The following is a 72089-nucleotide window of genomic DNA, read 5'->3' as shown; positions in this document are numbered from 1 at the left end:
GCTCTGATCTGTTTGACCTGTTGCCCTCAGGGAGGCGCTACAGGTGAATCACAACAAGGACAAACAGACTCAAGAACAGTTTTTTCCCAAACGCCATAACCATTCTAAACTCACACATGCACTGACTACACAGTCTAACCCCCCAACCCCTGGACTTCCTTCTATCCATCAACTGTGCAATATCCAATATCTAAATGATATTGATAATAACTGTGCAATACCTATATACTGTACAATATCATTACTCTCAGGGTCCAACATCCACTACTCACTGCACATGATCATCATTATTGTGCAATATTTAAATAATGTGCAATAACCCAATAGTGCAATAGTTATTTATTCTTTCCATATGTATATAGCGTCGCAGAACTTTTTTTTTTTTTGCAACTTTTTTTTGCTACTTTTTTGCAACATTTTGCACCATTTGTTTATTTATTTGTTGTGTTCTACATATATGTCTGCACTGGAGGAGCTGCTTTTAATCTCATTGTACGTGTGTATAGTGACAATAAAAGGCATTCTATTCTATTCTAGAATGTTAATAGGTTAGTTATGCTCACTTATTTTGCCAAAATAACTAAAAAGTAGATAATTTTAAAATTTGATTAAAAAATAACAAACTATTTTTTTTCTTTTTTTAAAGCAAGTAACATTCCACACAATCAAATCAAGCTTAACAGAACTAAATTCAACCCCAACTCAAGAGAAAGAGAAGAAGGTCAACAGCCAGAGAAAAACTTTAAGAGTAAAAAAGAGGGAAGAGAATCCTTTTCCCCAATATAAGTGCTTATTCTAAAATTTTACTAATGAGATCCTGTCAGGTTTTAAAAAGTTTTGAACAGATCCTCTAAGAGAGAATTAGATTTTTTCCAATTTCAAATAGTATATAACATCAGTTACCCACTGACTTAAAAGAAGTGGGTTAGGATTCTTCGAGTTGCGCAAGATAAGTCTATGTACTAGTAGTGAGATAAAGGCAATTACAGTGTGTTTTGATCTTCTCCACTTTAAGCCCATCTGGGAGTACACCAAACATGGCTGTTAATGGATTAGGAGGTATTGTGACACCAAGGCTGTCTGATAGGCATTTAAAGATTTTGGTCCAGTGATGTTAATTTGGTGTACACCCAAAACATGTGGCCCAGTGAAGCTTGAGCTTGACTACAATGTTCACAGGTTGGATTTTGCTCTGGGTACATTTTGGACAATTTTAAATGAGACAGATGTGCTTGATAAACGATTTTAAGTTGAATAACTGAATGCTTTGCACAGTTATGGAGCTGGAGTGAATTCTGTGTATGGCTGCCTTCCACTCCTTTTCTGAAATGTTGAGTAGGAGATCCTTTTCCCACTGTACTCTAAGAACTTGGAAAGTAAGGGACCTTAAAATGTTTTTATATATTCAGGGGTGCACATAAGTGGTGCGCAGGTACGCATGCGCTATCAAAATAAACAATGCGTGCCAGATCTAATGTTGTAATGCGCTTTTGCGTACCTAAGATTTTAGAAAAGATTTGTGCTAAACATTGGACTGCAGTATGAGCCACTGCTTTTATAACTTTCTTCATTCATCAAAATGTCCAAGAAGCAAGCTCCATTAAGCAATTATTTTAGTGTTCCTCCACTTCCAAAGAAATGCCAGACTGAACCTGAACCGCAAAAGAAGTGTGTGTTCTCGGAAAAATGGCTGCAGGAGGTCAGCTGGCTTCAAATGAATGATGCCTGCACTGAAATGTGGTGCAAATTGTGCCGTGAAAATCCGACTGTGTTGTGGATAAAAACAGCGCCTTTTATACAGGTACTAAAAACTTCAGTCATCCAGCTTTTGATAAGCATGCGACTAGTAGAGAGCACCAGAAAGTAGTGCAAGTGGTTGATAACATGCACAGCTAGGACCAGAGGCCCAGTGGTCCGATCGACAGATGGCAAGAAAAGCTGACTGAAGAACAGCATCAAGCACTGAGTAACGTTTTTTTGTTGGCCTTTCACAAAGCGAAACATGCATGTCCTATGTGTTCATATGAGGAGGATATTCCGCTTCTCAGGAGGCTTGGAGTTAACGTCGGGACCGCTTATCATTCTCGAGAAGGCGGGGGGTGTATCATGCAGTGCATTGCACAGACAATAACTTCAGATTTGAGTGAAAAACTGAAATCAGCGGAATTTTGGGGTGTCCTCTTCGATGGATCAGAAGATATAACAAAAATGGAGCAGGAAAATGTGTACATTGTTTCTGTGTCCAGCAACGGACAGTTCAGCTCAGATTTCCTTGGAATAATTAACCTGGGGGCCAATTGAACAGCACAGGACATAGTGGATGGACTTGTTCAACTGTTTCATACTTGTGGTTTAGCGGAGTGAAAGATGAAGCTGGTCTCAGTATGCACTGACGGAGCCGCTGTCAACATTGGAATTTACAACAGGATCATTCCAAAATTACGTCAGATGGTGGACATCGGGAATTCCCTTGTGCATATCCTGTGCACCACCCACACCCTGGAGAACTGCGCCAAGTCAGCTGATCGCACGGTCCCATACTGTGAGTCATTTAATCAATATACGGTGAAGTTGCTAAGCTTTTACTTACATAAAGGGGGTGCAAAATGAATTGCACAACTAAAGTAGATCTTTGAGGAGAAAGGCATTGCTTTTGTCAAATATGGAAAGTTTCACAATATCAGACGTGGAGACTGGAGACTCTGTTGAAAATTTGGAGAATGTTACCAGCCATTCAGATTCAAGTGGCAGCAAGTGATGACAGTAGCCTAAAGCATATCTGCACAGAGCATTTTCGTTGTTTTCTAGCCAACATGCTTGATATTGGGGACATTTTACAGTTCACCTCCCTCAGGTTCCAGCAAGAGAATCTGATTATTGGTGAATGCAAAGATGAGCTTATAGTTGCTATTGGACAGCTGACACTACTAGACAGTGAGGGTAAGTACAGGAAGGAGACTGTGTCACATGCTGATGCTGACAGGGACAAGACTGATGTGTTGAGAGCTCTAGATCACGAGTTTGAAAGCAGATATGAATTCCTCAAATCATGTAATCACTTTTTGATTTTTGATACTACAACTTGGCCTCTTGAAATGAAAGACCTCCACAGTTTTGGCAACGCAATACTTAGTAACATCCTTGAGACATATGAGGCCAGCATGTCTGTTGACAGAGTCTCCACTTTAAGAGAGTGGATGCGTTTGAAGCAAGCAGGAAAACGTTTGGCAGCCTTCTCTGTGCATGACCTGGTAAATGTAGTGAAGACAAGCAATCCAGGCAGTTGCTCCAACATTCAGAAAGTCCTTCTGTTGTCCCTTACACTGCCCTTGAGCAGTGCTGCATGTGAGAGAGGATTTTCATATCTGAATATAATAAAAAACAAGTACAGATCCTGCCTGTCAGACTCTCACTTCTCATCTCTAATGCACATCCTGTTGTCTAAGTTCACAACAGAGACCTCTGACCCAAAGCCAGCTGTTGATTTGTGGATGCAAACAGCTAATCACAGGCTGAACCAGGGAGAAAGGAGCAGGTCTAGTACATCTGCATCTTCTACTGTTTTTGAAATACAGGAAGACAGTCAGGAGGGGAGTGATGATGATGATGATGATGATGACATAAGATAACTTTCAATGCTTTTAAATAGCAGTAACTGTTGCCAGTACTTAAAAAGCTGTCATTTAATTTGGTTTTCAGTGTTTGAAAAGCACTTTCACTAGAAAGCTACATACTACGGGGCTTTAAAAAACAGATATTTTGTTGTACTGGTTTTATTCATTCTCAGTTGAAATTAAAGTACATGTGATGTCAGGTTATCCATGTATCCCTCTATTGTGTCCATCCTGTGAGGTGGGACATGGAAAAAATTTATTTAAAAAAATGAGGACCAAACAACAACCCCAGGTTCTCCCCTGAGAACAAGACCAAATATGTTATGTGCACCCCTGTATATATCATAGAAATCTGTTCGAGTCTTCAAGACTGATTAATATTTCTTCTGGACTAAAAATGGATGGAAGGTGAGGAAAATTGGGCAGATACTGTTTAACAAAGTTTCTCATTTGAAAGTAGTGGATAAAATGTGTTGATGGGAAGTTAAATTTGAAGTGTATTTGTACATAGGATGCAAAGACATTGTCTATATACAAATCTCTAAATAACTTGATCCTTTACATTTTCCAAACATTAAAAACTGTGTATGTTTGAGAGGATGGAAAAAGGTGGTTAATGTGTAGAGGTACAACAGATAAAAGCTTCTCTCTCTTGAAGAGCTTCCTACATTGGTTCCATATTCTGAGTGAATCAAGGACAACTGCATTGTTAGTATATTGATGATAACTTGTATTTACTGAAGTACAAAGCAAGGAATATAAAGAAGTACTGTAGGATTTTATTTCTATTGCAGACCAAGCTTGTGTGTGTTCATTTATTTGTGTCAACATCCAGGTTTTTATAGCTTGTACATTTTCCACCCAGTAATAAAACTGAAACTTAGGTAGTGCCTGTGGTGTTATGGGTCCACAGCTCTTCCAGCAAAGGCCAGTTTGTTTAAAATAAATAATCACCGCACTCGCGGCTTAGGAGGGGGCGTGATGGCTGTAGAGAGCCGCAGGGCGATCTGAGGTGTGGGCGTTTCTCACCTAAGTGCACAGGTGAGAGACTGCCCACATCCGTGATTGTTCCTGCGGCTAATGTGCTGCAGCTGCTATGTCCTTCGGCATAAAGGGAAGCGCGAGCCAGTTAGAAAAAAAGAAAAAAAAAGAAAGGAAGGAAGAAAGAAAGACAGAGGGTACGGAAGGAAGGAAGCATGCAAGGAAGGGAGAGAGAGCGAGTGCGCCGGTGCGAGTGAGTGAGCGAGCGTGAACAGGCCCGCAGCAGCTGAGTAGGCAACCTGGGGTTAGGCCGACACCCCGGGCGTAGTAGTTGTTGTCGCTCCCGCAGAGTTTTATGAATGTCGGGAGTGACTGGAAGGCGGATGATTCTCCATGAATGGCCGCGGGAGTCAGGACTTGGGAATGTAGTGTCCTCCACGTGAGAGCCTTGGCCGTTGGAGGAATTCCTAGGTCACTGTCGGGGGGAGCCGACCGGAGCCAAGGATCGGAAAGGCGACTGACAGTAACAGTAGAAGCAGGCAGAAAGTCAGCTGCATTAAGAGCGTCTCGCCTGTTGCAGGGCCCGCATGGGAGAAGCAGGTGAGACGCTAACGCTATCAGAAAAGGAGCATCGGGCATGTCATTTGTTTTTTTTTAAGACTGCTTCCTGAAGTGTGTTTTAACCTCATTTTAAAGGATTGTTTTTTTTTGTGTATTTTAACCTCCACGTTTCATTTTATGGATTATTTATTTATTTAATGAAGACTTTTGAATGTACTGCTGCACTTTACTTTGAACACTGTGATTTATTTTGAATAAAAGCACTTTGCACATTTGTTACATCATCCCCTTATTCATTGTTATTGCCTCACTGTCTACCTCATCGGTGACATTACTGACGGTGTTGGGTTCAAGGGCTCCCAGACCAACAAGGGGAGCACAGAGCTGAACCCGCATCGTCACATTTGGTGGCAGCAGTGGGATGAGCTAGCAGTGGGGACAGAAGAGGAGACAGAGCAACAAACGGGATTGGTGCCAGACTTTTCGAGGACCCACATACCCAAGCCGGAGAAGGACATTTTATGGACAGAGCTTTTTATGGACATTTATTTATTGTTGGTTTTTATTTGTCTTTTAAAGTTCTTATTCTTTTCATGTCCTGTTTTAATGAAGGGGGGCTTGGGTTGGTTTTATTGTGGGATTAATGTTTTTAGTACTTTTATTGGTTTTAGTGCAGTGTAGAGTGGCCGAGCTGTGGACCTGGTCTCCAGTTGCATTGGGTTGGTAGTGGCGTGGAGCCTTCCCATGCAACTGGAATCTTATGGAGGGTGGAATGTTGTGTTATGGGTCCACAGCTCTTCCAGCAAAGGCCAGTTTGTTTAAAATAAATAATCACCGCGCTCGCGACTTAGGAGGGGGCATGGTAACTGTAGCGAGCCGCAGGGCGATCTGTGGTGTGGGCATTTCTCACCTAAGTGCACAGGTGAGAGACTGCCCACATCCGTGATTGCTCCTGAGGCTAATGTGCTGCATCTGCTATGTCCCTCGGCATAAAGGGAAGCGTGAGCCGGTTAGAAAAAAAGAAAAAGATCAAGAACAAAAAAAAAAGTGAAAGAAAGAAAGGGAGAAAGAAAGACGGAGGTTACGGAAGGAAGGATGCATGCAAGGAAGGGAGAGAGAGCGAGTGCGCCGGTGCGAGTGAGTGAGCGAGTGAAACCAGGCTCACGGCAGCTGAGCAGACAGCCTGGGGTTAGGCCGACACCCAGGACGTAGTAGTGGTTGTCGCTCCCGCAGAGTTTTGTATGAAGGACGGGAGTGACTGGAAGGCGGAAGATTCTCCGCGGATGGCAGTGGGAGTCAGGACTTGGGATGTGGTGTCCTCCACGTGACAGCCTTGGCCGTTGGAGGAATTCCCAGGTCACTGTGAGGGGGAGCCGACTGGAGCCAAGGATCGGAAAGGCGACTGACAGTAGCAGGAGAAGTAGGCAGAAGGTCAGCTGCATTAAGAGCGTCTCGCCTGTTGCAGGTCCCGCATGGGAGAAGAAGGTGAGACGCTAACGCTATCAGAAAAGGAGCATCGGGCATGTCATTTGTTTTGTTTTTTAAAGACTGCTTCCTGAAGTGCGTTTTAACCTCGTTTTAAAGGATTGTTGTTTTGTATTTTAACCTCCACACGTTTCTTTTTATGGATTATTTATTTATTGAAGACTTCTGAATTGCACAGCACTTTATTAGAACACTGTTTTGGTTGTCTTTTAATAAAAGCACTTTGCATTTTTGAACCATCCCTTTGCTCAAATGTTATTGCCTCACTGTCTAGCTCATCGGTGACATTACCAACAGTGTTGGGTTCAAGGGCTCCCTAACAGCCGATGGGAGCACGGAGCTGAACCCGCATCGTCACAGTGCCATGCCACCTTCTGCTTTAGGTTGTTGTAGGGTCGCCCTTTGGATGCGTAGATGTTTTGAAGTCCAAATAAATTAGGTTATGGTTGAATCTAACATCTTAAAAATGATTTGTTAATATATATGGGGATGCTTTGGAATAGAAAAAGAAGCTTGGAAAGAATACTCATCTTGACAGTGTTGATTCTCCCTGCTAAAGTGAGGTAGAGGGAAGACCATCTATGAACATCCTGTTTAAGTTTTTCCATTCAGACAACAAAATTTTGTTGAAAAAGAGCTTCATATTTACTTGTGATGTTTACCCCTAGGTATTTAAACTAATCTGTGATGATAAAAGGGAAAGTGTCCAATCTAATGGTGTTTGCTAGAGAGTTCACTGGAAAAAGCACGCTTTTATTCTAGTTTATTTTGAGTCCAGATATCTTTTGAAATTCTGCTAGTGCTGTTCTTCAGGCACAGAATTTTGTGGGTCTGATATGTAATACCATATCATCTGCGTATAGTAATATTTTCTGTTCAAGTCCTCTGAAAATCCCCTTTTTCTCTCATCCATTTTGAAAGTGAACAGCAAAAGGTTCAATGGTGATTGCAAAGAGCAGTGGTGACAGGGGGCATCCTTGTCTATTACCATGTTCTAGTTTGAAATAGTCTGAAATAATGTTGTTAATACAAAGTAAAGCCTCTGGACTGGTATACAGTAGTTTGATCCCTGGACATATGTTCGGGCCAAACCCAAATTTGTGCAGTATGGCGAATAGGTAGTCCTATTCAACCATATCAAATGCTTTTTCTGCATGCAAAGATAATAAGATCTCCAAGGTGTTAGACTTTATGGGTGCATTTATTATTTTAAACATGTGTCAAAGATTGGAAGCTAAGTGTCTGCCTTTAATAAATCAGGTTTGGTCTTGTGATATTACCAAAGGAAGCACTTTGTCAATCCTTCTAGCTAGGACTTTGGACAGTATCTTAACATCGTTATTCAGAAATGAGATTGGTCTATGTTATACTGTAAGTCCTTATTTTTTCTAGGAAAGACAGAAATGAATGCTTGGTGAAAAGTTTGAGGTAGAATTTTATTGTCTCTGGCTAATAATAAATGCTGCTAATAAAAGGGGAGCTAACGTAAAATGGAACCTCGGTTCATGACCATAATTCGTTCCAAAACTCTGGTCGTAACCTGATTTGGTCGTGAACCGAAGCAATTTCCCCCACAGGATTGTATATAAATACAATTAATCTGTTCCAGACCATACGAACTGTATGCACTGTAAATATATATTTTTTTAGGTTTTTAAACACAAATATAGTTAATTAAACCATAGAATGCACAGCATAATAGTAAAGTAAATGTAAAAACATTGAATAACAATATGAAAACCTTGAACAACAGAGAAAACTAACACTGCAATAGTTCGCGCTATAGCGCTACCAACCGCTGGCTAAAAACACTTTTTTTTTAATGAGTTTTAAGCACAGGAAAAAAAAATGAACATTTGAAAAAATCCATAATTTAATAAACCACCAAGAAAAGTAACATTGCAACAATGCACGCTATGAACCGATTGCTGTAAACAGAAGTGAAAACAAAAACAAGCCCGGTGCATTCTTTAACTGCCTTCCTACCTTATGCGTCCAGCCCTCTCTCTCGCGCTGCCTATGTGTCTCTTTCTCGCTCGCCTCTGTGTGTGTCTCTCTCTCTCTCTCTCTCTCACGCGTGCCTGTGTGTGTGTGTGTCTCTCTCTCTCTCACGCGCCTGTGTGTGTGTGTCTCTCTCTCTCTCGTGCTGCCTGTGTGTGTGTCTCTCTCTCTTGCGCTGCCTGTGTGTGTGTGTCTCTCTCTCTCTCTCGCACTGCCTGCGTGTGTGTGTCTCTCTCTCGCACTGCCTGTGTGTGTGTGTCTCTGTCTCGCGCTGCCTGTGTGTGTGTGTGTGTCTCTCTCTCGTGCTGCCTGTATGTGTGTGTGTGTGTCTCTCTCTCGCGCTGCCTGTGTGTGTGTGTCTCTCTCTCTCGCACTGCCTGTGTGTGTGTGTGTGTCTCTCTCTCTCGCGCGCCTGTGTGTGTGTGTCTCTCTCTCTCTCTCGCCTGTGTGTGTTTGTGTCTCTCTCTCACGCCTGTGTGTGTGTGTGTGTCTCTCTCTCTCTCGTGTGTGTGTCATGCTCTCTCGCTCTCTCTCTCTTGCTCGCTGCACAGGAAATGCACAGGGAGAGACTGAACACGTACAAACCGAAAGGGAAACTGGCTTGTTCGTATACCGAGTGTGTGGTCTTGAACAGAAGCAAAAGTTTGGCGAACTTTTTGGTCGTAAACCGATTTGTACGTGTTCCGAGACGTTCGTGAACCAAGGTTCCACTGTAATTGAATTTTTTAATAAAATTCAGCAGGGTTGCCATTAGGGCCTGCTGCTTTCCCATTCTGAAGTGAGTTTATAGCGTCGAGTAATACTGAGAGTGTCTGAGGTTTATCCAGTTCATCTGCAGTGAGAGTATCTAGCTGTGGTAACCGTAATGCATCAAAAAACACATTAGATTGTATCTTGTTTTTTTAAAATTGAGTAGAATATAAGAACTTATAGTACTTAATTGTGTGCGTTATATTTTTATGATCAGTGATTTTATCTCCATCTGTGTTGGTAAATACTGATATTACATTGCAGACTTCCCACTTGTGGATTTGTTCAGATATAAAGTTTTTGATCTATTCTGGTAATTTCACTGATTAACTCAAACATCTTCTTGGTTTCCAATTTATTCTTTTGTGGGAGAGATATGAAATAATTTGTCCTCTTAAAAATGCCTTCAGAGTTTCCCACAGTATTCCCGCAGAGACCTTGGAGATGCATTTGTCTCTAAAAAATAGTCAATTTGCTTGGATATAAATTCTGTACAGTTCTTGATAGCTAATAACAGGGAGTCAAGGTGCCAACTCTGAGATGAGTATGTGGAGCATAGTGATTTGAGCTCTATGATCAGAGGGGCATGGTTTGGAGTTAACAATAGCATCTTACTTGCAAGATTTGATCATGGGAAAAAAAATGTTATCTTTAAAGAAATATAAATTGAGTAACAGTGATGTACTGGTGAGTAGAAGGGATATGCTCTTAAATTTGGATTTAGAAATCTCCATGGGTCTGCTATGTTATGATCAATTACAAACTGTGTAATTGTTTTTGCAGTGTTAGAAGTTAATCGCCACTGTAGCTGAAGACATATCCAGGTTTGGATTTAAAACACAATTAAAGTCTATGGTCATTATAATTTTATGAGTGATCACATTAGGAATGAATGTAAATATATTGTGGATAATGTCTCTATCACCAACATTGGGAGCCTAGATATTCATCAAAATCACTTTACAATTAAATAATTTACTCATCAAATTAATCATCATACAACTTTTTTCTCAGGTTTCAGGGATTCTAGTGTTAAACAGGTATGATGATGAATGAATGGATTTTCTTCATTCTACACCAGTTATGTTCCGCTCATATATGGATGCCAGCTCTGTGGGTTGTGTTATTCCACATATTGGATGCTGGAGAACATCCCATTTCATTTTTCAAACTTCCTCTTTGGGTTATTCTGCTTCATTAGGATCCAGTGATGTTCATATTGTCCTGACCTAAAACAAGTTCAACAATTAGATAAGATATGGTGTGAATGACTGTTTTAGAGTGTTGATTGAATATTGTTTATAGATGTTATAAAAGAGGCAATGCATTTCTAGAAAAGATGCATTGTTTGTTGGAATATATTGTCACTTGTATGCGTACAAGGGACAGCTTAAGGGTTCTTATGATTGTGATTCCCCGCCGTTCTAGGTGTCGGAGCTGTGTCCTAATGCCTTTTCTCTTTCTCCCTCTCCAAACCAGAAGATTGATAGCTTTAATACCACTGATGTCCGTCCTCCTTGACCTAACTCTTCCTGCCAGATGGAGCAGAAAATCCAACACCTTGGGGCAGTTCAATTGAGAACTAACGTCTGGAAATAAAATCTCTGCAATTTTTGCGTTCTCTGTTTTTTTCAAATTTGAATTATACAGGGTCACCCAGGTGATGTCTCAACTCTTAATTGTACTCTGTCTATTCTCTTATAATATATAGTATATTAACAAACTAAATAAAAAAATTTCTAAACCCAAAACAAGACGAAGTCTATCCTGTCAACAGAAGGCACAAAGTATGAACTAACCCTGGAAGGAACACCAGTCTATCAGAGAGCACAATTGGAGATACATACTGTACCTGTATGGTCAGGAAAATAGTGATGCCACCTGAACTAACATACACATCTTTGGTATGATGGATCAAAAACAGCTACCCAGAGATTACCACTTGAACCCATGCAAACCTCATATACAGAGAGTAAAGTACTATATTTAAGCTTGGTGCCATGGAACTGTGGAACAGCAATGCTAAACACAGTTCCACCTACCAATAAAAGCACGTCAATTTATTTCTTTACCAGCATAATCATTTTTTTTTTTTAAATCAGCAAGCTGCTAGATGTGTTAAAACATAAATACAGTAAATATGCAGACAAATATACGTTTCATTACTAATTTCACATTTTTCATTTAATTGTATTTCCTCTTTATTTAATAGCAATGTCCCATCAGCAGAGTACAAAATAATATATAAAAGTGGAATCAGGATGAGGTATTGAAGAACTTTTTCAGGTGACAAAAATGACAAAATATGAAAGACACAAAGATTAAAAGGGGGAAGAATTTTCAGGAATCATCTGAATGCCTATATGAAGGGTAGTTTCTGAAATTCACACTGAAATGGTGGACTCAAAAGAAAACCATCAGATACAAAAAGTGAGTATCACAAAAACTGAATGAACAATTGCTTAGATTAGTGAATTGAGGCTCTGAAGTAGTGCGAAAGCAAGTTTCAGAGGATCTCAGCTGTTGCCATGGTTATATGGAACAAGCAGTTTAAACTGAGGTTTTTGATTTTCAGAGTATGAGATGTCAAATGCAGGGTCTTGAAAATTATTCAGAAATGATCAGAATGCCAATGCATTTATGCCTGCAAAGGGGTTATGTGGTCATGACATTAGCAACAGCATTTTGAATCTATTGAAGTGTGTTAATATTTATTGTATGAACATCTTTGTGGAGAGTGTTGTAATTCAATTGGGAGATAATAAAAGCATGGCAAAGGATTTCTGCACCTGAAAAAAACTTAACGTTAGACTCTGAAGGTTTAATATAAATAATACAATGGAGTTTTAACTGTAGTTTAGATATGAGTGTCAACGCAAAGGCCATTGCAAAGAATAAATGCAATGCTTATTATAGAAAAGGCGGGACATATTGGAGGAAAAATATATTGAGAAAGAGATGCACCACTGTCTATATTAAAAACTCAATGAAACCAAAATCTCAAGTGGGATTCTTATAGAGCCCCATGCCACAAAAGTAATGAACTCCTTATAACATTATAAAAGGCTGTGTAGCCCCTCGACATCAGGCAGGGAGTTCTTATGCTTGCCCACTCTTTGAAGAAGTGCATATGGAGGCACATCAGTATAGTCTTTCACAGGCTGTAAGCTCCCTGATTAATCTGTGGGGCACTGTGTACATTCTACACTCACAGGATGGCAGAATTAGTGGGATTACTGGGGCTCTATTCTCATTTTGGAAACATGATCCTTTAAACATTTCAGTGATACACTATAAGGACAAAAGTCCTTAATTATTGAATTCAGGCGTTTCAATCAAACACATTGCCACAGTTGTATAAAATCAAACACCTATCCATGCACTCTCCATTTACAAACATTTGTTAAACAAAATTGATCATTCTGAAGAGCTCAGTGACTTCAAGAATGATACTGTGATAGGATTTCACCTTTGCAATAAGATGGTTTGTGAAATTGCCTCCCTGCTGGATATTCCACGATCAACTGAAACTGGTATTATTGGAAAGTGGAAGCGTTTAGGAACAACAATAACTCAGCCACAAAGCAGAAGACCACATAAAGTCACAAAGTGGGGTCAAAGACTGATAAGGTGTGTGGTCCATAAAAGTCACCAACACTCTGCTGATTCCATAGCTGATGAGTTCCAAACTTCCACTAACATTAATGTAAGCACAAAAACTGTGTGTCAAGAGGTTCATGGAATGGGTTTCCATGGTTGAGTAGTTCCATACAAGCCAAGAGTCAGAGTGGTGTAAAGCAAACCACCGCTGGAGTGTAGAGCAGTGGAAACATGTTTTATGGAGTGAAGATTCATGCTTCTCTCTTTGGCAGTCAGATGGGCATCTGGGTTTGGCGGATGCCGGGAAAACATTACCTGCCTGACTGCACTGGGCCAACTGTGAAGTTTGGTGGATGAGGGATAATGGTGTGGGGCTGTTTTTCAGGGTTTGAGCTAGGCCCCTTACTTCCAGTGAAGGGCAATTTAATGCTTCAGCAATCCAAGACATTTTGGACAATGCTATACTTATAACTTTGTGGAAACTGTTTAGGGAAGGCCTTTTCCTATTCCAGCATAACAGTGCCCCAGTGTACAAAGCAAAGTCCATAAAGAAATGGTTGGATGATTTTGGTGTGGAAGAACTTGACTGGCACATACAGAACCCTGACCTCAACTCCACTGAACACCTTTGGGATGAACTGGAACGGAGATTGCGAAACAGGCCTTCTAGTCCAGCATCAGTACGTGACCTCATAAATGCTGAATAGAATGTATGGGCACAAATTCCCACAGAAACACTCCAAAATCTTGTAGAAAGCCTTCCAAGAAAAGTGGAGGCTGTTAGAGCTGCAAAGGAGGGACCAACAACATATTAAAGTCTATGTATTTGAATGGAATGTCATTAAAGTCCCTGTTGGTGTAATGGTCACGCGTCCCAATACTGTTGTCCATATACTGTATATTAGAACTGCAGTGCAATCAGTACACTACAGACAATAGAAACCACTTTCTTATGAGTGCAGTGATTTGCATAAAACAACTGATCCTGGAAATTATACTTCACTGAGGTTTATAAGGTCTCACTCCAATATGTAACATGGAACTTAAGAGTTGGCAGACAAAGATTAACAGTCTCTGATGGACTGCCAGTGACACCAGACGTGATGTGAGGAGAAAAGTGTGATGGTGAAAGTTTTGAATTTAAAAGTAGGTAGTAAGTCCATCAGCTCAAGAAACTGCTTGTACCTCCAAATAAAAACACATGTTCCCAGGGAGGTAAGAAAATATGTGTGCATATATACAGTACATCATTCAGACCAATATCACTGTAAGAGCCAATCTTAGAAAGTTAAAGTTTTGAGTTAAACTTATATTAATGTTTGCTTTATTTGAATAGAATATAATTTCTTCCATAGTCATAGACAATGGTATAGTCTTTTCCCCCTATACGTTAGCAAGATATAGAATCTTCTTACTATAACTGAGAAATAGTGTGTTAATATGCTTTAGTTGTTGTTTAGAACAGGTCCCAGTAAAGAGGGACTTGATAAACCCATTTTAAGTTAGAAATGGGATAAGCATACAGTTTTCTGACCGTTTTGAAATGGTTCAGAAATTATAAGTAATTAGTAACGATTTAAGATGTAACAAGATTAAGCTTAGAACTACATTTTTCTTATTATAATTTTTTTCTTTTTTGCTATTTTAATTTTCTTTTTTTGTGTGAACTGTTTTACTTTGAAACTTAACTAAACTTTTAAAAAACGAAGATATTTTGTCTGTGGAATCATTTCTGCGCGTCAGGCCTTCGCTGAATCCCATTTTTTTTGAGTTAGAGCTGTAGAATTGTAGAAACTTTGGGAAAACGCAGCTACAATCACTTTTAATATAAAACCCGAAATGTTCAGGTTTTATATGGCATTCCAAAATACAAAATATTTTCTGTATTGAGCAGTAATAAACAAATATGCCAGCTTGATTTATGCTTTAAATGGCTGTGCAGATATATATGCATATATTTTCTGTATTTATATCTTTACACAAATTTACCTTGCATTTACACATAATTATAAAGGTTTTTAGCTTGTACAAGAAATGCATATTGCATAATATGGGACAACTACTGAAAATGACTTAAAAAATGTATCTTAAAGAGGCATACTAAAATGATAAATTACACCGAAGTAATTTATAGCACACATTCCATCCTATAGAAGTCATAACTACCCCACTAGAATGGCATTGAGATGACACATAATCATAATTTTTAAGCTGTACTACCCCTGGGGTATCCTCCAATTTTCAAACATGTGTAGCAGTTTTTGCATGATGCTAGAACAAATATCCAGACAGATACATTATACTTAGAAACAAAGGGCATCTTATTATTTGTATAGATGTATGTTGTATGGACATATTTATAAGCTGCATATCTGTTTTTACATTTGCAAAGGCTAATATTGATCAAGAGAAAGTTCAAGTTTAGGTATCAGTATTCAAAATGATTAGTGATAAAATTATTTATGCAGATACTTTGCAAAATAATTTATTCACTCTTATTTTAGGAGCACATGTAGAAAACATATTTAAAGGGTTGCTTCACAAATAAGAGCCAACAATGTATTCATTTCATCATTTAATGTACTGTTTACCATATACATGACAGAAGTTTTTTTTGTACCTAAAAATGCATGAAAATATTAGTCAAAGAAATTTTTATATCCACCAAGTAACCAATCGCCACACAATAAGTTCTTTAATAAATGTAAAACCATCTCTAAATTTAGAATGCCGATTCTTCAAAACTTTTAGGTAACACTGAAATATCTTCATAGTACATGTTTAATTATTCCATCCATCTATCCATCCAGGGTTGCGCCAGTCCCAACAAGGATACAGCGCGAGTCAGGAACAATCCCTGAACGGGACGCCAGCTTATCACTACTGCTGTGCCACAGTGCCCACGCGTTTAAATATTAACAGTATACATTATATACATTATTTACATGAAGTTAAAATTTTATCTGTATAATGTAATATACAAACTTTATTGCACTTCATCTTAAAAATTATATCAACAGCTCCAAGAAGACATCACTTGGAAATCTAAATCGACTTAGAAGCTAGTCATCATCATTTATAAGTATGCCGTTTCTTCTATTAAATTGAATTATATTCCTTTATTGATATTGTATGGTACAATGAGATTCAATATGCAAATCCTACATAAACTTATTTTTCTATAAAATTATACAGTATTATTATTAATAACAATACAATAAAAAACAATGGAAAATATATAATATGAAAGCATAAGTGGCTCAGGTTGTGCAATATTACAACTGTAGTACAAGTTTACAGTGAGGTGATTGTACTTATAAGTACAAACATTTCTGCCAGGAGCACTTGATGGACTGATTGAGTGCGTTTATAGTTCTTGGGATGAAACAGTTTCTGAACCACGAAGTCCCTACAGGAAAGGCTCTGAAGCATTGGTTATATGAGGGCATTTCAATAGACTGTGCGCATGGCTGAGGCAGCGTGTGCTTGATGCTGTATCCTGATAATCCTCTTTCCGATCAGCTGCTGTACAGCTGTGATTCCACACTCAGATACCATGGATTAAAATATTCTGAGTAGTGTACTGAGAGTAACAACACTAAAGCAGCTATTGTATTTAGAATAGTTTGGCCATTCTATGTACCATTGTATGGTTATGGGTTGATTACAATCAGATGCCTTAAACTAATACAGTAATCCCTCGCTATATCACGCTTCGCCTTTCGCGGCTTCACTCCATCGCGGATTTTATATGTAAGCATATTTAAATATATATCGCGGATTTTTCGCTGCTTCGCGGGTTTCTGCGGACAATGGGTCTTTTAATTTCTGGTACATGCTTCCTCAGTTGGTTTGCCCAGTTGATTTCATACAAGGGACGCTATTGGCAGATGGCTGAGAAGCTACCCAGCTTACTTTTCTCTCTCTCTCTTGCGCTAACTCTCTCTGATCCTGACGTAGGGGGTGTGAACAGGGGGGCTGTTCGCACACCTAGACTATACGGATGCTCGTCTAAAAATGCTGAAAGATTATCTTCACGTTGCTACCTTCTGTGTGCAGCTGCTTCATGAAGCGACATGCTGCAAGGTGCTTCGCATACTTAAATCAATACGTGCCCTTTGAGCTTTTTTCTCTGTCTCTTCTCTCTCTCTCTCTCTCCCTGCTCCTGACGGAGGGGGTGTGAGCTGCCACCTTCAACAGCTTTGTGCCGCGGTGCTTCGCATACTTAAAAGCCAAACAGCCCTATTGATTTGTTTGCTTCACTCCTTTGAAGAGGAAGATATGTTTGCATTCTTTTAATTGTGAGACGGAACTGTCATCTCTGTCTTGTCATGGAGCACAGTTTAAACTTTTGAAAAAGAGACAAATGTTTGTTTGCAGTGTTTGAATAACGTTCCTGTCTCTCTACAACCTCCTGTGTTTCTGCGCAAATCTGTGACCCAAGCATGACAATATAAAAATAACCATATAAACATATGGTTTCTACTTCGCGGATTTTCTTATTTCGCGGGTAGCTCTGGAACGCAACCCCCGTGATGGAGGACGGATTACTGTAAATGATATTCGGTTAATTTCAGTGTATTTGATAAAGCCACATCAGAGATGTGAATCTAAAAAATCTTTATCGTTTAAACCACACCCCATATAATAAAGAGGGTACATTTCATTACCTGACAGAAATGAAAATACACAGCAGAAACATTGCATACAATATGTAGAATTAAACAAGCACAACATATTTTGCTTCACCCGCAAATATGAGGTTTTTATTTTATAGTAAATATTACTTACTTCAGTAAATCAAAATGGCAATCTGCTTTTTACCTTTCTTTTATTATGGTTCATAATGTGAAGAAAAATAAATTATAAAGTTAAATCTGCTTTGAAAAATAAAAATCAGCATTTTGCCCTAAAAATAATTACTACTCTTCAGTGAATATTAAATTTTCAATGCTAAAATTTAGTCTAAAACATAATGTGCTACAGCACTCCTGGAATAAAAAAATAAGAACACAAAACAGTGACATCAGCAGCCTTTGAAAGTTGGCTTTCACACCAGCATGCAAGACTACCATGTTCTTAATCACAATGCATAATGTAAAAAAAATAAAAACTGAAGTTGAATTCCGTGTACAAAATATCTGAAAAAAAATGTCAATTCAATTTATTTTTGTATAGCGCTCTTCACTGAATGCACACACAGAGCACTGTGACATGTTCTCAGGTAAAAGAACCATAAATTTTACAAATTTCGAAATACAGAATTAGTACACATACAGGCAAAGATTTAATCACACAAAAAACAAAGTAGCTTGAAAATGATTAACATAAGTAGAAGTCATCAATATCTGTTCCATTTATTAACTGTTGTACTTTGGTCAGTGGGGTGGCATGGTGCGAAGTGGTAGCAGTAAGGAGACCTGGGTTCGTTTCCTGGGTCCTCCCTGCGTGGAGTTTGCATGTTCTCCCCGTGTCTCCATGGGTTTCCTCCGGGTTCTCTGGTTTCTTCCCACAGTCCAAAGACATGCAGGTTAGGTGCATTGGCAATGCTAAATTGTTCCTAGTGTGTGTGCTTGGTGTGTGTGCGTGTGTGCCCTGCGGTGGGCTGGCGCCCTGCTCGGGGTTTGTTCCTGCCTTGTGCCCTGTGCTGGCTGGGATTGGCTCCAGCAGACCCCCGTGACCCTGTGTTAGGATATAGCAGGTTGGACAATGACTGACTGACTGACTTTGGTCAGTTGACAGTGGAGGAAAGAAAATTAAAAACACCAACTAGCAGCAACCCTACACAAAATAAACCTTTGAAGGGTCAATGGTCAATTATAAGGGACAAAGTCAAATGCAAAGTTTGACAGTCACAGTCCTGGAGACATCAGCCAACTAGTCACCCATTGCCCCTGGGCATTCTGTGTAAAATCTGTGCTGGGCTGTTTAATCTGATGGTAGAATCTTTCCATCCATTGTTCATTTGTGGGGAAATATGTATTGCAAGTTAAACCCAGTTGCACTGTAGAAGCATAGGATCACTATGTCTACACTATGTCTAATCATGGACAGGAATAAGGGATTACTGTTTTCAAACTTTTGCACATATTTAAATTGAGTATGAAGTAAACAGCAAAGAATAGTGCCTGATATGCAGTACCAGCGATGCCTGTGTAGAATAGCACTGTGCTCAATGGAGTCAAGGTTGAACTTCGTAATCATAATAATTTCCATGTTTGAGAAAATATGACAGTGTCATTTGCAACATGAATAAAGTTAATTCAGTTCTGTGGCTAGGATGAAAGAAAGGCTGAAATTTGTCATTAAAATAGTTATTTTTTAGTGTAAGATTCAAATTATAAGGTTATAATTTTCTCTAAAACATGATGTGATACAGTACTGAAGTATCTGAAAAATGTCCGATGAGTCTGTATTTTTATGTTGTATTCTACTTTATCATTAAAAAAATGTTAAGGGGAATAATGTCAGATATTTGGAATTATATTGTCAATTTGGACATTCTTCTAAACAAAATTCTAAAGTTACTAATATTTATGTAACTTATTATATTAATCTGGAAAAATATTTTAAGTGTTTCTTCTTGACAGCCTTTTTTATAAACATTAATACTTTCAGTCCATGTAGGCTAGTACACATGCAACACTGCTGTTTTAAATGTATGCAGTATTACTCAGCTATGTAATTTATGACTCCATTTTCACATTAATATCTTAAATGTGTTTTTGACATGTATCGTAGATGTTTAAAAGAAAACCCCACCAAAATTATATATTTTTTCATATGTTACTTGTCCTGTGCAGATTTTAGTGATTTTTAATCACTTGACAGCTCTAATATATATACAGTACATGTGTTTGTGTGTGTATTAAAACTCAAAGCAATCTTACTCTATGGAGAAGGACAGACAAGTATTTATGCTTCCTTCCAGTAGGGATTACTAGGACAAGCATCCATTCATTTGTCCATTGCCTATACAGAATTGTATAAACGTAAAAATAGTTCAAATACTTTGGTGTCCTTGTGCTTTTAATAAAAACAACATATATTCCTCATTTATCTTGAGTTCTTGTAGACAGAGATGGGTGATGACCACTATAACATTCAACAGGTAGCAATGTAGGATTAGAATCGTGCACAATTATTAAAGCTTACGTCCTTGCAACTGCAGTTCGCTGAAAAAAAAAGTAAAAAAAAAAAAAAAATAGAAGCAGTGGGATAAATCAAATACATAAATAAAAGTAAAACACAAATAATGGAACAAGTTGAACTAAGATATGTTACATCCAAGAGCAATCTAAGAAGCAGCTGCTTGTTGAAGCAGCACTGCCATGACTCTTGTTAAAATGTACAGTAAATATCAGTTAAATGGTGGGGCTAACATACAGTTGTAACACAGTAGACATTTATATTAAGTTACTTGCTCAGAGTCTCACAATAAGTAAAAAGGAAACAAAACTGACTTGTGGTTTAAAGTCCAACGATCTAGTTGCTTTAAAAAGAAGATAATTGGATTAGAAACATTTCTTTACTATAGCTGGGAATATTGCTACTGGATTTTTCTTTGGTGAAGGTTTTCTGACAATATTTAGTTTTACATAGAAATATATCATAAAATTGCCTTCTAATTTCCATTTTAAAAGTTACTTAATATTATTGAAACAATTCCTTATGTTATACCTCATTCTAGTCTTCTTGCTTTTTATAACAGTAGCATGAATAAATGAATACTGATTATACATGATTATAATATTCATGTTGATAAGGAGAAATGGATCTGCGTTATTAAAATGTACTTTTCTTGGCAGTATTGACTTCAAACTTATTTGTAACTTCAGAGTCCCTTTCTTTCTCACCATTCCCCTCAAAAACGTGATATAATTCTCTCTCTTTGTCTAAACAATATTAAATATTTTAAATTAAAATACTTTGAATAGGCAGGTGGAGCAAACGCATCATTTGGATAATCTGTACTTCACATAAAGTGTACCTGTTTGTGTGATGAAGAATATGCATTCTTACTTATATCTTTGTAACACACTCCATGTAAAATACATCTTACATGTTTAGACTGATACAAAAGTGCTGTTTATATGTTGCAATACTATACATAATTTTTAATTATTTATTTGATTATGGAAATAATTATGAATGTTGGAAATGAACACCAGGGACCTTGATAGTGAGTCCTAAAAATGCACTTCATCAAATAATTAAAGATAATACAATATTTTTGATGCTTCCTATATACTCATAACATATTAAACATTTTAAAATATACTTATTTTTTGTAGGATAGTGTGCCATTAAGACTTTAGATGCATAACTGAAATCATGCTTGATTTCATGCAACTTGCAGTGATACTTTTTTGTATTTTTGGTTCTATTTCTAATAATTAATTACATTTCCTTTTTTTGGTATAATGCCTATCATTGAGTAAAGGCATAGAGAACTGTAATAAGCTTGCAGGTAAAATACAATGACAGACTTTACAAATTCTATAATACACACACTTAATAATACAGACAGTAAAACAAAGCCATTTCATCCTAACAAACATAAATGAATCTTAACAGTATATGTCCATTAATATTATTGTTTAGATGTGGCAAGGTGACAACAGAGGAAAGATAAACAAAAACTCCAGGCACCAGCATCTGTGGAGAAAATAAACCTCTCGGGGTCCACAGTGAGATATAATGCAAAGTCATAGCCCAAAGTAGCCATAGTCATGGTCCTGGAGACCTAGGCTAATTGGGCACCTACCCTTTCCCAGGCATTCTACAGTATCATATGAGACTGTTTTGGGCAGTCTAAGAAGACAAAAATGACATAGCAGAGATACAACATGCAAACCTAAGCAGCAGCTCTAATCAGGTCATGACAGATTAATGTAATGTAGGTAGTCTTTAGCCTGAATTTATAAGCCGAGACTGAAGTATATCGTATACAAGCAGGCTGATTATTCCATAGCTTTGTGCAGTGTGACTAAAATCTACAACCTTAATTGTTTTATTTATAATTAGCATTCACAATAACTAATAAATGAAAGCACTATTAATTAATCCGGCTGCTGTTGTTGTTTTGTTGTAATTAAAAGTTAGACCTGATTGACAAGTTGCCAACATTTATTATGTTAAAAACATACGCCTTAATCATGCTGCTGCCAGAAAAGGGCTTTTCCTTACTGACATAATACAACAAAGAGTTACAGTGCTTTTTCACTTTGCTTATATGCCAGATTGACTGATAGTTCAATGTCTTTGATAAAAACTTCATATATTACGCAGCCCATACTCTGGGTAGAAAAAGGTAAACAAAATAATTAGCTGATCATAAACCAGTTTACAGGGGTTGATACAGATTTCGTAAGAACACTGCAAGATCAAAGAGACGCAGCATCTTTTCTGGCAGCATCCAGCACAAAGCAGCAAAGAAGTTTGAATATTCATTTGCTGGACATGCAAACACACACACACTCTAAGCTGTTCTGAACTGAAGTAAAAACTTCACCCAAAAAGTATACATTTTTTTTATACATTACGTACCCCGTGCAATTTGTAGTGACAGCCGAGACATTTTTTTAACTTAGGTTTCAATGGAGAAAGTACATGACAAAGATTCCGATTAATCGAACCCAATAGTGACCAACGCTGGAGAAAAAAACGCCCATGTGAAAAAGAAAAAATTCTAATGTAATATCCATCCATCCATTTTCCAACCCGCTGAATCCGAACACAGGGTCACGGGGGTCTGCTGGAGCAAATCCCAGCCAACACAGGGCACAAGGCAGGAATCAATCCCAGGCAGGGTGCCAACCCACCGCAGGACACACACACACACCCACACACCAAGCACACACAAGGGCCAATTTAGAATCGCCAGTCCACCTAACCTGCATGTCTTTGGACTGTGGGAGGAAACCGGAGCGCCCAGAGGAAACCCACGCAGACACGGTGAGAACATGCAAACTCCACGCAGGGAGGACCCAGGAAGCAAACCCGGGTCTCCTAACTATGAGGCAGCAGCGCTACTACTGCGCCACCGTGCCACCCTCTAATGTAATATGTTTCACATAACTCACTTGTCTATATCCATTTATATGCACAAAATGTGCAAAAACATTTAACAAAATATCATATTTGGCTTGAGTATTCCTTTAATCCAAGAGAGTAAACTCGTCTTATAATATTATACAATACATTGTGTAAAAGCTCAAGAAAAATCTTGTAATACTGTTGACAAGGCAGTGCATAATTAAGTTCATTTATCTCATTAAATATCTCTTGGGTTGTAGTTGAATTGTTAGTATCAATAAATCAACTATCATTCAATATGGCATTCTGGCAATTGAACAAATTTAATGCATACATCTAACATTCAGTGTTGTTATTTTTAGCAGCACAGGGTTGATTTGCTTGTCCTAGATGCCAGTCTCAACTCAAAGCCTGATATAATTCATGTCTAGAATAAGAAAATAAAGTTGAAACAAAATGTAATGTTTTACTATTAAGTGACAAAAACAGAGATGTGGCTTTTAGAAAGAAGAGAAAGAAAGTCTATTAATGAGCAATATTGATTGCATCTTAGTTCCTGGAGCACTGTTTGGGTAGAAATAGTTATAGCAATGTGATATATAATGCTTTAAAGGATGGCATGGTGGCACATTCCAAAGATGTACTGTATGTAAGTTTATTTGGAAATTCTAAATTGTTCCTGTCAGAGAATAGGCTCTCGGTAAATTATCACTCTAAGCTGGGTTGTTGCCCATCTTATGTCCAGAACTGTGGAGTATAACTTCCAACCCTCTGTGTTCTCTGAATGTAATGTTATGTTCACTGATGTACAGCAAAACACGCCTATATATATTGATCTGGTACTTTTGTTAAAATGCAAATCACACTCTTATTTGGATATTCCTAATTCCTCCTGATGTGAGACATCTTCTCTGTAGTCATTAGGTGAAGCACCTTTTGAAGCCTTAAGGACAGACTGAACAGATGACAGAGGACACAACAAAGTTTGTCAGCACTAGCCTTAAGAACTCAAGGACTGGAAATAGCCAAAACAAATCAACATTTTTACAATGTTGAAAATTGATAAGATTAGACAAAGAAACTTCTATCTTAAGTATTATAGCCACAATTGTCATAAACAGTAATGTCCAAAATGTACTAAATAAGGTATTTGTATCAGTTTGACCATCTCATATATGATCACTGGGGAAGATCTATAAATGCCATTTGTACTTTAATTTTGCAACAGGTTTAAAATCAAGTAATAGGACTAATGAAGCATAAAAAAAGCATTATTTCAAATTTTCATTATTCATATAAGTCTACATTTAATTCCTAACATTACGCAAGTAAAATTCACAAATGTAGTTGATTTATCTAGTTGATTTACAAAACTGTTATTTTTATTTTCTAACTGAAACAAAGTATACAAAAGAGTTTACACTCTGGTTGTATTTTCTTGATCAATATTAATAATACAGTACATGATGCCCATGTTGCCCACAGCCTTGCCTCTTCCTGAACCCGGGATATAGATAGTCATGACTGGGATAGGAAAGTGCATTGAGGATAGATAAACAACAATGGTGAATCAAGAAGTACATTGTAAATTTCATTCAAATAGTGCTCAAATGAATAAGTTCTAATGCTAGTTCTTCAATATTTAAATAAACAGTCCGTGATTAAAAACATGTACTCTTTTGATTTATATTCTGTGCAGATAATCCAAAGAAACAGTAAAATCAAGAACAAATCGTTGGGTCTCTAAAACAGGGTCAAGACACAACCATGTCTTCTTTCTGCCACTCCAGCTCCAGCTCTCTCCCCTCTCTATCCTACTCAAGCTCTTTTTATGCTTTGTGGGTGCAGGCACTTTGCTTTCCAACCTGCGGAGTATCAATGAGGAACTGAGCCAGTCACTCCTGCACATTAACAAGCAATCAGACTCATGGCTTTCCAGCAGCATGCACCTATATCCACAAAGTCTGAGTGGATTGTTTTTATTTATAATACCTACACTGCCTCAGATCCTTAATGCCGTTTACCACATAGTGCCAGATATCTTTGAAAAAATCATTTCTACATTTCTAACCTAATTAATGGTAGGTTTACTACTTTATTAGATTATGGGCCTGTATCACTTTTACACCCTACTCTGAATCTACAGTTTTGCAAACCAAACCTGTTGTTTTTTTTTTTCCTTTCTTTGTGCAGTTGCCTTAACACTAGAATTACCAGAGCCTACAATAAAACTTGTAGATCCATCCCACCTTAAATCGCTTCACACCTCTCCATAAGCGTCTTTTGTTCTGTAAATGTGTCGATAAGCAGCAAGCAGCCTGCTATCACATCCCCAACCGCCGCACAGTTTTCTCAGCTCAAGTCTGTTTACCTGCGTGTCAGTTGCTTGGAGTTGTATAGAGTGAGAAGTCAAGCAAGATGACACCTTTTATAAATACTATGTCGTTATTTGGAACACATGCATTTCATGTGTGTTCCGTGTCTACACCAATCTATGTACAGTAAACACATCATTAAAACAAAAACGTTTTTCATGTTTTAGTAATAATTGACAAAATGTAGACATGAAGTGTATAATGTGTTAAGCCTGAATTCCAAATATCAAATAAACACTTTCACAAAAGGTACAAATATAACAGAACAAGTGTGCTTCTATTCAAGAATATAACTGCAGAAAAAGAACCCGCATTAGGGTGCGACATTGACACACATTTGTTACGACCACTTTGGTGGCGCAAGGGTATCAACTGTTGACTGGTAATCAAAACATAGATTGTTTTAGACATGGAACACACATGAAATGCATGTGTTCCAAATATCAATATAGCATTTATAAAAGGTGTCATTTTGCTTGACTTCTCACTCTATACAACTCCAAGCAACTGACACGCAGGTAAACAGACTTGAGCTGAGAAAACTGTGCGGCGGTGGAGGATGTGATAGCAGGCTGCTTGCTGCTTATCAACACATTTACAGGACAAAAGACGCTGATGGAGAGGTGCGAAGCAATTTAAGGTGGGGTGGATCTACGAGTTTTTTCGTAGGCTCTGGTAATTCTAGTGTTAACTGAGTCCTGACCTAATTACCTGCCTGCTGTGATTAAATCACTTGGGTTTGTGGGTAGGGTGTACTTTATAAAAAGCTTGTTTAGGTTAGGAATTTGGAAGAGAGGAGAAGGTCTTGTGTTTAGCAGACTGAGGTATGGAGAGTTAGGGCTGAATGCTCTCACTTTGGATTTTTTTTTTCGCTGTTGTTAAAAGAAATATTAATGTTTTAAAGCTAGCCATCCTGGTGGTAATTGGTATTTGAATTGTGGAGTGTGTCTTTGCTAGATAGCCAAGATAGTGTTGTCTTCCTATCTTGCTTCTGTTTTTGTGAGTAACTGTCTCCATTTTCTTGTGAGTATCTTTGAAAATAAATGTAGTTTATTTATTTTTTTGACAGTTTATTTCTCATGTACCCCTAGACCATTAGTAGAAGTAATAATTACCATATGATGCAAGGCACCAATTGATTCTGTGGTGCTCTACATTGTATTAGTTTTGGAAGTTTAACTTAGTAGATGCTTTCTATGATATGCAATGCTGACTGTTGTTTTTAAGGAGTATACTGATGGGGGTCAGTAGAGATTCAGTGATATACAGAAGAAAATCCTTGGTAAAGTGAAAGGGAGATGCATGTTAGTTTTTGAATCAGTCTATGTTCAGCATTGAGTCTCCCTCAGAATTTATGTCTAGGATGCTTTTATAGTTACATAGCTTACTAGTCTGTTGGACCAATTATTGGGGCGCTTCCTGACTTGGCCTAAGGCACACAGACACTCAATGTGACCTCTTCTGATGTTCTGCCAGTTAGATGGGTTACTGAAAAACTCTTTCCTGGCCTAATAATTCATGGTGTCTTGTCATGTTTGGATTTTCTGTACTCCAGGTAAGAAATTAAACAGTTGATTTAAAGATTCAAGATTTTATCAAACAGGAAAAAAACATTAAGTGCTAATTTCAATAATGTGCAGAGGCTTGTTGGCATTAAGTACTATTCATCCATCCATCCATTATCCAACCCACTATATCCTAACTACAGGGTCACGGGGGTCTGCTGGAGCCAATCCCAGCCAACACAGGGCACAAGGCAGGAACAAACCCCAGGCAGGGCGCCAGCCCACTGCAGGACACACACACTCACACACCAAGCACACACTAGGGACAATTTAGATTCGCCAATGCACCTAACCTGCATGTCTTTGGAAGGAAACCAGAGCGCCCGGAGGAAACCCATGCCGACACGGGGAGAACATGCAAACTCCACACAGGGAGAACCCGGGAAGTGAACCCAGGTCTACCCACTGCGCCACCATGCCCATTAAGTACTAATGTAAATAAATATTTACATGCATTATCTGTTATTTGGCAGTTTCCAGTGATTATGGTGAGAGAAAAAGAAATGAGAGATAATAGCATGAAATGAGAATCCTAGTCAGGTTAAACAGGTTCAAAACTGTATGATCAAAAAATATATACAAGTGAACAGAGTACAAGGACAAATCAAAAATGAAAGGCAAGGTCAAAAATTAGATCAAAATGAAACCTATCACTTTGCCTGCCTGAAAATATAACTAACTACCTGCTAAATTTTATCCAGCAGAGAAATAACCTTACATGGAGCTGTCATTTTGTTTATAACAAAAGCTGATGTCACTGAAGTACCAGTTGTGGTCATGTCATGCACCTCCTTCATGGTTAGGACCCCAACCTTCTCCCATCTGTATTATGTGCATTTTCCAAATTCTGTCCATTCATGAATTTCTGCATCCACATAAATTTACTTTGAGCGTTTTATTGCGTTATCAGATCACCTATGAAATTCACTTACTATATAGTACCAGCTACCCCTTAGGTTCTTTTCTTAATGTGGGACAGGAAATGTCAAAAATAGTTTATACAACTATTATCTGTAACGTCTTACTTGTCTCACTGGCCATATTATACCCCACGTATTACACTCTAAGGACCTCTATGAGCAAGCTCTGTCTCTGACTGAGACTATCTATACTTTAACCCAGTTTACTGTTAATAGAGGACTACACAGAGTGTCCTTTGCGCCATTAAGGGACCGCAGTTAGACAAGAAATGACCAATCCAGCTTCTTGGGAACACTTCAGACAGAGATTTTATCCACAAATTATATTTTTTGGCATCAAAACCAATAGCAATACAAAAAATAAAATAACCTGAGTAGTTTCATAATGTCTTTATTTAGTCCTAGATGACATTTTCCAAATGGTAATTACAGGTTATATATCCTTAATGAAAAGGAAGATTTCTTGCCAGAGAGGGAGCTGCTTTTCTAAGTCCCCAGCAAGCTCCATTTAAGTGTCCATATTTAAATGAGAGGCTCCTTGTAAATGTCAATTTTTGCAAATGAGCTGAGTTCTTCACAAGCATGTAAGAAAAGCAACTGAACTAAACACTCCATTTCGGCAAGAAAGCATCAACTGAACTAAACCTATAGAGAACTCTTTTTGAAAATAAAGTCTCTCTCTTTTTCTTTCACCCAAAAAAATGCAAACATCTGGTATTCTTTCCACTAGCAGAGCAGACAGTTTATCACACAAACGTAAGGTCAATTATTATGGGAATCAAATCTGCAATTTCTAACTAAAAAAACACTCAGCATCTAACCTTGCCTTTCAGCTTACTCAGAATACACTGCACTTCTGTTCAGCATGACAAGACTTTGCCCATCTTACCTTAAACCTGTCAATTCAAAAGGTTAAAGTAGTGTTTCCCAAACTTCTTTCTGGGGCCCCCTGTGGCTGCAGGTTTTTGTTCCAACCAGATTCACAATAAGTGATCATCTTTATATATAATACGCTACCGTGGCTGTTCATTTGTCTGTCCAGGATTTAAAATCACCTGTAGCTCACAGACCGTTTGACCTATTGACCTGAAATTTGGTACACATATACTACATGACATCTACTATCCGCTTTTGAGGTGATTATTGACCTCCAAGGTTATTCCTCTTTTTATTTTTATTTTATTTCATTGTAGAATGAACTCTTGGCTGCGACCAGCAGGGCGGCCGTGCAGCACATGCGTACAGGTGCTATTCTCATCCATACCACCTTCGCCGTCACATCCCCTACCTCTTCATACCTTAAATTATTCCTGAGGCAGATTGAAGACTTAAGTGCCAGCTTACGTGAAAAATTAAACAAAACATACTAAGTAACTGCAACATAAACACTGACTTAATCAGTTTTAACGCAAAAAGATGCCAACGAAAGAAGAGCAGCAAGCACATCAACCTCTGAGCAAAGAAATGCTAAACATACAGAGAAAGAGTATGAAAACTATGAATGCTCAAGTCAAGTGTATTCACTGCACATTACCGTGCAGTGCACCGTTACTGGTAATTGATAATAAATAATCTAAGTTAGTTGGCTGGTCCTTTTTTTCCCTCTTCTCTAATTTCTGTTGTTCATAAAAGCACAGCAGTATGACTTTTACATAATAAGACAACTACAAATATTTCTGTTTTTTGCTACAGCTTTAAATGCTTAACTCATATTTGCCCTATTATTTTTTCCTTATTCTGTGTAGTCTGCTTCTTATATTGTATGCTAATATTGACAATTAAAAACAAGCAAAGCAGACATCCAGGAGAACAACACTATATGGTGAAAGGCTGCAACTGCTTCATCATCAGACCCTCTAATTAGTCAATAATGGAAAGGCAGAATAGAAATCAGGATTAATATAAATAAAAAGTAAAAAAAAAAATTATCCATATGTTTTGTGTTCCAGAACAGATTGGTACCTCTTGGACCTTCGCTTCTCTCTCATTTATTTCAAAACATTGTACTAACACAAATAGTTCATGATGCATCTACACAGTTTTAAATAGAAGCACTTTAGCTGGAGAGCTGGGGCTTCATGTATAATGCTGTGCATAGAATTCACATGAAAACATGTTGTATGGACAAAAACAGAAATATGTATACACACAAAAATTCAGATGCATGAAACTGGTTGTAAGCAAAGTTCCACGCATTTCCCCTTTATAAACCTGAATCACATGAATTTTAACGCACATGCGTATACCTACAGCTTCACCCTGACTCTTCCCAGAATTTTGCATATTTGAATATGCAAATCGATATAAATAGCCCCTTCCATTCAGTGTTTTGTTAAAAGACAATGGTAAAACCGCATGTAAAAAAGGAGAATTTAACTGAATGCAAGAGGAGGTCCTACTCCGTGAAGTGGAGGCAAGGAAAAATATACTATTTAGTGGCTTAGGCTGTGGTATGAGCAACAAAAAGAAACTCTAGGTCCTTGTAGGAAAGGCTCTGAAGCATTTTTTGGATGGGAGAAGTTCAAATAGACTGCAGCATGGGTGAGTGGAATCCCTGCAGATGCCTATGTCTTTCCTGAGGCAGTGTGTGCTATAGATGTCCTCCAGGGTTGGAAACTGTAACCCAATAATCCTTGGTGCTCTCGACACAACCCACTATAGAGCTTTTCTATCAGCTGCAGTGCAGCTATGATACCACACACAGTGGGTAAAAAATACTGTGAGTGGTACACTGCGAGTGACAACACTAAAGCAGCTACAGTATTTGGAATAGTTTGGCCATTCCATACACCATTATATTATTACAGAATGTTTATAATTAAGTGCCTTAAATTTGTAAACGATGTGCATTTATTTTCAGTGTATTTGATAAAGCCTGCATCATGCATATGAATCTAAAAAAGAAAGGGAGACTGCAGAAACAGTAGCACTGCTTTGACGCTGGGTGCTGCCCATTTGTAAAATCGAACAGAAAAGTGTGTAAGTGTAGTGTGGAGCTGCCATGAAAATGTGAATGGCTTGATGCCAAGTTTAATTTTTATGTATCTCGAAGTGAGCGTATGCAACATTTTTGTGAGTACACATGATGCCCCTGATGGTTCCTTTGCCATTTGCACTGATGACTGGTTAAGACAATGGGCATAAATTAAACTTTAATGCAGCAGCCTAAAACTAAAATAGGCAATTAAGATTTCTTAATAATAACAAATGAGTTAACTAAAAATAAGCCCAGAAAAACATATTGCTTTAGTAGTAAATCAATGGGTTCTAGTGAAATATTTGGTTAAAGCAAAAACCCGCAGCCACTATGGAACCCCAGGACCGGAGTTGAGTACCCCTACCTATACAGTAAGTTAAAGTATTGCTCCAATAATATATATGTATATGCAAATGAAGGGCCCATCAAAAGGGATTGACAGGCCTTGCAAACACTACTAAGCAATAGAGTGGATGGATGACTAAACAGTAAAAAAGAGAGATGATTATGTTTGGCATATACAGTCATGTGTAAAATGTATGGAGAAACTTTGGCATAACTCAAGGAAGGTGTAAAGCACAATGGTTAGCAGGCACACTGTAATCCTCGAGTGACTTTGCAGGCACTGTGGTTGTGGGCATAGGCATTTGCTAGAAATAAAAAGGGAGGGAAGGAAGGAGGGAGGGAGCAGTAGAGATGGAAGTGGTATCCACATATCCAAGACAAATCTGGACGAATGGCATCAGTTTAAACTTAATGTGTCCACTACAAGCTGTAATATACATTCACATCTTGTGTTTGAAAAGCTTCATCCAACCAGACCTCTGAACATCCATTAACTTGAATAGGGATATGCCTTCCACCCACTCTCCAAAATTCTTTACATATACGTTTGCTTCTGTGGACTTTAAATGGGTACCACATACAAATAATGAAAAACATGAGAAGAAATACTTGATTGAATGACATAAACAAAGATCATAAACATCTAATAATAAATACCTAAATTTCACATTTCTCATGGTCGCGCAATGTGAGTACCAATATTTCAACCCACAACCTCAGAGTCTGAAGTCCTAGGTCCAAAACGTTAACAACTACACCACACTGCCTTTCTAATAATATTAGCTCTTTTTAAAAAAAATAAACAACTACAAATATTGTATAAAGTAAATTATATTGTACTTATGATGCCCAATGTAATAAAGCTAGTGAATTCATATACAGTACAGTAGAATACCGATTATATACGCCGATTTACCAAGACTCTGCAATACCCTTTAAGCTTTGCCATGACTACTATACCGGGTGCATAAATAATATATTTTTAACCTCAGCTGTACTGAGCAAGCAGTCGAGGAGGAGGTGACTGTGTGAATGTGGACGTGGCTCACTCACACATGCTCTACTGTTTTGTTCACTTGGGATTTTTCTCTTTATATGATAATGAGGACTGCACAGAATATCCATGCAAGATGGAGTCAAACCCTTTTGTATATTTAACTAAAAGAAGACGCTGTGCCTGCTGGCATACAGATGCTGAGTCGACTGCAGAACATTGCAGCAAAGAAGCGAGGAAACTTAAATTCACTAAGGTAATAGTGTACCATTTCAAGTCCTTTAACATATTCTGTTCAAACTGTTTCTGTTTTGGTGCATCTGAATAATAATGTTCATGGCTTTCTAGGAATTTACACAATAACAGAAAGGTTGACAAAAGCAGGGAACCAATCCACCAGACTAAGAAGTACAAAAATCTCAGCGAGGTGACTCACAAAAATGGCTTGGATACAAAAAAAAATTCTTTTAAGTTTTTGAAGAACACTTGTACTACTTCAGTCACACATGATAACAGAAAAAGCATCAGTATTTAGTGACTTGGTATTTTCATACAAAAAGACATGATAAAAATATAAACATTAGTGTTTTTCAAATTGTATAAAGAAAATATTGTTTGGAAAAATAAAACTTTGTTGACAAGTACAATTAAATCAATGTCTTTGGAAAGGATATTCTAAAAGTAGATAGACAGATAGATAGATAGATAGATAGATAGATAGATAGATAGATAGATAGATAGATAGATAGATAGATAGATAGATAGATAGATAGATAGATAGATAGATAGATAGATAGATAGATAGATAGATAGATAGATAGATAGTCTAGCCTTTTAGTGTTCTTATCTGTCATCCTTCCTCCAGAACAAATGACAGCAAAGAAGAGGACAGTGGCAACAACTGTCTAATTGAATAAAGACAGCATTTCGCTGCATACCTTGAATGATCTAAGTCTTCTGAGGAGAAAAAGCCTGTTCTGCCCCTTCCTGTAGAGGAGATCTGTGTTCACAGACCAGTTCAGTCTGTCATCAAGGTGGACACCTAAATATTTACAAGTCTGCAGCACCTTAATGTTCTCCCCTCAGATGTTGATAGGCTGAAGGTGGGGACTTAGACCTGTGGAAATCCACAATCATCTCCTTGGTGTTCTTTGTGTTCAGAACCAGGCAGTTCTTATTGCTCCAGTCACTGAAAGCTCCAATCAGATCCCTGTATTCCCCTTCCTGTCCATTCCTTATACATGCCACAATAGCTGTATCATCAGAGTACTTCTGAATGTGGCTAAAATCTGACTTATATTTAAAATCTGCTGTGTATAATGTGAACAGGGAAGGGGCCGAACAGTCCCTTGTGGGGTCCCAGTGTTGTTCACTACCATCCTGGACACACAGTTCCCCAGTTTGACAAACTGCAGTTGTCCAGTCGGGTAGCTGTGAATCCAGGAGGTGAAGGAGGAATCCACCCCCATCCTCTCCAGTTTATCTTTAAGAAGGGAGGGTTGGATGGTGTTGAATGCACTTGAAAAATTAAAAAACAATCCACACATAACCCTCCCCTCCCCGGTTCATTCAAAAAGGAGTGGGTCTAGTGTAGCATGTAGATGATTGCATCCTTAACACCAGTGTGCTCCTGGTATGCAAACTGTAGGGGATCCAATACATGCTGGACTTGTGGTCTGAGGCAACACAGAAGCAGCCTCTCCATTGTCTTCATGAGGTATGATGAATGTATGATGATGTATGAGGGCCACCAGTCTGTAGTCATTTACCTCAACTGGCCAACCACCTTTGAAAATCGGTACAAGACATGATGTTTTCTACGGAGCTGTGACCCACCCACCTTGAAGGCTCAGGTTCAGCAATATCTGTAGAGGCCTCATTAAATTGATCTGCACACTCCTCAAGCAGTCTGGGACAAACACAGTCCGAACCAGTTCCCTTTCCAGGGCGTTGCCTCCTCAACTCCACCCTCACTTAATCTGCTGTTAAGAGCAGGGGAGTGGGACCCAGTGTAGCAGATGTTGCAGCAATGGTGTCAGGGGTGGAGCAACCAGGAGGAGCAAAGACTTTCTCTGCAATGGCAGGATAGGAAAGAGGTGACCAATGGGTGACACTAAGCCAGCGCTGGACACAGAGTCAAACCTGTTGTAAAACAAGTTAAACTCACTGGCCTTACCCTCATCGCCTGCTGTTGCCTGGCTCCTGTTCTCTTTATACTCAGTAATAGTATTCATTCCCCTCCACACTTCATTCATGTTATTTGTTGAAGCCTCTTCTCCTGTTTTCCTTTATATTCCATTTTTGCCTGCTTTAAACTCTTCTTCAGGTCATGCTGTACCAACCTAAGCTTCTCCCTATCACCAGCATTGAAAGCCTCTTTTTTTGGTTGAGGAGTTTCTTGATGTTACTGGTAATCCAAAGTTTATTGTTGTGAAACAGTTCTTGCTGGTACACCAATATCCCTTGTGGTATATGGCTGGCCATTCATCCCGACCAGTACTCCCAGGCCGCTAGATGGAGCCCTCCGTGCAGCATAGAGGTGCCCCGAATGCCAGCAGGGAATCACAGACAATGGAGTGTTTATTCACAGCCCTGCTGGATACCATGGGGGCCATCAGAGGAAGCTGCAAGCAGGATCAAGGACTATTTTCCCTATAGCCCAGCAGTATGTCCCAGTCACATGGACAGAAGAAATGACGTACTTCCGGGTTGAAGAAAAGGAGTTTTCATCCGACCCGGAAGTGTTGCCAGTCACATGGACAGTGAGAAGAGAAGCACTTCTGGGTCAGGTACTATAAAGTACTTTGGGAAATCCCAGATGGGCGAGCTGAGTCAGGAGGAAGGGTGGCAACGTGTCCGGGAGTGGAGGATTGTTTATTGATTATTGTAGTGTGTATATGTATGAGTATAGTGGAGTGGAGGGTGCTTGGTGCACATTATTGTCCGAATAAAAATAATTATTGGACTTTTATCTGGTGTCTGGCGTCTAGTCCGAGGGCTCAAGGGAGCGATAGTGCCCCCAATCTGTCACACCCTGTAGAAGTTTATATAGTCCAAGGCGCAGACAGCCACCCTGTCAATGTCAGTGTCTGTATTGATTCCAGTAGTATATTCCAATCAGTACGATCAAAGTAGCCCCTCAGAGACTCCCTAGCCTTGGGTGTCCACTTCCTGAATGATTGAAGAGGTGCAGGCAGCCTAATTACACAGGGTTTGTATACTGGCCACAGATAAATCAGATTGTTGTCTGATATACCAAGTGCCACAGTCAAAATACTGTGCAAAACCAGTCAAGTGGAAGAAAATGTTGACATGCTTGAAATTCCCAGAAATAACAACAAAGTATCAGGGTGTTGGGTCTATAATTGTGCAACAGTCTCTTGAGTGACATCACATGCCACTCTTAGGAATGTAAGCAACAATGGTGACAATGTGAGAAAATTCTCTCGGTGCATAATATGGACTAATACCGACTGCCAAGAGTTATGTGTTCAGGATTACACCATTGATTGTCCACAAACACTGCCAGTCCCCCCCCCACCCCCCCCCTTTCCTTTCCACTCACTCTTGAGTCTCTGTGAAGCCAGGTTGATTCACACGGGAATCAGGGATGTTATCTGTCAGCACAGTCACTGTTAAAAACATTAAACTGCATTCATGAAACATCCACTGGTTTTTCCCAAGTGCCTCCAACTCCTTGCACAGAGTTGACATTCCCTATGAGAATCAATTTAAGAAAAGGCTTATACCTCCATCTCCTAGCCTTTAGTTCAGCACCAGCTTGACAACCATGGTATGGCTTTTTCAGCAATACTAGAAACTAGGTGATCCTTCATATAAACCATTTTACTAACTATTTAACTAGCTGTTGTAGGTGCTACAGGGACGTGCTGCCTCTTGGTGTGGCGTGGGAAGTATCACAGGATGTAGCTAAGAAAAAAACAGAAGTGCCAGACATACAGTAGAAAAACACATTTTGCATTCATGTTTCAAAATTGGCAATCTCTATTGTCTATACCAGCTCAACCATTCAATTATCCAAAAGAATTTAATTGCTTTTCAGTGCATAATATTGATCATTGCACATAGCAAAAATGGTGTCCAGTTTAACACAGTTTAAATATTTTGTTAACGTAAAAAAAAGTAAAGTACGTCGACCACATGTAGTTAGGCTCCGACAGATGGCAGGTCCGTCTCTGTTTTAATCACTTTTGCATAATTTGAACAGAGAGAGAGTTTGGGAGCATGCACTGATATAGTGTATTGCTGCACCCACCACACGACTAACCACCTCAGGATCCCAAATTAGGACCCTGGCGCAACCTTGCAACAGGTGACACCTCAGCACCACAATAGTTCAAATGGAATTGAATAGTGTGAACAGTTCTATTATAAACTTCCCATGCCACAGTGTAATTTTTTTAAATAGCTACAAATTATTATATTTATTATAATATACCTCAATTTCTTGACCTCTGCTTTTTAACATCTAAAACCAGACTAGAGCAAGCTCATTATTAAAGCTAACAGAAAGATACACTTTTACTATCAAAGATATAGTTTTGGAAAATATTTTGAAATGGTTATTAATAGACTTATTTAAATTTTCTGTTAAATGCAAGATACTTTTTCAACTGACAGATTTTGGGTAAACGGGCTAAGCTTGAAGGCTTTGTAATGCTAAACATTACAAAAAGCTGAAAAGCAAAGCATTATTTGGAATATTTTGCTTAGTTAGAAAGTGGAGCTTTTGATTCCCATGGGAATTGGCCTTGACTTGGTGATAATGAATTAGTACCATTTTCATTGTTCTGAGGAACTGTCTGCTCTGCTAGCAGAAAGAAAGCTGGTGCATGTGCTTATTTGGGGAAGAAGGTAGGGGAGATATACTGCCATTTATTTAACTTTTTATAAAAGGGTTCTTCCAGTTCATTTCAGTTGGTGCTTGTTGTGAAAATGGACTTTTCAGATGTTTTTCTGATACATTTGTGAAGAGCTCAGCTCAGTTGCAAAGGAGCCTCTCATTTGAAAATGAACAATTAAATGGAGCTTGCAGGATTATGATTAAAAGGAGTTCTCTCTCCCCTTGGCAAGAAATTTTCATTGTCATTTGTTGTTTAAGAATATATCATCAATAGGAACTGGGAAGTGTGATCTGGAACTGAATGAAGTCTGCTTGAACCCAGCCAGGTTGTCTAATTCTTTGTGTTGCTTATGTTTGTTGCTATTGGTTTTGATGCAAATATCATTTTTAAGTAAAAGCTTAAATTGTTGTCTCTGTCCAACTGTTACTAGTGAACCAAGAAGTTAAGATTTATCATTCCTTGTCTAACTGGAGGTTTGCTAGTACCATGCGTGTTATGTTCATGTCACAGGTGATCTGATAATGTAATAAAACACAGACCAAAAAAACATAACAAACAAATCATTTTGTCTTCAGAAACTGCAGTGATGCACAGTTCATAAAAAACCCTTTCTCACTAAATACAATTGAGATCATAAATATAATTCAGAACACTGCTATAAATCTGTAGGTTTCCAGACTAAACCGTGAATTCCTTTTCCTTAAAGTTTAAAGTATTTTTGCTTAAATACTCTATGTACAATAAGAGCTTGTTTTTAGTCTTACAATTAATGATACTTAAATTCTTGAGGTTTTTTTTTAAAGCAGGTCATGTTCTTATTTTTATAAAGTCACTTTTTTTCAAGAAGGGATGGCCATAAAGGCATCAAGTGTACAAGTGTTAAAAAGAATATTGTGCTTAAGTAATGAGCACATTGATAAGAAAATGAGTTTAAACTGTAAATCTTCAAAGCTCGCCTTTGACATTGAAGACATTAAAAGAAGTAATTGAGAATTAATGATTATTCACTGCAGTATTGTTGCAAAAATTAAATGAGGCTATAATATTCTCTTGTAGAAAGCAAACCTATAGACTTAATTGTATTCTATTTTTGATATAAATGGCCAGAGAAGATAATTATCTCAAGAGTAGTTATTGCACAAGAATGTGTTTCGTGCAAAAACATGAAAAAAATTAAATTTATGTTCTTCATTTTTAACTGCAGTTTAGATAGTAAATCTTTTATTTTTCAAAGTGCTCCCTTAAGTAATCTTTTAAGTAGATTCATATGATATCATTTACATGCATGACCCTTCTTATAGCAGCTGGGAAAAAAAGAATATTAAAAATATGATAAAAAATTGACTTTACTTGCTTGATCAAATGAATCATAACACTTAAATATAATGTTTTAGTGGTGTAATCTGCATTTGCAGGCTTATTTTAAATGAATGGTCCACGCTGTCCATTTTAATCAAGGGAATATATTACACTTTTAACAATTTTACTCTTGTAAGTCAAATTAGGTAAACAGCATTTGTTAATTAGGCAGAAAAAGACACATTAAAATATTTAGTTTATACAAAATGTATCCCCTCTGAACTGGACTGCCATCTTCCATAGTTGTTTCCAGCCTTGCACCCAGCATGGTCAGGGTAGGTTTTGTCCATCTGCAACATTAAATTGGATTAAGTGGGTCTGAGAATGTTATTATAGGTTAAAACTATCTGTGAAGACTGTCACTCCAATACAAAAGCACAATTTGTCAACTAAATTATGCTTTTGTGTTACTCTACTTTATATTCTTTAATTAACTGTGTTTTTCATCAGTACTATTATTACAATACTACTGTAATTTCTGATCAGCTAATACACACCCACACATAACTAACTTTCTTTTATGTCAGGAGTATTTGGGCTCATGTACATTACCAAAAAGTTTTTCAGTTTCCTCTGACAAATTGCATTCAAATACTATACGGTAATTATGTTAATAATCTGCTCCCTTATTTTTTTTGGACAAATTTCCACACATTGTGTAAGGTAAACACATTTTATTCTTTATATGACAACTGCAAATTGTATAGTATAAAAATAATTGTTGTTTGCAGACATTTGTTTATTATAGCAAACACTTTACTTTATGTAAAAAACTGAAACCTAGTACATTATATTGTAAAGAATATAAGAATGACCATATCTACAGAGGCAGAGAGGGCCACTTTCCTTACAGAATATGATGGTGTCTTTAACATCTGTAGTGCCATATTGTAAATGACTGAGGTGTCCCCCTAGGGTACCCCCAAAATTAAGTTGAGAAAGTTAGGGAAGCCATTAAAGTAACAGATGTGCAAGTTTATATCATAGGGATTCCCATAGAAAATGTTGCCTGTGAGGAGACCTGTCCTAATGTGGCAGACCTATGCTGAATCTACAAATATTTCTCTGTTCACACTAGTACCCAGGGGCTAAAATTCATGGTGTGATATAGCTTTAACTGAGTAATTGACACATGATAATTTATTACATAAATATTAAGCATTCGTTAACAACCTCATAGCAGTAACAGAGAATATTAAGTACTTAACTGATTTGGAAACAGTAGAGGGAAAAGTACTGCATAGATTAAATAGGCTACAATCTAACAAATCACCAGAACTAGATTACATTTATCTTAAAGTATTTAAGAAAATAAGAAATTTAACAAACAAGGGGAGACCATTCAATCCATCAAGCGTGTTTGTTTAGCTAATAATTAAGCTCTTCCAATATCTCATCCAGATAATTTTTTAAGGTTGTCAAGGTTTCTGCTTCCATTACATGTCGTGACTGTTTGTTCCAAATTCTCACCACTCTTTGAGTAAAGCAGTGCTTCTTGGTTCAGTCCGACATGCATTTCCCCTTAATTTCCACAGATGTCCTTGGGTATGTGATTCACAATTAATTTGAAAGAATTCTGCATGATTTACTTTGCCTTTGAGTATTTTGGAGACTTGGATTAGGTCCCCATGCAACCTTCTCTGTTTGAGACTAAACACGATTAATTCTCTGAGCTTGTCAGAATACGACACACTTCGATATCCTGGGATGCATCTGGCTCCTCTTCTTTGCACAGCTTCACACATTTTCCACATTTTGTTACAGCCTTATTCCAAAATGGATTAAATTCATTTTTTTCCTCAGAATTCTACACACAACACCCCATAATGTCAACGTGAAAAAAGTTTACTTGAGGTTTTTGCAAATTTATTAAAAACTAGCAAAATACCCGCGCTTCGCAGCGGAGAAGTAGTGTGTTAAAGAGGTTATGAAAAAAAAAGGAAACATTTTAAAAATAACGTAACATGATTGTCAATGTAATTGTGTTGTCATTGTTATAACTGTTGCTGTTTTTTTTATATATATATATATATATATATATATATATATTATATATATAATATACACACACACATAAACATTTATATACATATACATATATATACATATCTACATATACACATCTACATATATATACACACACACATAAACACACACATAAGACTTACTGAGTGAAACGGGCTTTCATTGACAATCATGTTACGTTATTTTTAAAATGTTTCCTTTTTTTTTCATAACCTCTTTAACACACTACTTCTCCGCTGCGAAGCGCGGGTATTTTGCTAGTATATATATATATATATATATATATATATATATATATATATATATATATATATATACATATACACACATACATGCAGTTTTAATAACACAGAAATCAATATAAACATTAACATCATTATCATATGAGAATATGAAGTAATATATAAGAAGCACATTTCATATAAATATAAATTATTAAACAGTAAAATCTTCTTCTGTAATTTGCTACCGTGGCAATTTGTGTGTCTGTCCAGGATTTTAAATCACCTGTAGCTCGCAAACCGTTTCACCTATACACTTGAAATGTGGTACACATATAGTACGTCACGTCTACTATCCGCTTTATGGGTGATGATTGTTTTAGTCTTTTTATCTTTATTTTATTTTATTGTAGAATCAACTCCTATCTGCGCACACCAGGGCGGCTGTGGGCGGATGCGTATGGTGTATTCACTCGATGTTATCGTGCATTGCGCTGTCAGTGGCATTTTGATAAAAGAATTTGAACAACATATAAGAAGCGTATAAATTATTAAACAGTAAAACATTAACATTTAAGAAGTAAAGTTACATTAAGTACTACTGCAGTGCCTTCGGGTATACCTCATTTTTTCTTTGCCCATTACATGCTTAAATGTATACATTTTTTGGTGTACCTACCCGAGAACACGCGACATATAACCGACCGTGGGAGAAGCATGGATTTTAAACACGCGTTGAGTTCATCTGCTGGTCTCCCTCGTGGAATAACTGGTAATGTTTGACTAAAATCTACAGCGAGTAAAACGACATTACCTCCTATTTTTTTTTTTACGATCTCTGAGATGTTGCTTTTTTCGGTTCAAAGCTTCATAAGCTCTTTTATGTTGTATGGTGTACTTATCCCAAACCATCATCTTTGAATGTTGCAAGACTGTCGCCTTGTATGTAGATCGGGGTAATTACATTCATTGCATTCCTAGTCTGAATCACAATGTGATTGTATGGGTGGTTACCTGGCACTGTAGGGTTGCCACCCGTCCTTTAAAATACGGAATCGTGCCGCGTTTGAGAATGAAATTGTGCGTCCCATTTTGAATCAATACTGGACGGGATTTATCCCGTATTTTTTGTATCATTTTTTTTTTAAAGCAGCGTCTCATGCAAATCATCCCACACGCATTTTATGAAGATGCCTCCTTTCCTACTTTTGATTGGGTAATACTTGATGTCATCGTTAGTTTGATTGGTGTTTTTAACTGTCCAGTGAGGAGGGCGTGTCTTTTAAGTACAGTCTGCAAAGTGTTGGCACTGAGATGTGGCGTCAGCGCCATACTTGAAGCCCCTAACGTTGCGGTCAGCAAGTCGGCTAACATCCGCCATGTGCCGTCTTTCAGTTGCGAGAAGCAGATCATAGAATGGTTGAAACTGTTGCCCCTAACGTTGCGCCACGGCGTGTGGTTCGTTTATACCTCGTGTGTTCTCATTAAACTTTTATCTGGCGAATATGTTATTGCAATCCGTAGCGGGAGCGTTTCTATAAACTTAATTTAAACTTACATTTTACACCGTGCTTTCTTTCCCTTATGAACATGCTTGTATGCTTAACTCGCTCTGTTCTCAATTGTTTAATTAATTTTTTGCTCTTAGCTGTTCGCGGCTCTTCCTCCATTTCCCCCTACTTCGTTCTTTTATCTCGCGAATATGTTATTGCAATCCTTAACGGGAGCGTTTCAATAAACTGATTGAAAATAGTTTTGCATTTACCTTTTTAGTAAAAGGCAAGCTTTTAAGCCTGAGAAATCAGCCCGTAAATGCACACGTTTAATTGCACATGTGTTAATATGTATGGTTACACAGTATTAAAAGACAGTGAACAACGTCAGTTACCTTTGTTCCCGCGTTTGATAAAAGGTGAGCTTTTAAGCCTGAGAAATCACCCCGTAAATGCACACGTTTAATTGCACATGTGTTAATATGTATGCTCACACAGTATTAAAAGACAGTCAAAAATTAACGTCATTTACCTTCGTTCCCGCGTGTGACTCGTGCTGTAAATCTCTTCCTTGTTTTTAGTTCACGTGATTACGTAGGAGGCGTGATGACGCGATACGTGACTCCGCCTCCTCCATTACAGTGTATGGACAAAAAATATGTTCCAGTTATGACCATTACACTTTGAATTTCGAAATGAAACCTGCCTAACTTTTGTAAGTAAGCTGTAAGGAATGAGCCTGCCAAATTTCAGCCTTCCACCTACACGGGAAGTTGGAGAATTAGTGATGAGTGAGTCAGTGAGTCAATCAGTCAGTGAGGGCTTTGCCTTTTATTATTATAGATAAAAAAATTGAGAAAGCACATGTACATAAGTATTCACAGCCTTTGCTGTGAAGCTCGAAATTGAGCTCAGGTGCATCCTATTTCCCCTGATCATCCTTGAGATGTTTCTGCAGCTTAATTGGAGTCCACCTGTGGTAAATTCAATTGATTGGACATGATTTGGAAAGGCACACACCTGTCTATATAAGGTCCCACAGTTGACAGTTTATGTCAGAGCATAAACCAAGCATGAAGTCAAAGGAATTGTCTGTAGACCTCCGAGACAGGATTGTCTCGAGGCACATATCTGGCGAAGGTTACAGAAAAATTTCTGCTGCTTTGAAGGTCCCAATGAGCACAGTGGCCTCCATCATCCGTAAGTGGAAGAAGTTCGAAACCACCAGGACTCTTCCTAGAGCTGGCCGGCCATCTAAACTGAGCAATCGGGGGAGAAGTGCCTTAGTCAGGGAGGTGACCAAGAACCCGATGGTCACTCTGCCAGAGCTCCAGAAGTCCTCTGTGGAGAGAGGAGAACCTTCCAGAACGACAACCATCTCTGCAGCAATCCACCAATCAGGCCTGTATGGTAGAGTGGCCAGACGGAAGCCACTCCTTAGTAAAAGGCATATGGCAGCCCGCCTGGAGTTTGCCAAAAGGCACATGAAGGACTCTTAGACCATGAGAAAGAAAATTCTCTGGTCTGATGAGACAAAGATTGAACTCTTTGGTGTGAATGCCAGGCGTCACGTTTGGAGGAAACCTGGCACCATCCCTACAGTGAAGCATGGTGGTGGCAGCATCATGCTGTGGGGATGTTTTTCAGCGGCAGGAACTGGGAGATTAGTCAGGATAAAGGGAAAGATGACTGCAGCAATGTACAGAGACATCCTGGATGAAAACCTGCTCCAGAGCGCTCTTGACCTCAGACTGGGGCGACGGTTCATCTTTCAGCAGGACAACGACCCTAAGCACACAGCCAAGATATCAAAGGAGTGGCTTCAGGACAACTCTGTGAATGTCCTTGAGTGGCCCAGCCAGAGCCCAGACTTGAATCCGATTGAACATCTCTGGAGAGATCTTAAAATGGCTGTGTACCGACGTTTCCCATCCAACCTGATGGAGCTTGAGAGGTGCTGCAAAGAGGAATGGGCGAAACTGGCCAAGGATAGGTGTGCCAAGCTTGTGGCATCATATTCAACAAGACTTGAGGCTGTAATTGCTGCCAAAGGTGCATCGACAAAGTATTGAGCAAAGGCTATGAATACTTATGTACATGTGATTTCTCAGTTTTTTTATTTTTAATAAATTTGCAAAAACCTCAAGTAAACTTTTTTCATGTTGTCATTATGGGGTGTTATGTGCAGAATTCTGAGGAAAAAAATGAATTTAATCCATTTTGGAATAAGGCTGTAACATAACAAAAGTGGAAAAAGTGATGCGCTGTCAATACTTTATGGATGCACTGTATACTGTAACAGAAAAGTGACTGGCTGTTTACTTTCTATTTAGAGTTCTAATTTATCTTGGCACAGATAAACAGTTTTACAATACGAAACACTGGTCAACAACCATTTTGCTGCTGGGATTCTTTCATCTCTACTTTAACAAATTTCACTTGCTAACTCCAAATCTGAAAACCGTTTTTGTCCAGCACGTCCCGTTTTTTAGTTATGATATTCCAGGGTCTTGGAACAACTAGGATGACTGGACAGTAAAGGCGGTGTGTTTCACATTTAAGAAATAAGTTTGGTCTTGAGAAAAGTGAAGCCAAAATTAAGGAAGGTGTTTTTGTTGGCACTGAAATCCGTGAACTGATGCTTGACGATGAGTTGAAAAAGAAACTGATTCTAACTGAATCAGCACCCTCATTCGTGCAGATTGTCCAGAATTTTCTTGACAGGTACAGAGCAGAGAATTATACTGAGCTTGTGGAGAATATGCTGAAAGTATATTAGCTTACGGGAGCCAGAATGTTACTGAAGACGCATTTTTTACATTCTCATCTCGACTTTTTTCCACCAAATCTAAGCGATGTCAAAGATGAGCATGGAGAAAGATTTCATCAAGATACAAAGGTGATGGAAAACTGATATCGGGGAAAATTCATTCCGAGCATGACTACTGTTGGTTCTTGCAAAGAGAGACAGATGTGCAGTACAAGCGCAAAAGCAAGTGCCTCCAACATTTTTGGGCATGCTGACCTCACTTTTATATTGAGGTTAATTGACATAAATATACTTTAACGTGTCTCTGGTATCATCTTCTGGTTTGTTTTCAGAAAAAACACATCAAAACATTTTTGGTGGGACAAAGTCCAAACTCCAGATTTTGTGTTGATATATTATATTGATATTCAAAAGTGTCAAAACGTCAATGATGTGTATTTCAAAAACCTGATGTGCTTGCTTAATTCTGATTTCATATATGAAATCAGTGTAAAAATTTAATAGAGAGGTGCTCTGAAGTTCCCAGAAGGAAACAAAAAATATTTTTTGTAGACCAGTGAAATCTTTTAAGGATGGAGTCTAATGTTTTGTGGAGTTGTTGCTGCTGTTGCTCTAGGTTCAATTAGAGGACATTTCTAGTATTGGAGTGCACTCTTTCTCTTTTCTTACTTGGCCCTTATTGATGGCGTGCAGTGATGTTGCCTTAGCTCACTGTTAGGCTCTTTACTGTGGAGTGGTGGAGAAATGTATGAATCTGGTTAATATCACACGTATTGTAAAGGCGTTAAAAGTAAGGTGCAAAATTATATACCCAAATCACTACCGCAAAGCTGAATTTTCCCTTTGGCCAAAAAACCTAACATTACTAACAGTTTCATTTCAGTTGACAGGGCATCGATTCTCTGCATAGAAGAAGTGATCACATAACATGCAAGATTTGTTTTGATTATTATTACATCTGTGTCATATTAATACCTTTTAACGAGTTCATTATTGTCCAGTGTTTCCAAAATATTCAGCCTATCCTGGGATGTATGTGCTGATATCTGCCTAAAAGCCATCTTCTGTAAGCTCCTAGTAAGTTGAGAGAGCTCTTTGGAATACTAGTGAAGTTAGAAATAGTTTCATAAATTTGGAAAACTGATAAAATGCCTTTTACTCCTACTCCTAACATTAGGACCAAATTTATGCCACTCTGACATTTTTGAGCCAATTAGGATGAATATAGGCACTGGACAGAATACAGTCATGGAAAGATTTATTATATGTAAGAAATAAACATATTAGTTATGAATATACAATGGGAGGTTTGAAACTTGAAAATATAACTTATGAGAAAGACGTATGAGTAGTGGACTGATTGTTGTCTACTTCTGGACAGCACACATCAGCCATTAATGAAGCTAATAGGATCTTGTTGGGTTGTTTATATTGATAGTGGGTTGCAGTGGGTTGTGCTCTTACCCTTGGTGGATCACAAATATACACATACTTTGTGAATAAGGCGCTATATAAGCGCCCGACCCGGCACAGATTCAAACTGAGGCACATGGCAATTGAACAGAAATCTTTTATTTTTCTTTACCTGTGGGGCACGTCTTCCCCATGAACCCCACAGGCAATACACAGTCCCAAGCACTTAAACACAGCCCAAACAATCTTCCCCTGTGGGGCACGTCTTCCCCGTCAACCCCACAGGTATAACACAGTCCCAAAACACCTTACTGTCAACATAGCAATCTTTCCGTTGGCACCATCACTCCTCTCCGGCAACCTCGTCCTCTTTCTCCCGATTCTGGCTCTGAGTGGTGGTTGCTGGATCCTTTTATGGTCCTCCCGGAAGTGCTCCTGGTGCTTGCTCACCTGTTCCCAATCGCACTCCCGGGTGGGGTAGATGATTAAACCAGCTGGGCTTAACGATCTCTGCCTCGCCCCCTGGCAGCCATCCCAGGTCCCCACAGATTTGGGGAGAACTCCATCTCCCATGAAACCCTACGGGAAACTGAGGCATCATCAACCAGGGAGGCTGCCACCAAGCGTCCCGGGGGAGGTACTGATGAGTCCATGGCTGCTCCCCCGGAATATAAGCAGAAGGGGCGTCCCGGCCGGGCAGGGGACTCGGCGGCCCATTACATCGCCCCTCTTCCAGATGAGTCTCGTGGGACTCAGCGGCCCGTCCCGTGAGGGCTGGTCTTCTCCATAATGGGGAGTCGGTGTCCTCAGTACTACGGCTCTGTCCTGTGGAAACAAAAGCAAACGGTCTGGGAGTGATGCCACGACTTCCCTGCCACTTGGACGTCCTCACAGGACAACACCGCCAGATGTAGCCACAGCGTCCACAGTTATAGCACACTCGATTCCCTTTGGCTCGACCCTTGTCGGAGTGAAAGCAGGCAGGAAACTCCTGCCCCTTCACCCGCTCAGTTGAGGGCTCCAAACGTCCTGGGGAGAGGTACTGAGGAGTCTCTGGTGGCTCCTCCGGAATATGAGCAGAAGGGCCATCCACTACAACTTATATGGGAAAAAGTGGCGTAGAGAACAGAATATGACAAAAGTATTTATGCTTAAGCTTTAAAATGCATTGGCGAGTCTTCAGCTAGAGTACTGTATGCAGTTTTGGCTTGCAAATTACAAGTAAGACATAGCAGCACTAGAGAAGTGAAGAGAATAGGCTGATTCCAGTTTTGGCTATGAAGAAAAATTGAAGGGGTTGAACCTTTTCAGTTTATAAAAAGATTGACACTATTATTAAGGTTTTTTTAAACATTATAAAAGGAATTAGTACAGGGAATCCTAGTTATTACTTTAAATACATTTCTTCAACAAGAACACTGGGACGTAGATGAAAACTTGTTAAGGGTAAGGTAAGGGTTTCAAACGAACATTGGAAAATTTCATTCATAAAGAGAACCATAGACACATGTAATAAATTACTATTTAGATAAATTAGAAGATTCATATTGACAAGTTTTATTCAGATGAATAACCTGTTCTTGTCAACATTGTTCCAATGTTCTAACCACTGGCCTTTTGTTTCATTTGATTCTTTTCACGATTTACAAAATGTGATTTACTGAGAGGACAGGTGCTGTTAAACGTGTTTAGTAGTAGTCAGTAAATGTTAACTTTAAACTTTGGTTTATATTTATTTATAGAGAGTACAGTATTAAGTTGTGTTGACATTGAGCATGTGCATAGTTTAGTAGCATCCAATCTGTTAATGGTAGAATTTGTCTGGTAGGAAATTATGCCACAGATTGCTTTAACAACATTTTGAAGTGCTAATGCTAAAAAGGCTAACATAACAGACAGCCCTGCTACATAAAACAAAATGATTTATGGGTAGTTTGCTTCAGAATATTTTTAATTTAAGGAAATGCTGGTGTTTAATTACATACAAAGAAATTATAAAAAATAATTAGAAGCTTAAGCTTTTATCTTGATATTCTCAACCCCATTTAATCTGCTTCATGGTCATAAGGGGCCAAATCCTGGCAGCACTGGGGCCAGGCAAGAAACAATGAATGAGGTGCCAGTATATTAGTTTATGCATGCATGCTATATATGTTTGAAACTGTGTCTTTAACAATTCATAGGTATTAGTGACACCCTTATGCATTATATTTTTAACTGACTAATGGCCTGGTTCTGAACAGATACAGTGCAATAGCATTTTCTTGATTTGTTAACTGAACTTAATTTTTTAAAGCTTTGCCCAAATTCAGGAAATTAACAAGGCTTTTTTCATCTTAAAATTCTACTTTTTACAATATTAATGATGTTAATATAATAATAGTAATATAAATAATATGACTTTTGATTTTAGTCAATAAGTCAGTCGTTTTCCAACCCACTATATCCTAACACAGGGTCTGCTGGAGCCAATCCCAGCCAGCAAGGGCAGGAACAAATCCCAGACAGGGCGCCAACCCACCACAGGGCACACACTAGGGACAATTTAGGATCGTCAATGCACCTAACCTGCATGTCTTTGGACTGTGGGAAGAAACCCATGCAGACACAGGGAGAATATGCAAACTCCACACAGGGAGGACCTGGGAAGCAAAGCCAGGTCTCCTAACTGCGAGGCAGCAGCGCTACCACTGCACCACCGTGCCGCCCTCTTTTGAGTATAATTAAGTTATAATTAGTAGTATTATTTTGTTGCTAACTAATACATAAGTTTTTAGCATCTTTTGCTCTTTATCTGTTCTGCTTAATTTCAATTAATTTGTTTCTTATGAATTTTAAGTTATTTCTTTTAAAGTAGAATTCAATTAACAATGAGACAGAAATAACAAGGCAGCCAACAGCTAACTTGGCACCATTTGTTAATCATTAAATATTCTTTTTAATAAAATATTTAGAAATAATAGATACAAATTGAGGGATTAAAGAGTTCCATTTCTCTTCGGTTCTTTTGACATTCTGAATATTTTCTTAGAAAAGTAAAATATTCATTGATGGGAAATTCAGACCCAGAATGCTAACAAGAATGAATAGCAGGATGTATAATAAATGAAAGAATATGTAATTATAAAACTGATCAGAACTAAAGCGTATAAACACTGTACCTGTTTAGAATTGGGTTTGGACACTTCTAGCCTAAGAAGATTGTATACATAAAAAGGAAAGTTTGGCACCCATGCTCACTCATGTTTGCCCAATTTGGAGTTGTTTTTTATCTGTCATACATGTTTTCGAGACTTGAGAGGAAATCTGAGTACCTGGAGTAAATGCATGTGAACATTCTACCAAGTTCAAACTCCACACAGACAGCGTGTGGCCTGGGAATTGAATCAGATCCCTACACTATTATCTGCCCCTTTGTAACAAACCTGTTGTAATGACAGATAATGGCAAGCAACCATACCTTACAACTTTCTTTAAGGCTGTGGAATAAATCTAATTGTTTTACAAATACATACTGGGTGACACAAGTTTGAAGTACTATCATAAACAAATGCAAATACAGAATACTGAGGATTTATTGAATCAAACATAATTACTTTACACTGTGCAACATACTTTAACAGCAGTGTAATTCATAACAATACACAGTGAGAACAAAAATGTCTAGCTCCTGAACATCTAGTTCAATTAAGCAAATAAGAGCCAGTTTTAGAAATATGACATGAAAAAGATGGATGAATAGGCAGCACTGGCCTAGGAATAAAATAATCTCGTCCAGTCCCATGGTATGGATTTTTAACTGCTAAGGCTTTTGGCACCTTAGGAAATTTCTTTGTCTTTCTTCCTTAGAACCCTCCTTTCTTCAGGAAACTCTGCAGAATTAAAAGAAAAAAAACCCTTCAAGGTGATAATTTCAAATGTATAATTCACAAAAGTAGCAAGTGGTCAAGTTTAATTGGTGTAGATGGCTGCTGCTCCACACTGTCCTACTTTTCTCGTTTGCTCTTTTTTTCTGATTAATTGCCATGCTTTCTACTTTTATCTGTTCTGTTAGTCCCAGAAAGTTCAACTAACTGCAAACATAGGCATCAGATGTGGGACATTTTATATTTTTAATCATCAGCTCCCCTTTTTGCAAAATCATTAATGAATGAGAATTCTCATTAAAACGCTCACATTATTGGCATGGTGGCACAGTTGTTACTACTTATGGCTCAAAGCTTCAAAGTTTTGGGTTTGAATCATACCCCAGGCATGCCCTGTGTGGAATTTGTACATTCTCCTTGGGTTTTTCTCTAGGTAGTTTGGTTTTCTGCTCCAAAATGTACAAGCAGGTTTAACTGATGATTCTAATTTGACCAGTTATGAGTGTATCCATGTGTCCTAAAAATTAACTGATGGAGCAGCCAAAGCTGATTTTGTGCTTAAGTCAAGTGTATTGTAGACAGGCTCCCTGCAACTCAGAACTTGAATGTTGTGTTAGAGAATAGATGTATGGCTCCTGTATTACTTACTTTATCTTTCAATAAAAATTTTTATTTCTGCCATTTAGAATTAATATTGAGCACATATCATTTTAATAAACAAAATACAATTATTTGACAACTACAGGCAGTAAAGATATACAATATGTGTTTTTTTTACATGTGGACATGGAAGAGAGCACACAAAATAGACAAGACAAAAATATAAATAGAAGATTCCTTTTTTGATTTTGAAAGCTTTTTCATACACTTTGTGTCTTTTGCTTTATGTTGTAAATAGCTTTCTGTTGTGCTCTACTGCACAGCAATTACTGATATAGGGGGATTAAGCATAATACTATGAAGAAAGATTCTTTTACTTTTTGATTAGGCAATTTAAATGCTTGTAAAACCCCAAAGTTAATTTGTCAGAGTTATTACTGACTTTGATAGCCAGTACCTGGCTTTCCTATGTTCTGTATACTGGCATCTTTAAGGCACTTTATAATAAAGACATTTGCCTGGGGTGGGGTGTCTCTGTTTGTATTTGCCACATAGCCCTTGTTCTGTATATGTAGTTTGGTCTTCCTCATTGTGGCCTGTGGGATGTTAGCTATGCCCTCCATAACTTTCATAGGGACTCTTTCTGTGGCACCCTGCTAATGTGTAATATATTTGTTTTCTATTATGCAGAATTTAGGCACTATAGAGGTTTCAGTGCATCACAAATGTGAGAAAAATGTGCTTTACTATCTGTTAACAAGTTGGTTTTCTATTATGCCTAAAAGCTGAATCATTACTGAAGCCCAGAATGTAGTCCCTTCCCACCTTGTCACCCTTCTTGTCTCTAGGCACATTACAGGGAAAAAGACCTCTGGTAACAAGCTTTGACTGCATTTTCTGCCAAAGGACATTACAGTAACTAGATGTTTTCACTTCATTCTAGCCAGCAGCCATACTACATACGCTTCAGAAGAGGTCATCTGCTTGATGCTAAGCGTGTTCAGGTGTGGCCAGTACTTGGAGAGGCCACTGAGGAAAACTCGGGTTGATGTTGGTGAGCCCAGCAGGTGGTGCTTACCCTGTGGTCTATGTGTTGATCCCAATGCCCCAGTTCAGTGACCGAGACACTGTGCTATAAAAATGGCTCTGTCCTTTGGATGAGACGTAAAACCGAGATTCTCATTGATCTGGCTGAATTGCCCACCACCACCTAGTCGTTCTACCTCCTTAATCATCTCCTGTCTTTTATTGGCTATCTCTTACCCCTTCACCACCTAACAGCTAATATGTGGTGAGCATATTGATGAAAAATGGCTGCCATGACATCATCCAGGTGCATGCTACACATTGGTGGTGGTTGCAGTGGCTCCCGACTCACTATGTTAAGCGCTTTGAGTAGTGAGAAAAGGACTAATAAATGTAAAGAATTATTATTATTCATTTCTGTAAGATCATGTTTAAACAGAGACATCCCATTGTTCTAATCCGTCTTTTGGTCAACTGAATGTATAAATATATGGGATGGGGCTGCATTGATTCAGATGTAGATTTAAATTTAGTTCTGTGTGCACCTCAATGACGGCAAAATGAATTTCATTAAAGAAACACCTCAACACTTAAAGAGATAAGTCTAGCAGTTTTAATAGATGTATGCATGTAGCCACCTTAGTGTATATTTGTAGTTTGCGTCCATGATATAATCAGGGCATCAATACTAGTGGTGAACAATTTAAACAGTTGAGATTATTTACTGTATATCACTGCCTTTATTGCAGCCTCCTGAATTATAATACAAAGTGGTTAGTGGTATTGCCTCACAAATCCAGCATTCTTAATTCAAATCCCACACCTGTGGATGGGTTTGCTGTCTATATAATTTACTTGTTGTCTGGGTCTGTGTGGGTTTTTCTTCTGATATTTCAGTCTTCCTCCCATAGTCCAAAGACATGAGCATTTGATTAATTGGCAATTGTAATGTGGACACATTTAGCCACAAGAAAAAAAGTCATCATTACTCAAGTCTCGGTTGTCAAAGATTTCAGATACAAAAAAATTTGTTTTGACTCGTTTTTTGCAATAATCTCCCCATGTTGTTCTAGCATTGAAGATCAGTAAACATCTTGGGTTACAGTTATTACAGTACATCTCTTTAGAGTTTAATTTATTGAATTCATCTACCAGTATGTTCGGAAAAATAAAATATCTGCCTTGCCTTTCCCTTGCAGAACACCAGGAGACTCTGAACAGCTAAATTAGATGATCACTATTGTGACAATCCAAAGACATGTAGGTTAGCTGCATTGGCGATCCTAAATTGTCCATAGTGTGCACTTGGTGTGTGGGATTGTGTGTGTGTGTGTCCTGCGGTGGGCTGGTGCCCTGTCCGGGGTTTTGTTCCTCCCTTGCGACCTGTGCTGGCTGGGATTGGCTCTAGCAGACCCCCGTGACCCTGTAGTTAGGATATAGCGGGTAGGATAATGGATGGATAGATATATTCTGATAAACATTTTTAGTTGAACCAAAAGAAAATTATTTTAGATTTACAAGCTCTACTACGGATTTATGCATTTATACCACTAACTATACTGAATTTATGAAATGTTTAATCGGTAGCTACAGTGTTCAATCTAGATTTGACTATTGAAGTTTTTAAAAGAAATCATATGCTTCCAAAAACTTGATATGAAAATAACAGTTTCTGTAACAGGAGTTTTATACTTTTTGCAATCAGTTATGCTTCCCTTTAATGTATCATCTGGTAATGGAATCTTTTTCCTTTGTAGTCACGTCCGCCCAGTCAAGCTTTCACAAAGGCCTAAATTAAATTTCTCCCTGCAGCTCCTATTTTGTATTGCAGCAGATGCTAATTTCTAATCATTTTTTCAGGTATCTCTTAGTTTTTTTGCCAATATGAGTTCTACATATATATAAAAGACAGTGGAGACATTGTTACTTTTTGCAGACTATATTTTGATTAAATCAGTTTTAAGACTATGATTGTTCTAAGATAGTTATATATCTTTCAACAGTCTCCTCTGTCTAGTCTTTGATGTTTTTTTTCCATGGGTGTAAACCATGTTTCTTCTAGATTCTGTTATTAGTTCTTTGCTTTTTTCAACATTTAGTTTTGGAAGAGACTTATCTCACTAGTTACAAAAATGATTCCTACTAGAACATCCATCCATTATCCAACCCACTATATCCTAATACAGGGTCACGGGGGTCTGCTGGAGCCAATCCCAGCCAACACAGGGCGCAAGGCAGGAACAAACCCCGGGCTGGGTGCCAGCCCACCACAGGGTACACACACACACTCCCACACACCATGCGCACACTATGGACAATTTAGGATCGCCAATGCAGCTAACCTGCATGTCTTTGGACTGTGCGAGGAAACCGGAGCAACCGGACGAAACCCACACAGACACGGGGGAGAACATGCAAACTCCACGCAGGGAGGACCTGGGAAGTGAACCCACATCTCCTTACTGTGAGGCAGCAGCACTACCACTGCGCAACTGTGCCATCCCCTACTAGAACATGACTTATTTAATTTTCATTCAAAAGGCGCTGACTGATGAGCTGATTTTAAGATGAACCTTTTTTCACATTTACTGCAAAAACCAGTAGTGTAAAGAATGTACAAAAGAGGCAAAAGAACAACTCTCTGTGAGGACCCAGTGGGTGAGGACAGTATGTCAGACAGGTAAATATTTACTTTCATGCTTTGAAACCTGTCTGTTGAACTTGATGGGGAGACCAATTGACATTTTAAAATCTGTACTAAAATCTTTAAGAAGTGTCCCTGCACTAAGATGTGACTGCCTGGTATTAATAGCTGATAAGAAGTCTACTTACAGGAGCCTTGCAGGAGTCTTGATGCCCTCCAAGTTCTAAATTAAGGTTTTTGGAGATTTTATTTTCAGCCTATAGATATCACTGTAGACCATTTCCACAGCTTTGAAACCTTCTGCTGTTTGAATGACAACCTGAAAATTTGATAACAAAAATACAACAGAACTGCTCTGTACAAGATTTCAGGAGTCTTCCACTAAAATGATCTGGCCCAGGACTTTGATTTGTTTTAATTTCCTGAAAATGTTCTCTCCCTTATTAGAAATCTCTCCTTGATGTTTGCACTTGCTCAATAAAATCCAGCTCTTGATTTCTTAAGTAAAATTCATTACACTCATTAGTTAAATAAGAGTTGGAGGTAAAACCAGAAATCCCTAGATGTTTATTGTTTTTTAACTATTTTAATGTCTCGCAACAAAGAGCTTAAATTATGTGTGGACAACTTCTGTTAACTTTTTTCTATATAATGAAGTTTAGCTTATTTATTTCCAAGCTTTAAATGCCACTGTACTGCCCTTGTTTCATTAGTAATACTTTGACTAAAAGCCATTTTCATTTTATATAATAATGACATGGATTAGATGAACCAGGGTTAGGTGTTAGGATAGATTTTAATGCCTTTATTGCCTTTAGTTAGGATAAGCACCTCATTACAAAAATTATCATAGCTACTTAAAACATCAAAAAGTTCACCTAGGTCCTTGTTAGTATCTTTAAACTGATCAAAATCTGTAAACTGAGAGCATCCTTGCAGGCACTGAAAAGAATCTTCAATCCAGAGCATAATGGTGTTTTTGTGTACAGTGATCCCTCCTCCATCGCGGGGGTTGCGTTCCAGAACCCCCTGCGAAAGGTGAAAATCCACGAAGTAAAAACCATATGTTTATATGTTTATTTTTTTATTGTCACGCTTGGGTCACAGATTTGCACAGAAACACAGGAGGGTGTAGAGAGACAGGAACTTTATTCAAACACTGCAAACAAACGTTTGTCTCTTTTTCAAAAGTTTAAACATGCTCCATGACAAGACAGAGATGACAGTTCCGTCTCACAATTAAAAGAATGCAAACATACCTTCCTCTTCAAAGGAGTGCGCATCAGGAGCACAGAATGTCAGAGAGAGAGAGAGAGAGAGAGAGAGAAAAGCAAACAATCAAAAATCAATTGGTGCTGTTCGAGCTTTTAAGTATGTGAAGTACTATGCGGGAAGCATATCGCTTGACAAAGCAGCTAAGCCTAAGGAAGACTAAGACTAAGCCCAGCAAGGAAGGGAGCAATGTGAAGGTAGTCTTTCTGCATTTTTTAGATGAGTGTCCGTATCCTCTAGAGGTGCAAACAGCCCCCCTGCTCACACTCCCTCCATCAGGAGCAGAGAATGTCAGAGCAAGAGAGAGAGAGAGAGAAAAGCAAACAATCAAAAATCAATAGGTGCTGTTTGGGCTTTTAAGTATGCGAAGCACCATGCGGGAAGCACATTGCGCAACAAAGTAACAAGTAAGCCCAGCAAGGAATGGAGCAATGTGAAGGTAGTCTTTCAGTGTTTTTTGAGGAGCGTCCATATCCTCTAGGGGTGCAAACAGCCACCCTGCTCACAATATATTTGAGGAGTTTTATTTAATACGTAATACGTGCTCTGATTTGGTAGCTTCTCAGCCATCTGCCAATAGGGTCCCTTGTATGAAATCAACTGGGCAAACCAACTGAGGAAGCATGTACCAGAAATTAAAAGACCCATTGTCCACTGAAACCCACGAACCAGCGAAAAATCCGCGATATATATTTAAATATGCTTACATATAAAATCTGCGATAGAGTGAAGCTGTGAAAGTCGAAGCACAATATAGCGAGGGATTATTGTACTTTTTTCTTTTTTTAACACTGTCTTATAAATGTGAAGAATGTAAACTCAGCTGTGATCAGAAGAGGTTTGTGACAGTTTGGTTATCGATTTGCATGTTCCCTTAATTGTTCCATAGAAAATGTTAACAGTTTTGATGGGCAAGTTACATACTGATAGAAATTTGTCAGAGACATATTCATATTACAGTGATTGAAGTCCCCAAGAACAAAATGCAGCTTCTCTGGTAAAAGTGACTACAAACTTTCTACCATATTCCTAATTATCTCTGTTATAATAGTAGAGTTTGCCTTGGAATGATAGTATACATTTGTAACAAATACTTATGGAAATGCATAAGGTAAATCGAAAGGTCTAATGGAAACACACAGCAACTCAGCCTATGCAGAACACACTGTTTATCTGATGGTTATTGATTTATACCATCTTTCATTTATACTGTATATAAATTGATTCCACCTCTTTACCCTTTACCTGCAAAATCGCTGTCTTGATCCATTCTTTCTGCTGCAGCAATCCTTTAATCATAAGCTCTGCATCACATATCGTCTCAGAGAGCTGTGTATTCGTAAAATCCATAATGTGTAATTGTCTGTAGTTCCGCTGAAAACAAGTGTTAGTGTGTAATTCAGTTTATTGAGTAAAGAATACACATTAACCATAATTATAGTAGGAACAGGAAAGTAGCAAGTCAACTTTTGTCTTCTCAGGCTCAAATAAACACCTCCATGTCTGCCTCATTTATATGTCTTGCATGTGCTGCTTTGGTAAAAGTCATTCTGGTACTTAAAAGTGCAAAAGCATAGGAGCAACTTTGTTGGTAATTAGTACTAGTCACATCCCATCGAAGAATGAACTCCTAGTTGTGCTGAAATCTCTCACACTGAATTTAAGACACATATGGATGACAGCAACTGAAGTGGAAAAGTATACCCAAAACAATAAAACGTGACTCCATAACATCTTACAGTATATATAATTCGCCAGCCTACTCACTCACTCACTCACTCACTCACTCACTCACTCACTCACTCACTCACTCACTCACTCACTCACTCACTCACTCACTCACTCACTCACTCACTCACTCACTCACTCACTCACTCACTCACTCACTCACTCACGTCTGTCCGAAGCCGAATGCGCAGTCGCCTTTTGCGCAGCTGCCTAAAAAACCTTACGAGACCGACATCGCGGTAGGCGGCGGATTTACGGCCGCGAAAATTCAAAGAGAAAGGCGACTTCGATCGACATCCAACCCCAACATCGTGGAAGGCAGCGGATTTACAGCCGCAAAAATTCAAAGAGAAAGGCGACTCCGATTAAAGCTCTAGAGGCCTGAAAGGCGATTTCGACTACAGCTCGAGGCCTAATTACGCATTCATTCAATACATGTATATCAGATTTGTGGTGCTTATACTTATTATACTATTCCACTCGTGCCCGTTTCATCTTACGTTGTCGAAATGGGCTCTTTCTCTAGTATTTAATAATTATGTTCCTTTATCCCCAGTGAAAACATGATAATGTGATTCAAAATAAAGCAAAACAAATATAAAGTACTTGGATACGTCTAAATCAACAGTTACCATTCAGTTCTGCTATTTTACAGTTAATTTTACAATTATTTCAATCTGTTTTCAGTAGTTATTTATATAAGACCCTTACTGTTATATTTATTAAATTTACATAATTTTCAGATTGTATCTGGTAGGTATTGTTTATGGCACATCTATTCAACAATGGCTCCCAAGTTGAATGCATCCTTCAAAAGTTGTATTTGTGAACCACAAGAAAAGTCCCCAGACTTCCATGTTTTATTAGAACAACCTTAATTTTCAGATTTGTGTTTAAATAAATTCATACAAAAAAAGCCAAATACATTTACTTACTGCTGGCTTGCATACTGAATATTTTTTTGTTTCTCAATGTTTCTCTTCAATAACAAAATCATTACAAAAACTTATTTTCTTACAAGCCTTTGATGTTGTAGGATGCACTAGCCCTAGCCTCATATGGACTACATTTGGCACCAGGAATATGTTGCTATATTTAAAACATAAAATAATTCGTCTGCAAATAAATTAAAAGCCCTATATACAGTGATAGGCTTACCCGTGTTTCCTAATTTTAACTACTTGACAATGCAAAAGCCTTAGCTTACTGTCTTATGTAAGAACATATGACGATACTGTGCAGTATATACAAAAAATAAAAACTTTTAATTGAATTATTCTAAATTTATGTTACATTACAGTAAGGGATAGATACTGTTTATAAATAAACTGTAAAAAGGTTTCTGAAAGATTACCTTGCTTGATAAAACGCAAAAAAAAATTCTCTAAAAACTTCAGTTATATTTTCCATTGCTTACAGAAGCAGTTTCATATTGTAATGTAGTTAGCTCTAAAATCCACGGAAGAGTCTGATAAAATCAATTATAATTAAAGTTCTAATACATGAAAAAACAGAAGATTTTATTCCTATTGAATTTGCCTTGACTTAGAAAACATATGTTTTTTCTGATTTACTATCCACTTAGATATGGCTTTGCTAAAATTTACAAAATAAATATTTGTAGCTTTATGGGTCTTTAATGGGCAATTTTTCATATATATGGCTCTTTGTGGTTTAAGCGGTGGACACATTATTTCTTTGAAGTATTTCCCTAGATAGACAGCTTTTATATTTTCAGGCTATAAAGTGTAAAATTTTAATGGTTCTACTTAAATGAACATGAGTTCTTCTTCAAAAGTAATTTATAAAGAAATGTATTATGACATAACTAATACAGAGACTTTTAGACAATAAAGAAGAAGACTTGAAAAGGAAGCCTGTTAATCCTGAGTTTCAAGAATCATAGAAATCTGAACATTTTAAATTGCTATCCAGTAGGAAAAGTACACAATACAGTATGCAATAACATAAGGAATGACTCTTTGAAATGAATGTTTTCACCGTGAAACAGATGGATTAGTTCAAGGATGAATATGATATGTTGCACAGCAACTCATTTGTTAATGCAGCTGCCTCATGAATCCAGTGAACTAGTACTGCATACAAATCCCTACCTAAGTTGCTGTCCATGTGGAATGCCATATTCTCCCTTTGCCTGCATAAGTTTTCCTCCTACATCCCCAGTGTGCATGTTAGGTTGCTTGGTGATTCCAAAGTGGTCCTGTGTCAGTGCGGATGTGTATCTGACTGGACCCTATAACAGACTGTCACTCGGTCCAGAACTGTTTCTTCATTACCCTGAATTGGATTAAGCAGATTAGAAAATGTATGTACTGTATGATTATGTTATGTGATGAAGTTAACATGAATTATTAACACAATTTTTATATTTTTTATAGCAGTACATAAAGGATATGTCTGGTAGTTTTTCAAGTCAAATTTATTTCTATAAAAACATGCTATGTATACATTTTCTAAGCTACCTGCTTTCTATTAATTTAAAGAATATCTTATATTGATGCTTTCCATTGCAGTATATGGGGCACAGAAGAAGAACTTAAAAACTTATGAAATACGTAAATTTTTTAAAGACAACCTGCCATGCATGATAGCTCAGCACTTAGTCTTCCTGCACAATAACCTTACCCAAAGGGGGTGGTTTCCTTCTGTTACACCAAATCACAGTAAAATTTTGTGCCATGTGGTTGTTTTTTTTTGTTTACTTCTGCATTTATTTGAGAGTTCCCACAAGCGAATAGAAAACTTATTCTTAATACGAGAAAAATAGTACCTGGAATATATAATAAAATGATTATTTCCACATTCCTTTTCTTGTCACAAACATGTCAGAAATATGGAAGGTGCAGATCAATACTTGACAGCTTTCTTGGCTTGAAAAACAGACATATTTTGTACGTTTTTAAGCTTTGCATCCATGCCTCATATCCTCTATTGTAAAGTGCCAGAGCAGGCTTTTAATTTATAGAAAGCACTTAACTTTAGAATACAGTTTTGTGTGGCAAATACATATATACCATGTTTGCGAAGAAGTAACTTCAACTTGAGCATTATCAAACTTATTCTTGAACGTCACAATTCAATTTGTATTGCTAGAAAAGAAATACAGTAAATCTACAACCATTTGTAAGAAAATACATCTTTAGCAGACAGTGCTTAAGCCAGTTGATAAACAAAAGAAAAATAATTACATAATAACTTGCCATAAAAAGTTATTTTAAGACAAAGAGTTGTTAGGGGAGCATTTAAAGTTAGAAACATATCCATCTGTCAATTTATTTTCCAAAGGTAAGATGGAAAGTCAGCTCATTGCAGAATAAACTTGCATGTACTTCCAAACTTTCTCATAAAGGTCAAATTTATATTTGCCCTTCAAAATAATCTACACCTCTTTTGGGGTGTGTGAGTAAGACTTGGGCAATTGGAAAAAAAAAAAACTATGCAGAGAATGGGTTAGGGGAGGGGGGTCTAATATAATCAATTAACCCAAATCTAGGGGATAAAAATCTAAACTATACTGGAGATATAACCAAAAATGTATACCTCTCCAGTGTCTAATAATTTCTATAGATATGAAATGACAAAATGTCTGGTGTCCATGCCTGGGTGTTTTAAACAATTTCCCTCTGCTCTAATAACTACTGAAAACTATAATACCAAAATGATGCTCAACAAAGTCACACTAAAAATGTCTATGGAATATAATTAGTGAGGCGCTACCATTGTTTCATGTTTTCCCAGACTCTGTGGGATGAGCACAAAGCTGTATAATCTGCAGGAATTTTCTGCAGAGAAATTCACTGCCAGGCAAATGGAATAAAGCAGCTAAGTTCATCATTACTGTGCATATATACTATATGCAGTGTTTCATTTCCTGTTTTACAGGGAAGCTGTGAAAAGTGGATGTTGGCTCATTACTCAAAGCTAACATTTTCCACATTTTTGAAGTGTTAAGCACTCTTTTTTCAACCTCATTAAACAACTTCTGAGCAACTAAATGCTTGCCACTATAGACAAAGCTGCTTTACCATTACACGTGTGCACATATCTGCTGAAAGCTTGCAAACAAAACACCATCACACAGTGGCCTGCCTTAGGATTTACTGTCTGTACCATGTATCTCTAGCTGTGAAGTGTACAATATATTCAAACAGTATATTTGAGGACTTTCATTAAAAAACAGGAATGCTATATCACTGAAAATTGAGCATCTCAGTAAGATCACACTGTAGCCAACAACAGCATGACACAATAGAAGCAGTACCTCCATAATGGTGCAGACAGCGGAAAAAAGTGCACATACGTACATGACAGCAAGAATCAGCAGAGCTGGTAGCTAGAAAAGCCTAACAGATCATGTAATGCATTTCAAACTTTACATTTTTTCAAAGGTTCTGAAGCCTGTACAAGGACAACTATATCCAAAAGCAGAAGTGAGCTAAAATGTAATATATAATAATGCACTAAAATGCTTCATGTATGACAAATAGAAATTTCAAGTGAGCAAGGGAGCAGAATTCAATTCTTAAAATTATTTGGAATTGTTTACTTGTATGCTAGGCGTAGAATAACATTTTAGAGTAACATTAAATTATTTTGGGTGGCACGGTGGCGCAGTGGTAGCACTGCTGCCTCGCAGTAAGGAGACCTGGGATCACTTCCCAGTCCTCCCTGCGTGGAGTTTGCATGTTCTCCCCGTGTGGGTGTGGTGTTGTGGGTCCACAGCTCTCTTAGCAAAGGCCACTTTTATTTAAATAAATAATCACCACGCTTGCAGCGTTGCAAGGGGCATGGTAGTGTGGCTGAAGCGGTTTCCGGGTGGATTCGTGCTGCGGGCGTGTCTCACCTAAGTGCACAGGTGAGGGACGGTCCGCAGCGTAATTGATCCCGGGAACTGTTGATTGCCACAGCTGCCACATCCATTATATATAGAGAAGTCCGAGACGGTTAGGGAGGAGAAAAGAGAAGGAAACAGAGGCTGCAGAACAGGGTCGGATTTATATGAAAAGAGGCCCTAGGCTATTCCACTTATGAGGCCCTTTCACCTTCCATTTTTAAGTTTGTAAATATATAATAAAATTTTGCTAACAATTTGAATGTAGGCCCCTCTTGATCTTGAGGCCCTAGGCTGAAGCCTAGTTAGCCTATAGGAAAATCCGGCCCTGCTGCAGAAGGAAGGAAGGAAGGCTGGAAGGAAGGAAGGAAGGAACCGAGCGAGCGAAAGCCGGTGCAGGAAAGCGAGAGAGAGCAGGCTCGCGGCAGCTGAGCAGACAGCCTGGGTGTTTGACCGACACCCAGGGAATTAGTAGATGTGGTCACTCCGTAGAGATTACTTTTACGAAGGACGGGAGTGACCAGAAGATGAGTGACTCTCCGCTTAAGGCCGCAGAAGGCAGCGGGAGTCGGGACTTAGGATATGGTGTCTTCCGCGTGGGAGCCTTGGTCGTTGGGGAATCACAAGTCACTGTCAGGGGGAGCTGACCGGAGCCAAGGCTCAGTAAGGTGACTGACAGTAGTAGTGGCAGCAGAAGCACTTTGAGAAGGTCAGCTACAGAGAGAGATTCTCGCCTGCTGCAGGCCCCTAACGGGAGAAGCAGGTGAGATGCTAGTTTAAAAGAAGCACCGGGATTTTCATTTGTGTAACTGTTTTAAGAGACTACTTCCTGCACAACGTTTTAACCTCGGTTTTAAAGGATTGTGTTTTTTCTATTTTAACCTCCATGTGCCACGTTTGTTTTAATGGATTATTTATTTACTGAATTGTGAATGCACTGCTGCACTTTGTTGGAACACTTGTTTTGATTTATTGTAATAAAAGCACTTTTGCACATTTTTACATCATCCCCTTGCTCTAATGTTATTGCCTCACTGTCTAGCTCATCTGTGACATTACCGACGGTGTTGGGTTCAAGGGCTCCCTAATAGAGGATGGGAGCACAGACCTGAACCCGCATCGTCACAGTGGGTTTCATCCAGGTGCTCCGGTTTCCTCCCACAGTCCAAAGACACACAGGTTAGGTGCATTGGCGATTGTAAATTGTCCCTAGTGTGTGCTTGGTGTGTGTGTGTGTGCCCTGCGGTTGGCTGGCGCCATGCCAGGGGTTTGTTCCTGCTTTGCTCCCTGTGTTGGCTGGGATACAATACCAATTCAGTGTATTCTTGTCATTTTGAGAAGACTCTAAACCATAAAATGAATTATTTTTATTATTATTATTATTATTAATATTATTAGTAAACCATGACTCTATTGTTACCAGAGCATCAGGGACAACAGCAGTATACCCCTCACCACCACCACCACCCTGTTTTATATCTTTTCTCAAATCTAATTTAATATTGGACAATTTAATATTTCTATCATCCTTTTCTTGTCACCTTTACTTAGTAACATCAGGACTGTATAGTAATAGTTACAGCAATAATAATAATCATAATAGGGTGGCACAGTGGTGCAGTGGTAGTGCAATAAGGAGATCAGGGTTTATATCCTGGGTCCTCCCTGTGTGGATTCTGCATATTTTCCCTGCCTGAGGTTCCTCTGGGTGCTCTGGTTTCCTCTCACAGTCCAAAGACATGCAGGTTAGTCATACCGGCAATGCTAAAATGGCCCTAATGTGTGTGTGTATGTGTGTGGATGAGTATGTTCACTCTGCAATGGACTGGCAACATGTCCAGTGTTTGTTCCTGCCTTAAAACCTGTGGTTTCTGAGATGGGATCTGGCCCCCCCACAATCCTGCTCAGGATTAAGCAGGCTTGAAAAATGGTATGGTATCTCGTAACAATAATTATTATTATACCATATGTTTTACTGTTCAAAAACTGTTTCCTGACTACAGGGAAATACTTTTTCAGCTTTGTGGCTGCTACTCTCTGGAACGCTGGAAAAGCTGACCTAGAAGAAGATCCATGACTCCTTCTTCTCTTGACCTCAGGATATAAAAGACCCAGCTAGCACTACCCATCATATCAAACAGAGACTACTGTGAAGGCTGAACTGGCACATGTCCCAGTGTAGACCCTCCACATTAGCTCATCTACATCATCTCTACAATAATTTGACTTGGACTCGTTTTACACTTATTTGTGCCCTCATTACACCATTTGTAATGCATGTAAACACACAGTCATTCCTATATTTTCTGTTTTTACTGTAACATTCAGTTGGTAGACTTGATAATGTATTAAAATTGTGACTGTTATACAATGTGACTTGTTATGGAGCATGCTGTTAATTGCTTTACATAAAATAAAGACTGATTTGTTTCAGACATTGTGCCACATGAAGGAAGTAATGTTCTACAGCACAGCCAGTAGTGTTATTTTCACTTGCAAATTTAGCAGTGTTGTTCAATGCACTCAGAGTTCTCACTAAATCAAGTGAATTTTATATGCATTGCCATTGCTTTATACTTTACTAATCTCACCATTAACATAGTAGGACCTCCAGATCATTGTCTCCTCTTTGTCTTAGGTCTATGTCTTTCTTGGGCTTCTGATGGTGCTCTAAATATCCACTATTTCTTGCTCCATCTCTTTTGCAGGAGAGCTCCATGTTACATTCATTTTGGAAAAGTCAGTCCTCTGATCATTACTTGGGGTGCTTTCTCATTCACACTGGACTGGATTTGATTTGGCAGTAAACGTGACATTATATTCAAATAATGCATTGCTTTCTAAACAATGTAATCAAATGCAGTATATCGGCATAAAGAAAAATTAAATTGCTCAAAAAATTAATGGAAAACTTAATCATCACAGTCTTTACACCAAGTCAATTACACTTCAGGGATATCAGTCTGTCACATGTGCTTAGTGTGAACCTTCTCTCATCTGTGAAGAGAATGGTGTGCCAATGGCGGAGCTGCCAGTTGTGGTATTCTCTGGCGAATATCAATCGAACTGAATTGTGATGGGCTGTGTATTTCACACATTGAATCAAGAGACAGACTGTTATTATATTTCAGCATGTATTAAAAATAACTTTTTGAAAAATCAACTCAGTTCATAATTCTTGCTATTGTCAGATTTATGCATTCAGAAAATTATACACATTCACAAATGTATAGCCATACAATACCATTTTCTAAGTCTGCTTAATCTTCAGCAGAATCGTGTGGAAACAGCCAATATAAATGCATAGTAAAAATAAAAGTCAAGGCAACATGCAAGAAAACACAATGCTGACCACAAAAATGACACACAATATGTAGAAAGAAATACACAGATTTGACCTGTGATCAAGGTACCTCATGGTGCTTTGTTCAATAACCTACCTGAACAAAGTGTAACAAAGACTAAATATAAGAAAAATGATTGTTACTTAAACAAAATGCACACAAATGAGAGATGCATAAAAGAGAATATAAAGTACCACAGCAAATAGAAGCCAATATATACCCTAGTTGACCTATAGACCTTCCTACACGAAGTCTAGTCCCCAATTATCAAATTTCACTTACTTTCATATCTCTCTCCTGTTCTTTCCAATGTTTAGCTGATCTTCCTCTCTGCCAGTTGATTTTTGTCCCAGCTCACTCTCATCTCAATAGGCCACTGGTAGTGAATGACCTGTAAACCCATACCAGGTATTACTTCCAGGAGATTCCGTTGAATATCATGTAGCTCTAAGAAAATCCTTTAAAAGTCTTAGTGCCATTATACTACAGCTCCAATAATCCTGGACCCAGATATCTAGTAAATTGATAAGGCCCCATTCTAGCTGCTGTGCCTTTACAAAATTTGTCATAAGCTGCTAGTGGTGGTTTCCCTATACTGATATTTGGAAGAGCTCACAAGTTATCAGCATTGATGCCTCTTTTTAAAAGTCTGTTTGTCTGATACTGTTATGCCTTTTCACTGCTATTGCAATGCCTTTTCTGCTCCTGACAACATGTTGCCAGCCACACAACCTGTTATAATATACTGTATATACTGTATATTCTTTGTGAGGGACAGCCCAGAGGAGGACATTTGACATTGTGACACCCCTTCATATTATGGACTGATTTCTGAAGGTGTGTGGGGTCAGCAGGTTACTCTAGGTAAATCTTTGACTTGGCATCCCTCATCAAGAGACAAACTAATTACAGCCAAAGGAATGTTTCCAAATGTGCCAGAAATGACCTCAGAAGAACTTACAGGCTGAGGCTTAAAAGGCAATCTCAGGCAGAAGATCAGTGAACCTGGACTTGTGGAACCAGCTAAAAAAAAGGTTAATCTGCCAGGAGTTACCGTATATACTCGTGTTTAAGTTCTCCTGTGGATAAGTCAGATCTTGATTTTACTGTATAATTTCCAGTATTTTATAATGTCAGTCGTATAAGTCAAATGTGGAAAACTCTATTGGTCCGAGAGATTATGATATGCTAATGCCCACCTGAGAGAGTAACCATGGAGCACACTGCCTTTTTTTCTATGTATTGTGCCTACATGACCACACGGTAATATCCAAACTATTCTGAAGCGATGCTTTCACTGTTTTGTGTTTTTGTATCTCACATCATCATACACCTTTATCGTGATAGCATCCCTAATCTATGATGGAGCGTTTGATCAGAAGAAAATATGAAGCTGGTTTTAAATTAAAAGTCATTGAAATGGCGAAAGAAATTGGTAACTGCACTGCTGCAACAAAATTCAATGTGTCTGAGAAACTGATGCGAGATTGGAGGAGGCAAGAAGATGTAAAAAAAAAAAAAAAATGAAGTGTCGTATTTTTGAATGGCTGCATAAGTCGGGGTCTGATTTTATGATCGATTTTTTGGGTTTCAAAACCCAACTTATATGCAAGTATATGCGATAGTGAGGCCAGATAACAGAAGGTGTTGGAGGCACCCCATAAATTAGACAGCAGTAATACTTATTAGTTTAGGCCTAGAACAGGGGTCCTCAAACTACGGCCCTAGGCTATCACTTTACAAACCCATTTAAACAATAACCACAATGTGTGTGGTCTGGCCCATTGAACATTAAATTCCAAAACATAGGCCTACGTAAACCAAAGTAAATGTCATCATTTCACTCTAACTCATTAAGTGAATCCCATAAAATTTCAAAGAAAAGAACGATTTTGAACACAGGATATTCAATAAACAGTGTACCAATGACTATTTTTTCGTTCAGTGCAAGGACAAAGCCATTTGTCTTATTTGTCAAGAGTCTATAGCTGTCTTCAAAGAATACAGCTTTTGTCAGCACTATGAATTTCGACATAAAGAAAAATACAAATGTCTGATGGAGCAGGTGAGATCAGAAAAAAATCTCAAAATTAAAAAATGGATTGATGATTCAGTAAAGTGAATATTTAAAACAAAAAGAGATAAACAGTTTTCAAGTAGCCAAGCTAATACCTATCTGTGGTAGACTTTTCACCGAGAGAGAGTTTGTTAAAGAATGTCTGGCTTCTGTTACTAAGGAGATGTGTCCAGAAAAGGCAGACTTATTCAGTCTTTTTGCACCAACAATTACATGTAGGGTGGAAGAAATGGGTGACAATCTGCTTATGCATTTGCAAAGAAAATCTAAAGACGTGCTATTTTTCGCTGGCACTTGATGAAAGCAATGAAGTTCGCACATTTTTTGATTTTTATTTGGGGAACTAATGAGCAATCTGAAATCACAAAAGAGCTCGCTGCACTGCAGAGCATCAACAGCATGACAACAGCAGAGGACATCTTGGAAAAAGTCTGCCAAAATATTGATAATTTGGGGCTCAGTTGGTCTAATTTAACCTGTGCGACACTGATGGTGCCCCGAGCATGGTGTGTTCTGCAAGAGGAGTGGCTGCAGACATCAACAGAGAGATGGACCAATGCGTCACATGAGTCCGATTGCAATATACTGCTTGATCCACCAACAAGCACTGTGCTCCAAATCAGTTAAGTGGGACTCTGTCATGAAAGTTGTTGTGTCTTGTGTTAACTTCATTCGAGCAAATGCTGTCAATCACAGACAATTTCAGGATTTTTTGTCAGAGTACTGCATACTGCACACAGAGATGTTCTGTACTACACAGAGGAGCGTTGGCTAAGCTAGGGGCAAGTTCTGAAACATTTTTATGAATGTAATGGAAATGAACACATATTTCTGTAGTTGAAAAACAAAGCAGATGCAGAACTTAGTGATCAAAAATGGAAATGGCACCTTACTTTTTAACAGATATAACACAGCTACTAAATGGTCTCAACATGGAGCTTCAAAGGAAGAGGAAACTCATCAGTGACATGCATCCACATGTAAAGGCATCTGAAGTAAAACAGAGCCTCCTTTTTAACAAGTAAAAGAAGAAAACGTCTGCCATCTTACCAATACTCAGACACAATCAGCTGAAAAAACACCAGTTTCATTCCCAGTTGACAAATGTGCAAAAGCATTGGAAATGTTATAAAATCAGTTCCACAAATGATTTTGAGAGCTTCATGTACATGCAATCGAGATTTGATTGTTTTGGAACCCTTTTGCCTCAGACATTGTGATTGTTGATCCCGTTTAACAACTGGAACTGACAGAATCGCAAAACTGTGACAGTCTGAATGACACACTCAAGTTAAGCAGCCTAATTTATGTATATTATTCTTTTCCACCTGAGACTTACCCTAATCCTAAAAAAAAACATGCACTTTGGAAGCACATACATCTGTGAGCAGACCTTTTCCAGATTAAAACATCAAATTTCCAACCAGATCCAGACTCACTGATGCACACCTGCATCACCTATTATGACTGGCAGTGACAAAAATGGAACCTAACACAGACTTCCTTGTCAGACAAAAACAGACCCATAGTTCATATTGATTTAGTTAAGTATTAGAATTAAGTACTGTTGAAGTAACACTCTACTGTATATTGTAATTTCATTACATTTCAGATAACTTGTTTAACTTCAAAGAAAACAATTTGTCTCTTGAATATACCTAGATTTATGGCATTATGCCCATATATTTTGTACATTTCCCCTTTCTGTCCAACTCATAGTCTGAAAGGCTGTAAGCTAGCCCCTTTGTTAAAAAGTTTGAGGACCCCTTGTCTAGAGTTTTAGCAGGCTTAATAGTTGTGCTACCCTTCCAAGAAGAGTTGAAATCTGAGTAATCAACATACACTTTGAGAGCTACCATTTGCAATGTACCATGTAGTGCATACAGTATGTCTCTGTTATATGCCATAAGGTATGGGATTCGTAAATCACGTTTGTGATGCATCATCTATTAGGATTTAAGTGACATAGTAACTGGTCAGCCACACAGACACATCCATTTATTCACATGGATTGTTCATGCATCCATCCATTTTCCAACCCGCTGAATCCGAACACAGGGTCACGGGGGTCTGCTGGAGCCAATCCCAGCCAACACAGGGCACAAGGCAGGAAACAATCCTGGGCAGGTTGCCAACCCACCGCAGCACATGGATTGTTTTGTTCTTTTATTTTTATACTTTGATTTTATTGGATATGGGCATGCCTTAAGAACATCTGGGTTCAACCTATACACTTTTTTATATAAATTTAAATTTTTAATACCTTGTGATAGAGAGGCACACCATCCAAGGCTTGTTTCTGCCTGGCACACAATTCCGCTAGGATAAGCAATGTCTTTCCTAAATTAGATCAGTAAATTAGAAAATGCATGAATGTTGTGGAAGATCAGCCGAGATACAGACAGACACCGAGAAACACAAGTCCCAAAATACACACATTTATTTCTTTTCTTCTCCCTTTACACAACACAGTGCACCAATCTGCCACAAATGCTCAGTCATTTTCCTTTCTTTATTCTTTTTTCTTCTCTCCTTCTGCCGCCTCCAATCCTCTCCCGCAAGCTCTGTCCTCTAAGTCCCAACTCCGGCTCTCTGAATGGAGTGAGGTGGCCCCTTTTATGTCACACTCTGATGTTGCTCCAGGTGATTCCAGATTCTACTCTGGCAGCATTTCCTGGTGTGGCGGAAGTGCTGCACAGGCACCAGGACACACCCCAGGTGCGCCCAGATTTTCTTCCAGCAGGAACTGTCCAGGTGGCCACAGGCTCCAACAGGGTTGAGCTTCCAAGCGCTGTTCCCGTGGCACCTGATGCAAACCAGGGGGGCTGCCCTCTCATGTCCCGGGGGTGATATTGTTTCTCTCCTGGTTCTTCCATTCTCCAGGTGTCCCGGGTAGGCAAGGGTCCCAGCCGTCCGTTACACTGTATACATTCTTAATGTTCCCAAATATTACAATTGTGACAATTAGAGGCACTGTCGACCCCTTGAACCCTCAGACCAGATGTCAGACACCAGATAAAAGTCCAAAATGAATATTTATTATTATAAATAAGTGCACAAAGCACCACCACTCCACTATACTCAATAAACAACAAATAAACTATAATGACAATACTCAATCCTCCACTCCCAGACGCTTAGCCACCCTGGCTCCCAACTCAGCTCAATGTCTGGGATTTCCTACAATCCTTTTATAGTCCTTGACTTCTCTCATGAGAAGTTCTTAAATAGTTTTTTTTATTAATTTCAACTTTTGAAAAAACTCCACTCTCCTGATGGCAATGTAATTTGAACTGTTGATAAAATACTGTAAGCTATTTGTGCATCAGAAAAGTAATTACACAATAAAAAGAAGTAAATAAATAAATGTGTGGCTGTATATACATCTGTACCTATATTTATATATGGTCACATACATGCACATGGGAGACAGCTTAAGGGATTTGATGATGGTAACTACCTGCTGGACCAGGGGTTGGCACTATGAGCTAATGACTTTTCTTCTTCTTCCTCTGCAGAACAGAAGTTTCAAAGTTACTCCATCGCTGATGTCACTTCTGCTGCCCATCTTCCTAGACCCCTGTCTCTTCTGACCTTTTAGCCCATAAAATTGCCATCTTGCTCACAGTTCAAGATTGAACTCCAGTCTGCAAAGACAACTCTGCCATTATTATTTTTTGACATCCCATTATATGGGGCACCAAGGTGATACTCCAACGCACCCATCAGACATTCATAATGTGCTGTGGAAACAGCAAATGAATCCTTGCATTTAATAACTGGTCTAAACTATTTTGGCAGAAACAGCCTCAAACAATCACTTCCAGTAGCTGCGAATCAGACCTTCAAAATGTACTGAAGGAATTTTGCACCATTCTTCCTTACAGAGCTGTTTCAGCTCACACATATTCTTAAGATGTTTGGCATGAACAGCTCTCTTGAGGCTGTTCCACAGCATCTCCATTAGGTTAAAGTCTGGGCTCTGGCTGGACTTCTCCAAAAGTCGGATTCTTTTTTGAAGTAATTCTGTTGTAGATTTACTTTGTTTAGGGTTATTTTCCTGCTGCATCGCCCAACTTCTACTGACCTTCAATTGGCATTATCCTGACATTATCTTGTAGGATACCTTGATAAACTTGGTAATTCATTTGTCCCTTAACAATGGTAAGCTGTCTATGCCCCAATTCAGCAAAGCAGTCCTAAGTAATGATGTTCCCTCTACCATACATTGGGATTATGTTTTCATATTGGTATGTGGTGATCTTTTCATGCCATATGCACTGTAGCATATTTTTCCTGAACAATTTAACCTTATTTCCATCACTCTG

This window comes from Erpetoichthys calabaricus, chromosome 3 (assembly GCF_900747795.2).
Source record: "Erpetoichthys calabaricus chromosome 3, fErpCal1.3, whole genome shotgun sequence".
NCBI classification, from domain to species: Eukaryota; Metazoa; Chordata; class Cladistia; order Polypteriformes; family Polypteridae; genus Erpetoichthys; species Erpetoichthys calabaricus.
Note: the sequence above shows the minus strand (reverse complement) of the source record.